Source organism: Medicago sativa, chromosome 8 (genome assembly GCF_051527215.1).
Source record: "Medicago sativa cultivar Bolivia chromosome 8, Bolivia_mono, whole genome shotgun sequence".
Classification (NCBI taxonomy): domain Eukaryota; kingdom Viridiplantae; phylum Streptophyta; class Magnoliopsida; order Fabales; family Fabaceae; genus Medicago; species Medicago sativa.
In genome coordinates, this window is record NC_140756.1 from 33947769 (window position 1) to 34019857 (window position 72089).

Genomic DNA, 72089 nt, shown 5'->3' on the forward strand with positions numbered 1-72089 from the left:
GAATGTGAAGTCTCAATCGCTCTAACGGATTAGAGTAATGGTTTAAACCAACCGGTGGGAATCAGAGTAGCGCCATGGAAGCTAATTGTTAATCACGAAACATGGAATTTTAGTATGTATGGATTTTCGTGAAGAATGTTCGGTTGGTAATTCAAGTTTAGCAAGATGCATCATAAGACAAGCGAGGAGTTCTCGATGTGATAAGTAAATATGGATGTTTATATTGTCATCATTGGCTAAGGTAAAAGTTTTAAGTATGTATCTCCACCAAGGTAAGATGAGAAAGACAAGAGTTGCCACATATGAATTGGTCAAGAATGCATGAATGATGATATTGGAAAACATGTTAGGTTCAGAAGGTTTCCTCTTGTGATTCAAGTAATGATTGAAACATAGAGTATGATGACCGGTTTCGGAAAAAGGTATTAACGCTTAAGTGATAACTGAATAAAATTATGTGGAGAATCAAGTTATGTGTTCCTGAAGAAGAGGAACAAGTTACCGTCAAGTGGGCGAAGGATCATCTATGGTCTATGTTATGCAGTAATACGTGTATGAGCTACGTATGTTAGTTAAGAAGGTAAGAATCCACTTTCGGAGTTAAGTATGTTATCATGAAAGGAGATGCAACTCTCGAGTTTATGCAATGAGAATCATACTCTCATATGCAAATACTTGTTGAGTGAAAACGATACTTGTTAAGACATGTTAAGTCATGATTTTATAACTTTTAAAGCTAAGATTGGTACTAAGGAACTTGGGAACGATGCTTATTTTAAAACTCATGGAATTACACATTTTTGAAACTGATAAGATACGTCGTAAGTAAACTCACTTAAGACGTACAAACTTCAAGAACGACTTGTCGTGGACAAGTTTGGGGCGAGTTGTTAAATCTTTTTCAAAATATAGAAACTCGTCCGATGGTTCTGTGGTACTATTACACAATCAGTTTTGGAAATGATAAAATCTTTTTAGTTGTATATATATATTCGTTCCAAGAACCCGAATACCAAAGTTTAAGAAAAATTTCTTCAAAAAAGATTTTAGAACATGTATCGTTATCATTTAACAAGAGACAGCACTTGAAAGTATGCACATGTTATGGAAACGACAATGTTCGTATGAAGCCAATATCCTGCGGGATACACGGAAATGTGTTAAGAATGTATGATGTATGTGTAAGTAAATTTGCTAGAAAGTTTCAAGAACACGTTAACCACAATGTTGGTTATTAGATTGTCAGATAAAGTGGCTAGTTGATTTCGCTTATCTATGTCAAGCTATATGAGTTACCCTTTAATTCGGGTGCGATAAGATGCAATAAGTTTTCAATGAGAACGGAAGATTTCTTAAGACTCGGAAAGAGATTCGTGGAATCATCTAGATGAGTAATGGAAGTAAGAGGCATATGTCTCAAGGTACAGTACGTAAAATGATTCATGAATTATGTATTCAAGATAAGATGTATGTATGAGAGATGTTAATATGTGTCATACCCCAATTTTTGACCTAAAGATCCTACATTCATACACTGACACGCGTCGCCTGACCCTGATCGATCTCTGATTTTTTCAGTCAAAATTCGGCAGATTCGGCAGAGAGGTATTTTAAAACACCTCATGTGTTAGTTCCGAGTCGGGTCTTCTTCTCTCTTTATTTGTTATTTTATTTTAAGTTTAAATTTCCATCTTTTTTTTCTTTTTTTAAATCATTTAATTTTAATCTTTAATTCTATTTAATTTTTTTATTTATTTGATTATCTTTTTTTTAAAGTCCAATTGTCTAAGTCTACGTAGTTATCTTTTTTTTTATTTTTTCATTTTTCTTATTATTTCTATTTTTCATTTGATAAAAATCCAAAAAAAATACACATGTTTATCTTTTTCTTTATTTTTATTTATTTATATTATTAGAGGATGAGTCCAATTCTAGTCCATATCCAAAATACAGTCTGTCAATTCCAGTCCAATCCAGCTTTCATGCGCCTATCACAAACACATTTCAATCCCATTTCCAGGAACAGAATTCACGATTCATTCCCTTCCATTTCTCCCCAAGCCACTGGTTTTTTGCCCCATATCAACAAACCCTAACACAGATTCCTTACACTATAAGTACAGCCTGCACACACACAGCAGGGGGCCGAAATTCACCAGGAAAAAACCTGCAACCAAACGCATTAACACAAAAAATTCCAACATGCACAAACGGCCAAATTCATTCGCACCAATTCATCAATTTTCAATCACAAGAAACCTGCGATTCTAATCCCAAAACCAAAACCCAATCATTTTTTTTCTTTCAAGAAACCAATACCAGACTCTCACCATCCCTCCAAGCCGATTCAAAACCAGTCACAACACGAAACCGTCATCACCATTTCAAAACCGCATTCGAACTGCAACAACAACAGGACCGCACAACAGCACCGACCGATCCAGTCACGTCACAAACAACACAAACACCGTCAGAATCAAATTCACCACCGTAACAATACATATACTCATGGACGGCGGCACCAGAACTGTCACGATACACACACCGCAGATCGATACAAAGTCATCACCATCAAATTGATTCTGATCTAACACCAAAAGGTATATCCCCTTCGTTTTTTTATTCTTTCTTTTTATACATAGTTTTTTTTTGTTGATTTAAGTGTACAAGGAAAAGAAGGGAACAAAAAAAGAAGTTGAGATAGAGAAGAGAAGAGCGTGAACGAGAAGAAGGAGAGAGAAGGAAAAGAGAAAAATGAAAGAGTTCTTTGCCTATGGCCTTTATATATCAACCCATCCGAACCGGTTCAACCCGTACACCAACAACCGACCCGGTTCGGCCTGCAAGACCCATCTTGCTTCTCTTTTTTTATTTTTCCTGCTTGCTGTTTAATACCCCCTGATTGCTTCCTGCACCCCACTGTTGCATCATTTTTTTTTTATTCTACTTCATGCATTTTAAATTCTCTTGCATTGTTATTAGTTTCTTTAGCATATTGTTATTTCTATATTTATTAGACTAGGATGCATATTCATCATTCATTTGTTCATTGCATATTTATTTTTTATGTCACTTATTTTTATTTTTTCAATAATTAGAATGCATATTAGGTTAATGTGAAAATCATTCATGCATCTTTAGTTTAGGCTTATTATCATGCATATTTCACTTTTCGTTATTTATTTTATCACATGGACGTAGTTTGTATATTAGGCTTTGATGTAAATAATTCATGCATGTTTATTTCTTCGCATATTTTAGAATCGCATATTTTAGAATGTATATTTAGGCCTTTATGTAATTTATTTATTTTATTGCAGACCATAGCATGTATAATAGGTTTTTATGTAATAGTTTTAGGTGCATGTGTGCGTGCGTGTATGCCTTATTCTTATGCCCCTAGCTTAGGTTAAAGGTTCTTGTAGTGATCCAACGTCACTACAAGACACCTACGCTTTTATATTTTCTTGCTCCGTTAGTTTCAATTCTAGTTTAACCATTATTAAAAAATAACAAAAACATGCAAATAATCACAAAACACAAAAATATTTTCTTAAATAAACCTTGATCCTAAATCAAGTGACGTCTTTTTATTTTCTTTTCTTAATCAAATATCAATCAATCTAATTTATTTTGAGTCCATTTTCTTTAATATTAAAAAAACACAAACAAATACGTTTTTGCCACTTTGGCTTTTCCATTTTAAAACCTTTTTCAAACTAATAAAAAACACACAACCAATCAAACGTCAGTTTTTTAACCACGAACTACGTGATTTTGATCCCTCACGGGTACGTTGGCAAGGGACTTGTCCTTCCAAATCAATAAAATGTAGATAATTAGGTCTTCCTTTTTTTTAATCATTTCAAATTCTTTTTTTCAAAAACAAGCAAGTTATAGCACATAAATTAAATAAAAACAAAGAGGTTCCCGTAGAGTACTACGGACATAAAGGGTGCTAACACCTTCCCTTTATGTAACTAACCCCCGAACCCTAAATCTTTTCAAATATGGGGTAGTTTGAACTTTTTTCCCCTTTTCTAAAAAAAATAAAATGTTCAGTCGTGAAATAATTAGTGAGTCAATAAACTAATCAAATAGCCTTGATCTCCGAAAAATGACGCGACAGAATTGGCGACTTCACTGGGGAAACCCCGTAAGAGGGTTGAGCCTAACTTGGTCTTATTTAATTTTTGTACTATAACTTGCTTAAAAAAAAATCAAAAATAAAAGATGGAAATACGTGTATATATGCTCCCTCTCTTTCTTCTTTCTAATGAGAGTGGTGAGATAAGTCCATTACCCAGACTTGAGAGAAACATTAAGATAGGATGGTGGTATAATCATAGTGCCTTGCCAAGAGTGAATTTTGGTTCGTGACACATGTGATAACCCAACTCAACTGAGGGATCTTGGAAGTATACTATGTTGGCATGAGTATTCGTGTTTGGCATGTTATTTTCAAGTGACTGTCGAAAGTTGAGGACCTTTAGTTACCCTTAACCCCTCTTGGCCTTTTAGGACGTGGTGCGGTGGCTAATCATGAGTAATCTTGGTTTAGTTGACACGCGATACCACACTCAGACGAGACTTTCTTACGAACATTGTTGGATCGGAAGTATTTCCGTAACCCGATAGTGTTCGGGAGTGGTTGATAACTCTGGGAACTTGGTAGAACCCGTGATACAGGTACATTTGAAAACCATAGTCCTTACCAAATGACTTTGTTACCCTTGACTCCAACATCATGGACCTAATCCTCACCATGTTTTCTCCGTTCTTTAGCATGTTCATGCATACATGCATACATTCATAAAAAAAAAACTTTTTTAAATCAAAGCATCGAAGGACTTAGCTAAGTTTTTTGTAAACAACAAAGATATGAACTCTAACATCAATACATCTTCAAAAGTCTTAACTAGACTTTAGCTTTGCTAGGAACTTTTTCCTTAGTTTTGCTTTTGCTCTCAAAAAGGGGACTGTTTGTAATATTTTCAATTATCAAATGAAACAATGTTCCTTATGATGTTTACAATTACTTTGACAAATCCTTCGATAAAATAAATATTTTTGCATAAGTATCATGCATCATTTTGCATTCATAGTTTCTAGTCTGTGTCTCATACTTTGTTTCTGTCTACAAAAGGTTAATCCATCAGTCTACTCGCATCTACAACACTCGAGCAAATCAGAATGGATCATCTTAAACAAGAGAACCACAAGCTTCATGAAGAGGTGACAACCCTTGTAACGACCTCCTTTTATTTAATTATTTTAATTAGTTTTAGAATATATTTATATGATTGGTATGATTTACATGATTTATGTGATATTTTGTTATGTTATATGTTGGTATTTACTAGCATAATATAATTTTTATTTGGTGTAGAAATATATTTGTTATTTGTTATAGATATATTTGTTATTTGGTGTAGAAATATATTTGTTATTTGTTATAGATATATTTGTTATTTGGTGTAGAAATATATTTGTTATTTGTTAGAGATATATTTGTTATTGGTGTATTATTATTATTAAGTGGAGGAGAGATATATTTAATTTAGAAATAAATAAGATTATGAGGAATAGAGTAGTTTTGAGGTGTAAGAGAAATAAGAAGGGGGCTAGAATAGAAAGAAGAATAAGTTGTTGGGCCAAAATAGATTTAGGAAGAGCGTTTAGTATTATAAATAGAGAAGCTTAGGTTAGAAAGAGTTTACCGAAAATCGCTTTTTGGAAAAGAGGAGAACAAGAAAGAAGAGAAGAGGAGAAGACCTTAGGAAAGAAGAACGCTGCCGCTGATTCAGGAATTAATCTAAGGTGAGGGTGAGACTATCTTGCATTAATATTAAGTTGTTAAATCATTAGATTGCATCTAACAAGTTGGGGAATGTTTGTGAGAATTTGAGAATTAGGGTTTTGAGAGAGATTTGATGATTAGATGATGAAAACTTGTTGAATTGATGTAGAAATTGTATACAGTCCTTAGATAACCCATATGACGATTATTGGATGTAGTTTTGAGGTTAGAACCATGGAATTGGATGAGATGTTGGTGAGTTTAAGAATTAGGGTTTAATAATTGTAATAGGTTGTTAATAGATTTGAGAACCCTTTGAATTTGCATACAGTAAGTTGATGAATAATTAGTGTTCTAATGATAGGGTAATCATAGGGTAATGATTAGGGTCAAGTTTGGAGAGTATTGGATCGAATAAGAAGTGGAAAAGATTTCCCCAAAGCGAAATCGCAGCTGAACTGCGATTTTGCTGTCAAGGTGCAAAACGCGTTTTTATTGTCTCAGTTTGACAAGTTTAAGTTCCGAACTGGGTTTAGGTGTAAACACGAAAGTTGTAGGTATGGATGTTAGCGTTCTAATGCCGTTGGTCTCACGTCAATAGGATTTATAGAACTTGAGTTATGGTCAAATTACTGCACGTAAGTCACAGTGAATTTTTATGGACTTTCAGCACAACTTTTCCGAATTTAAAATGAAAACTGGTATTGATCGGTACAGAACTGGTCTTAGGCGTAAACATGAAAGTTTTAGATAATTTTGCTAGATTTCTAGTGGCTTTGGTTTGACGTGAAAATGATGTTTGATCTTTGAGTTATGATTAAAATACTACAGGGAGGTCTTTGCAAAATTGTACGGTGACAGCATTCTCTGTTTCATGTTTTTGCGTTTTGTTCATATGTTTCTGTTTTGAATTGATCTTTGTTGTAAACATGAAAGTTGTTGATATTTGTGATATCTTTCCAGTAGCTTTTGTTTGACATGAAAATATGTTGTGCACAATTTATTATGTTTTTACAAAGATACATAGTGAATTATTGTTGATGTTTAAATACGATGTTATATGAAGTTGTTTATGATTGATGAATATGATGTTTTAAGATGTTGTTTATTATCATTTGATATTGTTATATTATGATATGACATGAATTATTTATGTGATCCATATGTTGTCAAGATGCTAAGATGTTAAGACGTTAAGATGATAAGAGTTGTTAAGTCATCGAGTCGTTATGAAGTCATCAAGTTGTTAAGATGTTATATTGTCAAGATGTCAAGATGTCAAGATGTCAAGATGTCATAGATGTTCATGAAGTTGTCTAAGTTGTACGAAAGTTATGTCGTTGCATTAAAGTTGTGTCGTTGCATAGTCAGAGATGGGGGCTTAATGCCCGACAGGTTCTTTATGGCCTTAGCGATGGGGGCTTAATGCCCGACAGGTTCTTTATGACCTTAGCGATGGGGGCTTAATGCCCGACAGGTTCAAATATGACCTTAGCGAAGGGGGCTTAATGCCCTGGTGGTACCACATGCATGTTGAAGTTGTCTAAGTTGTTTTTGAAGTTGTCTAAGTTGTTGTTGAAGTTGTCTAAGTTGTTTTTGAAGTTGTTGTTGCATTGTAGAGTCGTCATAACTTATATTTAATTATGATTTAATGATGATGATGTTTGACGATGATGTTGTTCATGTTTGATGATGATGTTTATTTTGATGATGATGTTTGATGATGATGTTGTTCATGTTTGACGATGATGTTGTTTAGGATTGATGATGATGTTGATTATGATTTGCTTATGAATTATGATGGTTGAATATGAAGTTGTTATGATAAGATGCTATGTGATTTATGATATGCTGATATGTGAATATGATAAGATGTTATACGTTTATTAATGATGATGTATGATGATTCCTCGTGATTATATTTAAGATGGATTGTTTGTGATTATGTTTATGGTTGATATATAATGTTATGAGATGGTTATGATTAGTACTTGATGTTATATGATGTTGTTTATGTCTATGATTAAGATGCTATGATTAAAAGGATATATGATAATGCTTATGACTAATATTTGTAGATATGTGATGATATTTATATGATGATATAATATGAAGTATATGACTAATGTAGGAAGAATAATGATACTAGTTAAGGAAGTTTAAGTTGCTAGATATGATTAATGAATTATAGGATGTTTAAGTTGTTGAATGTACTTTACATGATTTATATGCTTTATATTATTGTTTGAGAAATCTCACCCCTCTGCTTGGAAATGTTGCTCTTCGTATGGGTAACTTGCAGGTAACCAGGATTAGTTGCGGTCGTGAGTGGACTCCTCACAAGTGTGTCTTAGGTGCTCTGATACGTAACGGGATGGGATTATGTCTTTACTTTCTGTTCCTTACATATTACTTTATGAATCTTTCAAGAATTGATGTTGAACTAAGTTTTATGAAATTTTATATTGAGGCCCTTGTGCCAAAGATTATTTAAGTTGTCAAACTATTCCGCTGCGAAGATTTAAAGATTATGTTGTTATATTTTTGAAGAATAAATTGTTATTTATTCCGTTTATAAATTTTTAAGAAATGTAGCATTCCGTTTAAGGTTGAATTACTCTGATTTTTAATTATGAAATTTTTACGTTGGGAAAACGGGGTGTTACAACCCTCCGGACCGAAAATGAGATTTTGAAGAACTTAGTATCTTTGATGACGGTTGCACAGAGTCAGCCATTATCTCTTCCAGTTGGCAGCACTCAAGCTCAGACGGTTGCTTCCACTACCCCGATTTCAACAGTGTTTGCTAGTACTCCTCAACATGCTATGCTGGAAGGATATCTCTGGAGTACACCTTTAAGTGCTAGTGAAATACTCTGTCCCGTTGTTTCTAAGGTTCAAACTCCTTTTGTGCAACAATCAGGCCCTTTGCTCCCTCAAGCTGCTATGACCTACTCAGCTCCTTTGGTTCATAAACCCATCTATCAACCAGGAAGTGTGGTTGCATATAACCAGGTAGAAGAACTGAGAGAGAAGTTTGATGCATTACGGTTGGAATTGAAAGCTCTCCGTGGGGAAGAAATGTTTGGGGAGAGTGCTTATGATCTCTGCTTGGTACCAAATGTCATGATACCACCCAAATTCAAGGTTCCTGATTTTGAGAAGTACAAAGGGAATACTTGCCCTAAAGACCATTTGACAATGTATGCCAGAAAGATGTCCCCTCAAGCCGGCAATGATGAGCTTCTTATCTACTGCTTTCAAGATAGTTTGACTGGTGCCGCTTTGAAATGGTACACGGGCCTAAGTCGTGCTGATGTCAAAACTTTCATTGATTTGGGCGATGCCTTCGTCCGACGATACAACTACAACTTGTACTTGGCCCTAGACAGAGACGATCTGCAAGCCATGACACAGAATGATAATGAATCTTTCAAAGCATATGCCCAGCGATGGAGAGATTTTGCCGATCAAGTCCGTCCACCTCTGGAAGAGGAAGAATTGACCAAGATTTTCTTGAGGACTCTAGATCAGTTTTATTATGAGAAAATGGTTGGAAGTGCTCCCAACAACTTTGCAAAGATGATGATTATAGGAATGCGCCTTGAAAAAGGGGTCCGAGAGGGACGTCTGGTCAAAGAAGGTGTTCCCACTGACCGTTCAGAGGAGGAAGACCAAGAAATGAATATGGTGGAAAGTCAGCCTCAACAACAGTATCTGGCTTATCACCCTGCTGCCGTTGATATGCCTTTCATAAGTGCTGTTCAAAATCCAGGTTATCAACCCCAATTTCAACAATGTCAACAACAGCCTCGACAACAGGCTTCAAGGAAACAGATTGATCCGATTCCCATGAAGTATGCAGAGTTGTTTCCAAAATTACTCGAAAAGAATTTGGTCTACACTAAGGCACCTCCTCCAGTGCCAGCAAAATTGACATCCCGGTACAGGCCGGATCTCTTTTGTGCTTTCCATCAAGGGGCACCAGGTCATGATATCGAGCACTGTTTTGCGTTGCAGAAGATAGTTCAGAAGTTGATCCGAAAAAACCTTATACCTTTCGAAGAGTTTGAATTTGAATGTGAAAGTTAATCCGCTATCGGATCTTGGTATCTAAGGTTGACACATGAAATGTTTAATCTGCAATCAGGTCGTTGATGATGTTTATTTCTATTACTCATCTGTTCAATTAATATGTTTGTTTGTTGCTTTATGTTTTTCAAAAAAAAAAAATCTTTTCGTCCCACCCGAGACGGAAGTGAACTTGTTTAGGGCTTTTTTTTTGCTTTATGTATTTTCATCATTAAAAAAGTCGCTTTGTTCCCGACTTTGTTTTTATTTTGTGCTTTTTTTTGGAAAAAATGGTAATACAAAAAACAAAAAAATTATTTTTCCTTTAATCATTTCCACGTATCTGCATAATCATAATGTTTATATCAATAATCAAATCATGCATTAAAAAACCCGTTGAACACATTAACCATATACTCTCTTCCAATCGTGAGTTCCCTTTGTCCGAAGCTGAAGAAGGAAAATGAAGAGATTCCCGACGAGATCTCTCACATACTAGGGCATTTTAGCCATTGAAGCTGCAAACAAAATATCAAGGAGTTTGTCCAGAAGATAACATTCGATTACAAAGACTGGCTCGGGGTGCTACCATTCGCTTTGCTCAGATATCATACTTCAGTACACATTTCAACAGGGGCTACCCCCCTCCTTCCCCAATATGCAACATGGAGGTCGTGCTTCCCGTGAAGATCGAAGTCCCGTCAATAGGAGTTCTGATAAAGTCCAAACTTGATCGAATTTAAACGCATGAAGATCTTGTACGAATATATCAAAAGAGGAACAAACTTCCAACAAAAAAGTTCGTCCCCGTGAAATTCAAGAAGGAGACTTTGTGCCCAAAAAGGTACTATCCTTTCAACCAGACTCCAGGGTCAAAGGTGGATGCCTAACTATGAAGGCTCGTGTGCAATGACTTTCGCAACTATGGATGGTGACAAGCTGACACGTCCTATGAACGCTGGTGCAGTTAAGAAATACTCTGTCAAAAAATAAAAAGCTCGATGAGTCGCAAATCTTAAAAAGCGGCTTAGGCAAAAATGAGCGTCTCGGTAGACTGAAAACCCGAAAGGGTAGTCTAGGCAAAAATTAGAGACAAAAAAAAATGATGATTATCCTGATAGATCGAAAACCCGAAAAGGGCGATCTATGCAAAAGTTAAGGATCATGACAAGTAACTGCATCAGTCAGCACAGTCCACTTGGGGCATCCAGTCATCAAAAGAACCTCCGATTCGAAGCGTCCACAAATCAATGACTCGAAACAGGGGCATTCAAAGACTCGAAACATGGGCATTCAAAGTTGTTAGAGAGTATAACGGTTACTGTGTTCAATGTACCTTTCCATATATTTACCATTTTCCAAATTTTTCAAAGATCCGTGGAGCCGTGCCATTGGTAGGCCACCACTCAATTCATCAAATTTGAGCCTGTGCCCATTTATTTGGAACTCTCATTTATTCTATTTGCAAAAATTCTTCTATTTTTGATGGCAATACTTGAAGCAAAAATTTTCAAAATACAAAAACCTTTTTTACATCTTTTGAAAAGTGTGAACAACAAACGCACTCTCTTTGAACTTGTGAGTAGTCGAAGCGTACATCAGCATCCGCCTCGAGAACGGCTACATTCCGAAAGAGAAACATGTCTATACACAATGGAGGGGACCTCTGCTTCAAGCAAGATGCTTTCACAGTCAAAAAAAATGTATACAAAAATATACAAAAAAAAAAAATCAAAGCTCGCTAAGTTGAAAACCTGAAAAGGCGGCTTAGGCAATAGAGAGCGTCCTGGTGGACTGAAAACCCGAAAGGGCGGTCCAGGCAAAAATTAGGGGCACAAAAAAGGAATATACTCCCGGTGGACTAAAAACTCGAAAGGGCGGTCCAGGCAAAAGTTAGGGATTTTCAAAGAAAAATACAAAAAATGACTGTCGAAGCATGACAAGGGAAAAGCATTCCGCGCTGATTTACAAATGGCGACTTCTTCCAGGCTTTTGGTTAACAATGGGATTTCTCCCCAGGAGGCATCAGTCGCTACCTTGTACCTGGTTTTACCCCGTCAAGCGGCTCAATTTGTTCACAATAGTATCATCTCCAAGGAAGTTTGCCGAGTGTTTGTACTGCGATGTCAGTCCGCCTCCCATCTTACAGTTTATACAGTCATGCAAGTTGCACAATCACGTATTCATACATCCATACATTCATATATACATCCATTTACACAATCGTACATTCATACATTAATACTTTCAAATATTCATACATTCATGCATACACAATATATACACAACATCATTCATACATGGTTGCATCAGTCACCCATAATCTTTTTTTTGGTTGTATCCTTTCAGTTCGATCTTCACTCATTATTGTGTCAAGCGAATAGCTTGCAAATATCTTTTTTACCTCTGCGTCAAGCGAATAGCTTGCAAACCTCTTTTGTTACCTGGTGTCAAGCGAATAGCTTGCAAACATCTTTTGTTACCTATGTGTCAAGCGAATAGCTTGCAAACATCTTTTGTTAACTGTGTGTCAAGCGAATAGCTTGCAAATATCTTTTGTTACCTGTGTGTCAAGCGAATAGCTTGCAACCATCTTTTGTCATCATGAGTGTCAAGCGAATAGCTTGCAAATATCTTTTGTTACCTTTGTGTCAAGCGAATAGCTTGCAAGCCTCTTTTGTTACCTGTGTGTCAAGCGAATAGCTTGCAAAAATTCTTGTCTTATAAAAAGTGTCATCCCCAGCATTAGCTGTTCCAGTGATGTCACTAATCAATTTCAAATTCAAAAGTGTCATCCCCAGCGTAACTGTTTAAGAGATGTTGCTAAAAAGTCTTGTCTTCATTAAAGCTATCGTCTCAAACCACTACGGTAGTGGACAATCTTTTCCCCAGTGAAACTACATTACCCCTCGGCGGAGTCGGATCCTGTTCTTCAATGAATTTGGGTATCCCGTTGTTGTTTCTATTCTCAGTCAAATCATCTTTGTCGTCCTGCATTCATACAAGAATTTCACAAGCATTCATAGCATCTTAGGTCCAAAATTGGTGTACTTTATATTTAAGTCTCTTCTGTCCGATCGAATCAAAGATTTCATCTTCAAATCTCTGGACGAAGAAACTTAAATAGGGGCATCTGTCATACCCCAATTTTTGACCTAAAGATCCTACATTCCTACACTGACACGCGTCGCCTGACCCTGATCGATCTCTGATTTTTTCAGTCAAAATTCGGCAGATTCGGCAGAGGTATTTTAAAATACCTCATGTGTTAGTTCCGAGTCGGGTCTTCTTCTCTCTTTATTTGTTATTTTATTTTAAGTTTAAATTTCCATCTTTTTTTTCTTTTTTTAAATCATTTAATTTTAATCTTTAATTCTATTTAATTTTTTTATTTATTTAATTATCTTTTTTTTAAAGTCCAATTGTCTAAGTCTACGTAGTTATCTTTTTTTTATTTTTTCATTTTTCTTATTATTTCTATTTTTCATTTGATAAAAATCCAAAAAAATACACATGTTTATCTTTTTCTTTATTTTTATTTATTTATATTATTAGAGGATGAGTCCAATTCTAGTCCATATCCAAAATACAGTCTGTCAATTCCAGTCCAATCCAGCTTTCATGCGCCTATCACAAACACATTTCAATCCCATTTCCAGGAACAGAATTCACGATTCATTCCCTTCCATTTCTCCCCAAGCCACTGGTTTTTTGCCCCATATCAACAAACCCTAACACAGATTCCTTACACTATAAGTACAGCCTGCACACACACACAGCAGGGGGCCGAAATTCACCAGGAAAAAACCTGCAACCAAACGCATTAACACAAAAAATTCCAACATGCACAAACGGCCAAATTCATTCGCACCAATTCATCAATTTTCAATCACAAGAAACCTGCGATTCTAATCCCAAAACCAAAACCCAATCATTTTTTTTTCTTTCAAGAAACCAATACCAGACCCTCACCATCCCTCCAAGCCAATTCAAAACCAGTCACAACACGAAACCGTCATCACCATTTCAAAACCGCATTCGAACTGCAACAACAACAGGACCGCACAACAGCACCGAACGATCCAGTCACGTCACAAACAACACAAACACCGTCAGAATCAAATTCACCACCGTAACAATACATATACTCATGGACGGCGGCACCAGAACTGTCACGATACACACAACGCAGATCGATACAAAGCCATCACCATCAAATTGATTCTGATCTAACACCAAAAGGTATATCCCCTTCATTTTTTTTATTCTTTCTTTTTATACATAGTTTTTTTTTGTTGATTTAAGTGTACAAGGAAAAGAAGGGAACAAAAAAAGAAGTTGAGATAGAGAAGAGAAGAGCGTGAACGAGAAGAAGGAGAGAGAAGGAAAAGAGAAAAATGAAAGAGTTCTTTGCCTATGGCCTTTATATATCAACCCATCCGAACCGGTTCAACCCGTACACCAACAACTGACCCGGTTCGGCCTGCAAGACCCATCTTGCTTCTCTTTTTTTATTTTTCCTGCTTGCTGTTTAATACCCCCTGATTGCTTCCTGCACCCCACTGTTGCATCATTTTTTTTTTATTCTACTTCATGCATTTTAAATTCTCTTGCATTGTTATTAGTTTCTTTAGCATATTGTTATTTCTATATTTATTAGACTAGGATGCATATTCATCATTCATTTGTTCATTGCATATTTATTTTTTATGTCACTTATTTTTATTTTTTCAATAATTAGAATGCATATTAGGTTAATGTGAAAATCATTCATGCATCTTTAGTATAGGCTTATTATCATGCATATTTCACGTTTCGTTATTTATTTTATCACATGGACGTAGTTTGTATATTAGGCTTTGATGTAAATAATTCATGCATGTTTATTTCTTCGCATATTTTAGAATCGCATATTTTAGAATGTATATTTAGGCCTTTATGTAATTTATTTATTTTATTGCAGACCATAGCATGTATAATAGGTTTTTATGTAATAGTTTTAGGTGCATGTGTGCGTGCGTGTATGCCTTATTCTTATGCCCCTAGCTTAGGTTAAAGGTTCTTGTAGTGATCCAACGTCACTACAAGACACCTACGCTTTTATTTTCTTGCTCCGTTAGTTTCAATTCTAGTTTAACCATTATTCAAAAATAACAAAAACATGCAAATAATCACAAAACACAAAAATATTTTCTTAAATAAACCTTGATCCTAAATCAAGTGACGTCTTTTTATTTTCTTTTCTTAATCAAATATCAATCAATCTAATTTATTTTGAGTCCATTTTCTTTAATATTAAAAAAACACAAACAAATACGTTTTTGCCACTTTGGCTTTTCCATTTTAAAACCTTTTTCAAACTAATAAAAAACACACAACCAATCAAACGTCAGTTTTTTAACCACGAACTACGTGATTTTGATCCCTCACGGGTACGTAGGCAAGGGACTTGTCCTTCCAAATCAATAAAATGTAGATAATTAGGTCTTCCTTTTTTTTAATCATTTCAAATTCTTTTTTTCAAAAACAAGCAAGTTATAGCACATAAATTAAATAAAAACAAAGAGGTTCCCGTAGAGTACTACGGACATAAAGGGTGCTAACACCTTCCCTTTATGTAACTAACCCCCGAACCCTAAATCTTTTCAAATATGGGGTAGTTTGAACTTTTTTCCCCTTTTCTTAAAAAAATAAAATGTTCAGTCGTGAAATAATTAGTGAGTCAATAAACTAATCAAATAGCCTTGATCTCCGAAAAATGACGCGACAATATGTTACAAGTAAGCACTGCAGGGCAAACCTGGCTTCCGGTAGGATTCCAGTTAAAAGGCAAATCCTGAGTGTTCATGTTTATGATAAGATATCTTTATGAATGGGTTATGTTAAGCAGGTAAAATGCAAGTCCGAGACAATACGTCTATGTGTAACCAGGTAAGTTCTAAATCATGATGTAGCAAGTTAACTCTAAATTCTGAGTAGAATTAAGATCAAGAAGGCTATGTTCAGTTAAATGTGGGATAAAAAAAAAATAAGATGAGGACGTGATATGACAAACCCTTTGAATATGTATGAATAGAAGAAGTATGGCTCATACCATAGATGGTAAGTTTTTGTCAGGATGATTGGTAGTTGATCTCTAAATTTCGAGGACGAAATTTTTTAAGGGGGGTAGAATGTAATATCCCGCCTGTCAGCATTGGTATATTACCCGTGATCGTGCCAGTGGAACTAAAATCATGGAAAGTAAGTTAATGGGAATATTTATGACATGTCAGCTTTTTTACGGGGAAAAGTATCAGACACGAATTAAACACGCTTAAGGCAAAGGTAAAATGGTAATTTCATGTGGAAAGGATATTTAATTGGTTTTAACCCAAAAATATCTCATTTCCAATTCTCTTTCTCTCTCTAAGTTGGCAAAAGCTTTTCTCTCTTCCTTCTCTCTTCTCCTCCACGCCTCCTTCCTTCATTCTCACTACCAAATCTTTCCAAAACTTATGGAAAGCTTTAAGTTTATGTTTCCTCTTGATCTCTTTATTTAAGGGAAGTGTGTTTTTGGTTTATTTCTCTACTTCTCATCTCAATAAAGGTTTCAAGGAGTTAGGGTTTTGGATTGAGCAAGAAGTTGGAGTTGGTTTTATGGTACTCTCAAGATCAAGGAACAAGTAGAAGCTTGATTGAGCTTGTTTTTCCAACTCTATCTTTACAAGGGAAAAATCATGGAATTAGGGTTTTGGTGGAAGAAGCCTTGGATTGGATTAGAGATGAGCTAGCAAAGGTCATGATGCTATGAATTGCAAGAAAAGACAACAAGAATGTATGGTTTGAGCAAAGGAAGCAAGTGATCACAAACTAGGGTTTTGCCATGTTTGAGCTTGGAGCTTGTTGATGCTTCAAGAACTTGTTTAGGTGAGTTCCATAGATAGATTTCCCACCCTTAGGGATTATGTTTATGCCATGATAGATTAATATGAATAACATGAATTTATCTAGGTTTTCAAGTATATGTTAGTTGCCCATTTGTATGCCATGCTTGCTTGACTTGTGAATACTTGTTGAGTTCATGTTTTACAGGTTTCTAATGATCCTAAGGGTCATATAACACTTAGAGACACTTGGTTTGAGGTTTTTGGGTCAAAAATACCATTTTTAAGTGTTCTGGACTGTCTTAACTCGCCACAGCAAGCTATTACTCGCCACGGCGAGCTAGAACTCCGAACAGGGGGTCCTGCTCGCCCCCAACTCGCCACGGCGAGCTACTGCTCGCCTCCCCAGTGGAATCACTCGCCTAGGCGAGTAAGACAGTGAGAAATCTCACTGTTTTGCTTGTTTCAAGCAGGCATGGGGATTCGCGATGCGGTTTTCTCCGTGGTGTCTTTTTACGAATGTAAACCCCTCAAACCAAGGTCCCAAATGATGATCAATGAAAGCAAGATTCTTATGTTAAAGAGGCAAGTATTATGTAAGTTAGTAAGGCATGGCATACGAGAGAATCATGTCATGAATCGGGTAGCAAATTGTTCATAAGCAAGGGGAAAACTAGAGCCTCGACATAGTTGTCGAGAACTAGCTAGTTAGCATGAATTCTTAGAATGACAAGACGCGAAGTATAAGCTCTTCGCATATTTTTAAAAGTGTTTAGCAAGCATGTTAAGTCGTGGTTTGATTAGTTAATCACTCCACCATGATTAGGAATGAACAAGTTTAAGTTTACCGCTAATCGGATCGACTCAAGGGTCCGAGGTAATAAGCAAGCAAGTATGAATATGTTTAAGTATACGTACGACAAGACTATGATTATTATTAAGTAGGTGGCATGTCTCTTGCTATCCACATCAGGGGGATACAAGAGGTTCTCGATCTAAGGGAAACGATTCAAGCCGTAAGGGACCCGCATGTCACTGAAATTAACAAGACGTAGGTGCTCGTATCTCTTGTTATCCACGCCAGGGGGATACGGGAGGTTCTCGACCTAAGGGGAACGGTTCAAGCCGCAAGGGACCCGCACGACACCGAGGGAGTCCGATGTACGTACATCGGTCATGTATGGGATTGTACTCGGGGTTACTCCACCCGGGACTTTCCGTAAAATGAACCAAGATAATGATTGTTTGTTCAACGCTAACCTAATGAATGAACTTAGATACGTTTATGCATGATATGAATACAATTACGTTTCTTATGATTATGATTATGTTATGACATGTAAGAATGAGTCCATGCACGTTTATGTTTAAGAACTAGAGCACTAGGTGCTATAAGACAAGTACAAGGCATGGAATAGAACAAGTAAAGAACATGATACCGATGACGATCTTAGGTTTCCCCTTATCGTCCGGTTTAGAATCGTGCCATGATTATGTTATGTTTAGGCCTCGATACGTAAGCGTATTCTTGGCAATGCGGTCCTAGGTTCCCTTGGCCGCCATGACACGTATAGGAAGTGAAGCCTATAACAAGTGAGATAAGCCTATGACGGGTCTAGCATGCACTACCGTCTAGGAATCATGACCACACACGTATAATCAACCGTCAGGTTGTATTGTAGACACGTGGTGACCGTAGGTTTCCCCCTGAGGTTACCTATAGCCTAGGATTTAGGGGAACTCACTGAGACATTATGTCTCATCCCAATCCTTATTTGTTTCAGATATCAGATTGGACGTCAAGGTAGCAGCTGGATGGATTTTTCAGCAAGAGCTCGTTTGTACTAAAGCATGAAGAACATGGATCTCAAGGATGTATTATTTTCAAATTAGACAAGTTATGATGTATTGATACTGTACGAACGCGTTTTGTTGTATATAAATTCATTCAAAAAATTTATGTTGTATATTTTAATGTATCCAGTACTAAATTCAACGCACATGCTAGACTTTCTAGATACGTCTGGTATGGGTGTTACATATAGCAAAGTCACGCAAAAAAATTAGGTTATATCTAGGGTTAATACTGCGTCACGGGTTAACTTTTAGAAATAAGAGATGACATTTTGCATAAATTAAATCTAGGGTTAATATAATAAAGTCATGCGAAAAAAATTATGTTAAATCTAGGGTTAATAATGCGTCACGGGTTAACATTTAGAAATAAAAGATGACATTTTGCATAAATTAAATCTAGGGTTAATATAGTAAAGTCACGCGAAAAATTAGGTTAGATATAGGGTTAATACTGCGTCACGGGTTAACTTATAGAAATAAGAGATGACATTTTGCATAAATTAAATCCAGGGTTGATATAGTAAAATCACACGAAATAATTAGGTTAAATTTAGGGTTAATACTGCGTCACGGGTTAACTTTTAGAAATAAGAGATGACATTTTGCATAAATTAAATCTAAGGTTAATATAGTAAAGTCACATGAAAAAATTAGGTTAAATCTAGGGTTAATGCGATGTGTTTATGTTGCTTTACATAACAATAGGAGATTTCCATAACAATTAACATTTTGTTTAAATTAAATAGTGTTAATATAGTAAAATTAATCAAAGAAATTAGGGTAAATCTAGGGCAAAATATTGCTTACGGGTTAACTTTAATTAATAAGTGAAGTAATAAATGATGCTTTGCATAACAATAGGAGATTTCCATAACAATTAACATTTTGTTTAAATTAAATAGGGTTAATATAGTAAAATTAAGCAGAGAAATTAGGGTAAATCTAGGGCAAAATATTGCTTACGGGTTATCTGGCAAACAAAATAGTAGCAATCTGTTAATAGGAGTGATTTGTTTTTTTTTTAATGTTTATCTTGCAAACAAAGTAGCAGCAGCAATTTGAACCTATTTTTGTGCTGGAAACAAAATAGGAGGAAACTGTTATAGGATGGACTCTGTTTAGTAAAAACAAAGTAGCAACGATGAGTTGAAAATAGGAGCAACGATTATAGGATGAAACAAAGTAGAAACGATTTTTAAGCTTATCTCTCCGTTTTAAAATAAGATTTTGATTAAATTAATTAAATTAAATAGGTTTAATTAAACAGGGGTAATACAGTAAAAGTAAGCATAGAATTTAGGTTAAAATTAGACCAACAGTTAGCGTCTGGGTTAACTTTAATAAATAAGAGACCGTTTGAAAATAAGATTTTGATTAAATTAATTAAATTAAATAGGTTTAATTAAACATGGTTAATACAGTAAAAGTAAGCATAGAATTTTGGTTAAAATTAGGGCAACAGTTAGTGTCCGGGTTAACTTTAATAAATAAGAGATAAGAGATCTCTCCCTTTGAAAATAAGATTTTGATTAAATTAATTAAATTAAATAGGTTTAATTAAAGAGGGGTAATACAGTAAAAGTAAACATAGAATTTAGGTTAAAATTAGGGCAACAGTTAGCGTCCGGGTTAACTTTAGATTAAAATTAGGGCAACAGTTAGCGTCCGTGTTAACTTTAATAAATAAGAGATAAGAGATCTCTCGGTTTGAAAATAAGATTTTGATTAAATTAATTAAATTAAATAGGTTTAATTAAACAGGGGTAATACAGTAAAAGTAAGCATAGAATTTAGGTTAAAATTAGGGCAACAGTTAGCGTTTGGGTTAACTTTAATAAATACTCCCTCCGTCCCTAAATGTAAACCTCTTTTGCTTTTTTCACATTTCTTAAGAAAAGTTGTTGGTGTAATTAATTTGTTTATTTTATGTGTTATTATTACCAAATCGTCATTTGTTTGTATGTGTATTAAATTTGACTTTCCTTTTTTCAAGATAAGTTAGTAGTATTTATTAAGGGTATGTTTAGGAAAAAAAATAATAAATGCATCTAGTAATTTAAAAAGGGGTTTACATTTAGGGACTAAAATAAAGTTAAATGGGTGCTTAGATATAAGGATGGAGGGAGTAAGAGATAAGAGATCTCTCCGTTTGAAAATAAGATTTTGATTGAATTAATTAAATTAAGTAGGTTTAATTAAACAGGGGTAATAGAGTAAAAGTAAGCATAGAATTTAGGTTAAAATTAGGGCAACAGTTAGCGTTCGGGTTAACTTTAATAAATAGGAGATAAGAGGGGTAATACAGTAAAAGTAAGCAGAGAATTTAGGTTAAAATTAGGGCAACAGTTAGCGTCCGGGTTAACTTTAATAAATAAGAGATAAGAGATCTCTCCGTTTGAAAATAAGATTTTAATTAAATTAATTAAATTAAATAGGTTTAATTAAACATGGGTAATACAGTAAAAATAAGCATAGAATTTAGGTTAGAAGTACAGCAACAGTTAGCGTCCGGGTTAACTTTAGGTTAAAATTAGGGCAACAGTTAGCGTCCGGGTTAACTTTAATAAATAAGAGATAAGTAATATTTTTACTTATTAACAAAGAATGACCCTTTTTTTATGAGAAATGATTTTTTTTTTGTCTAGAAGTCTTAGTTCAACTGGCAATTGCCGAAATTGCAAGATTGGACGTCGTGACCCAGGTTCGAACCCGGGCCCTCACAGTTGTTTGTGAGTTTAATTTCAGGGAATTACCACTTCATTTAAAGAAAAAAAAAATTAAACCTTTTTTTTCACCCAATGATTTAAGATTTTTTTTTATTAAACATCACAATATTAAGTGTATCTGCATTTTTTTTAATGTGATACACTCATAATTAATTGTTGATAACACTAGTTTCTCAACAAGTGTTCTTTGACATTTGTTTAGGACTGCTTTTTTGGTTATTAATTGTCAAATTTTTTATTTATTGATTGATGATTTAGTCCACTTATGTAAGCTCAATTGATATGGACAATACATAATATATGCAAGGTTTGTGGTTTGAACTCGGCCACAAAAAAAAAACACTCATTCGCATGTGTATATCTTAAAATTTACTATAATACATAATAACAAATAAGATCCGTGTGTCGTACGTACACCTCTTACACCAAAAGTCATAGCATTCAAAGTGTAAAACTTGGAATGAATTGCAAGCATTCAAACTTTTCTGCACAACAGGCTATGCCTAGCCATGCCTCTCCACCGTAAGCTATACCATAGCTTTCCAATATGTAGATAAAATGCTTCCTTGCATTGAATAGATACATAGAAGACTTTGTGCTTTGGCTGGACATCCCACTATCCAGTGGGTCTACAATATGCACTACGTGGAGGGTCATCAAATTCACTATATATATAGCCCCATATTGTAACAATTCTTCATATCCACATAGTAAGCTCTGAGCTTCTTCAACAATGGAGTTCACACGTCTCTCTGTTTTTGCTCTATTTTGTGTAAGCTATATGATTGATTTTTTCAACTTATTCAATCATATTTTTGTGATTTTCTAATATTCATGCATTAATTCTTTTTTATATTTTTATAATAAGAGAGATAAAATTTCATCCATTTTTCTTCTGTCTTCGCACATTTATAAGGCATGATGCATATTTTTTCATGAGCAATAATATTCTTTATGAAAGTCTTCATAATTTATATATCAAAGGATGGACACAAAATTGATAATAATTAAAAAATATGTTTGAAGTTTATAAAGTGCTAAATATTACTTTTTCAATAATATTTTGATCATTTTTTATAGGAATTTTACAGCAATATTTTGATCTTTCTTAATTAAATAGTTTAATTAAGCACTTTAATAAAAAGAATACTTAATTAAGTGTTTAAGCATAAACGGCTATCGTATAATTGTTTTTATGTAATAAAATTTATAATCAAATCATTTTGTTTGTATATAAACAACTTTTTTTTTAGCTAAAGAAAAATGATATTAAATAAAACTAAAAAGATACAAAGATTGGGGGACATTAGACTTGACTCATATAAAACTCAAATGAAAATACATAGTGTAAATCAAACCTAGTAGATCAATCATACTCTATCCTTCCAAATAATCATTCATCACGAGTGTAGTCTAACAAACCCGCGTACGGACGCGAAACCAAACTACAAAAAAGATGAAGAGTGAACATTTGCAAATAACATGTAGGGTATAAAACTGGTGAATGGACCGACGGCCCACACGGAATCAAAATCCATGCACCAACGACTCCCTAACCAAAATAGCAAGTATAAAAGCTCTTTCGAGCACAACAGTATCGAAGTAAAGCATGTCTGATACGCCTTGATACCTACGGATCTCAACAGATCCAAAGCATCAGAGAATCAAAAGTTTAAGGGGAATTAGTCACTTTAGTCCCTGAATCGGAAGGGATTCGTCACTTTAGTCCCTGAATGCAGATAAATTGCAAAATAGTCCCTGAATGTAGACTTTGTTAGTCAATTTAGTCCCTGAATGCAAACTTCGTTAGTCAATTTAGTCCCTGAATGTAGACTCCGTTAGTCACTTTAGTCCCTGAAATTGACCATGCAGGGACTGTTTTGCAATTTCTCTTCATTCAGGGACTAAAGTGACGAATCCTCTCCCATTCAGGGACTAAAGTGACTAATTCCCCAAAGTTTAAACTGCCAAAATAACTGAATTCAATATGACACTTAAAAACTCAGATCGAAGGATGAGTTCAATACGTTAATAACCAACCAACCGTTTTGGGTTAACAAACCATTACCTTTTCCGGTTTGCAAAACTATCCACCATATAGGTACAAATCTGCAGCCGCATCCAATATTTGAACAACCATAAAAACACAAGAACATAGCAGGAGACCCACGATATGATCTACATGGTGAGAGGGGAGATTTGGATTGGGGAGAAGGTGGACAATACGATGGGCTTTGAGTCGGTTTGTAGAGAGAGGGGAGATATTATTTTTTTAGAGAAAGAAGATACGGTCACTTAGATTGATTAATTAATTAAGTCAAATGTTTGTATATAAACAACAGTGAAAGAGTTTGGAAATAATTTGAAACAATTTATAGACATATTATAAGTTGTTTTTATAAACTCTCCCAAAGAAAATTCATTAGTCACTTATGTCAAATACATCAAAAATCAAAATAGTTCCGTTTGTAACATAATAATTAAAAAATCTTTATGTTCTTTTTTTAGGGAAAACAACTCTTATGTTTTGTTGATTTAATCATTGTTCTAATAACATTGACCCCCTAATACTATTTCACAGTTGACTCTGGTAGGAATCAATGCATCGCAATCTGGGAAAGATTATTGGAAAGCAATTTGGCCAAACACTCCTATGCCTCAGCCTATCTTAGATTTATTGCAGACTGGTTAGTAAATACTTATTTATTACTCTCTCCTTCTCGTAAGTGTTATTTTTTTTTTCGACAGAATTCTCGTAAGTGTTATTTAAATGTTATCTTTTTAAATTATGCATTAATTTGTTTTTTAGTTTTTTAACCAGTGCCCTGAAGCCATAAGTTAACCTGACTTTTAAAATTATGTGGGTTCTTAAAATGTTACGAGGGTACAAATTCCCCTAAATTATGTGGAATAAAGTTTGTTTATTAAAATATCTTTACTTACCGTAGTTCGTACGTAGAGTAATTATGAGTCTATGAGAGTTAACATGGAAAAAATAGTGACATATTAATAGAAAATAATAATTAATACTTTGTAATAAGATAAGATTATGTTTACCTCAAATTGTACTTAGGTCCATTTCTACATTTTTTTAGAGGAACATGATTGTAACATTTCATTAGATATCAAAATCAGTAATACATGACGGTACATCAATAAAGACAATCAATAAAGACATGTGGCTACTCATGGTAAAGTATGAGCATGGACGTTTTTATGGGTCTAAGGCGTAGTATAAGAAAAGAGTCCCTTAAATAATAACATCGTAAAAAGTAAGGACGATTCTAAATAGAAATTGTTATATCATTGTATTTTCAATTGCATAGGTTTCTTAATAGCATTATAGCACCTGAGAACAATAATTGAAATACATAACATGAGAACATATCAACAAACTAAAAGCACCCAAGAACAACAATAACAACACCTGAGAACAATAGATGACCGAAATCAACAAAACAAACAATTTGAAGTCACAAAAAAAAAACCGTACAATACGCATAAAAAAAACATTTTGCCTTTTCAGTTATATATGTTTTTGGCTTTTCAATTGATAAGAAAAATGTCACAAAGTTTTTTTTTTTTTTTGTTTTTTAAGGGAAAGGGCCAGAGTGGCCATCATGGGCCAATATAAGATTTGAAATTGAGCCAATTTGTACGATTTAATATACACACCACAACTTTCTTCAAAAAAAAAAAATATACACCACAACTATAAAATAAACTTTTCTATATATAGCCCCCTTATAATAAAAATGGGCCCCCTACGGTCGTCGCACTCCCGACCTAGGAACAGGTCCGGCCCTAATTATGAGCAACTTCATTCACCTAAATTTGAATAACCTAGACATGAGAGTTTTAAAAAAATTAAAATAAATTACAATAATGTAAACAAGCCCCTCATAATGGCCCTAAACTTCGTAATATCAATGCTAGATCTCTTAAAATATTTAGCAGTTTTCTTTGAATCAACCTCAAAATCCACGGTCGCTAATTGTAGTTCATATATTCACATAGTAGTATATGATAAAGTTCCAATGCCTCCCCTAGATGCACTCAACACAGCGAGGAGATCCAAAATGTTTTTTCTAGCACATAAGTACTGGTGTTGTCACGGATACACATATCAATACCCACTCTATTTCGTGAGGCTGAGAACTCATCTACACTTATACCTCTCAGCTTGCGAACACTGCCATCTTTTTGATTTATTTTTAATTTAATTCACAAGCAAAAAAAATTTAATATAATGATATCAAGTGTAGTGTCCGTTCACATAATTAACGAAATTCCCTAAAACATAATAATATTCTACAGTAATTTTGTCAAAATTACTAATAACTGAGGTATTTAAATGCTCTGGGATTCATAATGCTAATACTAATTGGGAAAGGATGGTTCTTTAACATGTGATCATTTTCATATATTTTGCAGTTGCATATCCACTGTGTATTTTTATCAATAGAGTTAGAAACTTTTAGTATTTCATATTGCAGAGAGCAGAACCAATCTACCCATTAGAGGTGAAGAAAATAAGCAGTATTGGACTGTCTTTTTCGATCATGACTTATATCCTGGAAATAAAATTAGCTTGGGCATCCGCAAGAATTATGATGCAAAACCAAAACATTTAGGAGCTCCCACATGGAGTAAAGAAGAAAGTCAACTTTATGAAGCTCGCACTAGGGGTGAAAAAAGAAGTGAAGGTATAAGCCAACCATTTGGAGCATGGAAGTCGAGTGAAAAAACAAATGAGGAAATAAGCCAACCATTTGGGGCATGGAAGTCGAGTGAAAAAACGAATGAGGAAATAAGCCAACCATTTGGGGCATGGAAGTCGAGTGAAAAAACAAATGAGGAAATAAGCCAACCATTTGGAGCATGGAAGTCGAATGAAAAAACAAATGAGGAAATAAGTCAACCATTTGGAGCATGGAAGTCGAGTGAAAAAACAAATGAGGAAATAAGTCAACCATTTGGAGCGTGGAAGTCGAATGAAAAAACAAATGAGGAAATAAGCCAACCATTTGGAGCATGGAAGTCGAATGTAAAACCAAAATTAAGCCAACCATTTGGAGCTTGGAAGTCAAGTGAAAAAACAAGAACTCTCACGCAGGGTGAAAAACCAAGTGAAGAAATAAGTAAACCTTACAAAGCTTCCACAGAGGGTGAAAAAATAAGTCTACCTTTTGAAGCTCGCACGTGGGGTGTAAAAGAGAGAAAAAGTTATGTCGACTATTGTGGACACCCATCAGCTATAGGAGAAGATAAGTATTGTGCACTATCCCTAAAATCAATGATGAGTTTTGCCATATCAAAGCTTGGAACGAATATTAAGGTAATTACAAGCTCCTTTGCCCAAAACCAAGATCAATATAGGGTGGACGAAGTGAAGAAAATTGGAGACAATGCAGTGTTGTGTCATAGAATGAATTTCAAAAATATTATATTTTCTTGTCACCAAGTTAATGCAACAACAGTTTACATGGTGCCATTGGTGGCTTCTGATGGAACTAAAGCTAAGGCAATAACTATTTGTCACCATGATACAAGAGGTATGAATCCTGATCATCTCTATAAGGTTCTCAAAGTCAAGCCAGGAACCGTCCCTATTTGCCATTTTATTGGCAACAAGGCCATTGCTTGGGTACCTAATAATGTTGTGGATGAGTCTGTTGACCATCCTTGTGTCATCTAGATTTTATCTAGTTGTATATGCACATTATTTCTCCTTCATATTATTACATCACGTTCAAAACCATACATAAAAGATAAGGGTTTTCACCTTCATGGAGCTTTAATGTATGGGCTCATCATAAAGTGTGATAAAGGGGAAAATATAACGTGCAAATATCAAACCTTATATATATATATATATATAAAGTATAATTCATGTATTTGAAATAAATATAGTTCTAAACTATAATTAGAACTATTGGTGTGTCTTTGTGTACTTTGGTATCCCATGTCCAATGTAATGTACGTTTGACTAGATAATGAATAAAAATGTTTGTGTATTTGATGTAATATTTGTTTTTTCTTGTATGGATTCATCATCATGCTAGCATGGGAAACTTCTATCTTTGTTTGGGTTGTAACTACAAATGGATGATGAGAAACTCACCATATCACTTTGGTTAAAACTTAAAAGGAAAATCAATCCTTCCATTTCATAAGAATGACATTTTTTAATATATGTGAAATGGTCGAAACGACTTATAATTTAAAACAGAGTGATTAATGTATTATTTCCTCGAGCCTCATTAGGCGCCATATATTCTGGTAGCCTCTGGATGCTTCACGTCTTCTCTCACTAACTTTGCTTTACTCAAGGCTGACCCAACAAGTTTAGAGGCTTAAAACATTTTTTATTTTGAGATCTTATACAATAAAAAAAAATTAAATAAATTTTCTGAAAATAAATAAAAACATTCCAAATTTGTTGAAGTCAAAAGTTGAACCTTGAACAAAGAAAATATGAGACCTTCAATTGTACCAACTCAACTTGGGTAATATTCTTTCAAAAATTTCATATTATATATTTATACGTAAATTAAAATATTTTGAGGCCTTTTTCCAACCTAAAATTTTGAAGCCTAAAGCCTTTGGTTGGGCCAGCCTTGCCTTTACTTATAGTTTTGGTAGAACCTTGAAGGACACCATTAATATGTTAGAATAAGAAAAAATAGTCACCCTATCTTGGAAATCCCAAAATGACGAAACACATTTGTGTAAAAGTGAATGTGAGAGTGGATGTAAAAAGGCCTGCTACATTTCTCAACAACACCATTATGTTGAGGGGTTTCAACACATCTTGTTTGGTGGATGATTCCCTTTGATGAAAGAAAACACCCATGGCAAATCCAGTTCCATTTTCAGACCAAGGACACTTCAAGGTAGTATGATGGTTGAAAGTATTTTATGTAAGCAAGAAAATGAATGGTACTCTTTTTAGCCTCATCATTACATTTAACAAAGATAAGCCATGGAAACTGACATAAGTCATCAACAAGAGTAAGAAAGTATTTGTATCCTAAAATTGAAACTGTGGAATAAGGAGCTCAAAAATCAGCATGCAAACCATATAAAATCAACAGAAGTCCTATCTTCATTTGAGTTGATGAGTTAACCGTTTGGGACTGTTATACCTTGTTGATTTTCCGTGGTAGAAACTCAACACACTAGTTCAATGGTTAGCAAGACAAAACAAAGATTAAATTAAACTGTACAAAGTTTCTAGGTTGTGCAAAATTACTTGGTGATTATTCTGTCTGGTTAGCAGCTTTGTCACAAAAATTTCAATGTCTGTACAAGTAAAAGAAACTATAAATTAATTTAGAAAGATAGAAATCATTGCTATGCTAAAGTATAGCGATTAACGACACAAGTTCTTGACAACGACGTTACTTGAAAGACTATAATGGTGTCAAAGTATTTATATTATCGTGTCCATAGAGACTTGTATATTTTTGTCATTCAAGTATTTTATGATTCTAATTTAGGGTTTGATAGTGGGTGTTGTTGCTTAAACACAAACACAATAAAATATGTTATAATTCATATATAAACAAACATGATGGTATATGTGTCACCCTTTATCTTGCAACGTTGTTACTTTCATCTTCTTAATGGGGAGTTAGTAGTTTAGGTAGTTTTGGAACATGTGAACTACTATTGTATTGTTATTTTGAGATTCATCTACAATCTGATCATAATTATATGAAAGTTTCAATTACTATATCATGCTTCAGTTTAAATTACTTCATTCCAATTCCTATGAAAATTACTTCATTCCAATTCCTATGAAAATTGGAAATTAACGTATATACACTAACCACCGTATCATCTTGGTTTGTCCTATGTTTACCTTTCTGAACCAATCATGTCATCTTTCAAACTTCAACCTAAACATTCAAAAACCTCAACAAATTTCATCGCAACCATTCAACAACTTTCAGATTCCATAGTTATACGAACTTCAAATAATTTTACCCATAGATTTCATATATGAATATATACATAGATTTTATTTTAACATAATAGCAACCAAAAGGTGTACATTTTGATTGATGTGCAATTTTAAAGAACATAAAAAGTGATGAAAATAAATTTTATTCCATACAAATAATCCTATTGCAGAAAGGATGACAATAGAAGAAAGAAATCAAAGCACTGGTCAACTAGATTCTGACATTGTCAACATATATTTCGCGCACATGAGCTATCTTTTCCCAATCCTCACCGGCAATCCTTCGGCATCTTCTGCTTAAAAGCTGACATCCATCAATTTGCAAGACTTGTAAAGAGGTAAGTTGGCCAAATCCGATTGGTAAATTTAGAAGGTTGGGACAATACCGAATGTGTACACGCATTAACGATGACAGATTCCTCACAAAATCAGGCAATGTCATGAGAGAAACGCAATCTATGATGAACAGATACTGAAGACTGCTTGCATAGAATTCAGGCTTCCTTGGTAGAGTTCTCAGCTTGCGTAAACCTTTGATAGTTAACGAACGAAGACTAGAAGGATTTTCAATGCACACATCCAATGATTCCATCATAGGACAGTTTACAACTTCTAAATTCTCAAGGGCAGTGCAGTTTTTCAAACTACTTGGCAATGAAGTTAACTTAGCGCAGTTGTGAATTCGCAGTGTTCGAAGGAGAGTGAGGTTCTTAGTTACTTCGTTCAAAGAAACAAGGCTTCTACAATGTTCAATTGTTAACGACCGAAGTGATGTTAAAGTACCAAGTTGTTTCTCAAAAACATTTGGAGAGGTTATCACCAAATGTCTAAGGGAAACTAAGTGGCTGAATTTTCTTGGGAAGGTACTGATTTTTCTGCATCCTGATAGCTTCAAAGTTTGTAGAAAATGCAGGCTACAAATGGAATTGGGAAGGAACTGAAGTTCGCTGTTTCCGTTTAGATTTAGATACCTCAGATGTTTCATGTTACCAATGCTATTAGGAAGACTTGTTATTCCCATGTTGCTCAAATCCAATGCGCGTAAATAAGTCGAACCCAAGAGAAAGACATTCAAATGAGGTCCCAATTTGGTGCACAAAAGAAGTGTTCTCAATTTTGGTAAATTGAGAAACAAACTTGGATCTTCCCTTATGTCTGCTTGATCCCAAATTGAAATGTGTCTTGTGCTTTCAGACATGTTTGAAGCATCAGAGTTAACCATCAAGTTTCCTGCCACTAATTTAGCAAGATCATGAAATAGATCATGCATTCTGCATTTTACTATTTCAGTTTTATGATTCTCATGTACTATCTCAAATATTGATCTTGACACAAACTCATTTATATACCAATTTCCAACATCTTCCAATTGATCATTGTTTGATGGTTGAATAAAACCTTGAGCCATCCATAAATGGATTAAATCTTGCTTATCAAATTCTTTACCTTTGGGAAGTAAAGAGCAATATGCAAAACATTCTTTATAAGGAGATGGTAATTGATCATAGCTTAACTTGAGAACTGCCATTATACCATCTTCCTTTTCGGGCAAATGGCTCATACTCCAAGTATCGCTGTTTTTCACCGACATCCAATAAGATTCGTCTTTAGTTCCAGATAGTAAGCCACCCACAGTTCGTATCGCTAAAGGCACTCCACCACATTTCATCACTATCTCTTCTCCAATTTTAACAAGATTAGGATGTTGAACTCTTTCTCCTCCTCCGAACGCCCATTTCTCAAACAATGACCTGCAGTCGCCATCAGCCAAACCACCCAACTGATACAGACTGTTTTCGATTTCATTTTCACCCATGACAGATGCAGTAATTTTGTAGCGCGTAGTAGCTATAATTCTGCTTCCACTTGCACAATTTCCTAATAATGATTTCTTGAAATCAAGCCATTCGACACGGTTACAATTCCAAACATCATCTAGAACAAGTAAAAACTTCATCTCTCTCACTTTAAGACATGATGACAAGACATCTATATCTTGAACAATCTCATCCGAACGATCGACAGCTCTAACAACTTTTTTCTGCCAAACCCTCTCTATATTCCAATCATCAGACACATCTACCCAAATCCTCAAATCAAAACCATTCTTGACACTTTCATCATCAAAAATTAAATTGACAAGTGCTGTTTTCCCCAACCCTCCTATTCCGACAATAGGAAGAACAACATTATTACTATTACTACCACCACCTAGTAACCTTTCTATCACATATTTCTTATCTTCTTCTCTTCCTACAAGCTCAGTGCTGCATCTCATATATGAGATTGTTCTATTCTCCCTATGTCTATTACTAGCAGTCTCCTGGTGTTGATCAAGTTCCTGCAAGTGAAGACTACTTATCCGATTCGCTATCTCATCGATTCTCACTATGATTTTCTTAATTCTAACATCCATATCAGAAAAGAAAAACATATTTCTTACCACAGTAACTATTTTCCATTCAGCCTCCACTTTCTGCCTCAAAGCTTCAGCATTTATGTCATCCAACAAGTCTTCTGCATCGTGCAGCGCATCCTGGAGCTTCTTCAACCAATCCTCAACCAAGTGATTCTTCTCCTGCTTCTTTTCTGCATCTAGAAGAACTGCTGAAATGGCTGACATGTCATTTTTTAGCTTTTTGAAATCTTCTTCGAATGAAGAGTATAAGTTATACCTGTTTGTAAGTATAGTGGTAAGTTCTTCAAGAATTTTCTTAGCAGCTGATTTGCATAAACTTATAGGGATTACCATGTTGTTTGATGCAAGTGTTTCAGATTTTTACAAGAAGTTCGGTAGTTGACTTCAATATTCGAACAAGGAAACCAGATATGTACAATTCGGATCTAGAGCAATTATTGCTAGAGAAAAGTAATAATGCACACGTTAACACTAGTCAATTATTGATTGGTTGAAAGAAAACTTCTTCAATAGAACTCACTGTGATCACATTTGTAAACAATTATTTATATTTATTATAATCCAAATATATCATTATTCAATCAATCTAGAAAAGCAATATTTGGTTAAAAATGTGATTGAAACGAGTATTTTTTTGGAAACTCACTGTATGTTTCCATACACCACAGCTGGTGGCGTTTAGCATGGGACAGTGAAGTTTTTTCCCACCATGGGAAAGTTGATTTTTCACCATTAGATCAAACAAGAAACATGGTATTATCTTAGTCACTCAGTACTGGATTTTTTTCCACACTTTCTTCCACCATCATTTTCTCTCTCCTCCATCTCTCATACCAGTCTCTCACCACCACCACCTTCATCATTTCCCCCAAATTTTTACATCTTTTCTTTTCATATTCATCCGCCGTCAAAGAAAACAGTGAGATTTACATTAAAAAAAAATACAAATCGACAAATCGCACCTATAACTTCCATTTCTATATACATAACATCAAATCACAATTCACAAAACAACCTTTGTTGTATTATCATTATTTTAAAATCATACAATAATCAGAGAGCAAAGGTTACTTATTTGTGACTAAGATACTACCATTCCATTGGTTTCTCATTCCCATTTCAGATTTGCATTTTCTAAATTTTCTTGGTTGTGTTTGAATGAGAAACCCAGGAATTTTAAGAAATAGGTTCATATATGCTTTCAGTTTAATCATTGTTTTTTAATTAATTTCAAACAAGAGGTAATTGTATCTTTGAAAGTGAAGCTACAAGAAATAAAAAAGCTAAAACAATCGATGCCTCTTATTTTGTTTTTAATTTGGTTAATTTTTTTTTTTTGGTGTTTTTTGGGATTGTTCTTTAATTTTATTTTCTGGGTGTTTTTAAGAACAATGAGGATGGAGTCAGTGGTGGTCTAGATAGATTTTGAGAGGTTGTTGTTGTTGTTGGTGGTGGTGGGTGAGTGGATAGAGACATAGAGGGGGAGAGAGAGATAATGTAAAAAGGATCTAGTGTTGAGTGACTATGATAAGACCATGTTCCTTATTTGATCTAATGGTAAAAAAATCAACTTTCCCATGGTGGGAAAAAACTTCACTGCCCCATGTTAAACGCCACCACTACTACTCCCTTGTACCAAAAAAATACACTACTACTACCTTGTAATAATGCAACTTATACATATTTTGTGTTTTTTTTTATTATTTTTTTATTTTGCAATTGGTCTAGTAAACAACAACAAAAAATTCAATAAATACTCGTAGAGAAGTGGTAATTTGACTTAAAAAAAATTGTATACAAGTTGGATTTCCACAATGTCTTCACCTTATAATAATACAACTTATACACATTTTTGTTTATATTTTTATTTTGCAATTGGCCTAGTGAACACTAACAAATACTTAAATAAATACACCCAGAGAAGAGGTAATTCCACTTAAAAAAAATTGTATAAACTTACTGGTATATTGTGTGACTCTAATTCAAACTCAGAACTCCATTGTCTTCACAATCAAACCATTAGATTGTAATAAAAAGGACATAATAACAATTAAAATAAGGTCTTAAAAAAAACAGCTAAAATAATGTAGCATTAAAATAAGAGTTGTTTATCCTTGTGAGCTTTGTTTACATATATATATATATACATATATATATATATATATATATATATATATATATATATATATATATCTGTGTGTGTGTGAGTCAGTTCTTATTCATCTTTAAGAGGTGAACTTTTAATCACTAAACTACATGATTAAAAAAACGAATTGTTCAATGATCAAACTCTTAAAAGCAAAAATAAAAAAAAAGGTTTAAATATGTGTTTAGTCCCTGCTCTTTCGCCCAGTTTTGACATTGGTCCCTGCGCTTTTTTTTGTTTGGCATTGGCCCCTGTACTTTGTAAAACTTTTGGCTTTAGTCCTTCCGTTAACTTTCCGTTAGAAAAAAACACAAAACTAACGGTGTGCCACGTGGGCCAATCATGACACGCCACGTGACACACTAAAAGACAAAAAAAATATTTTTTTTGAAAAAAAACATCAATTTTTAATTATTATTTTATTTATTATTTTTTTACTTAAAAATATCATTAGTCCCAGCACTTTGGTATTGGTCCCTAAACTTTTTTTTCTTTCTTAAAAATGAAATTATTATGCTTTAATTATTGTTTTGTTCATTATTTTTATTAAGAATAATCATAAAAAGAAATTAAGCTTTAATTGTATCACATTGCAAATGAAAATTGTATCGTATTAACACCGTGACAATATATAAAAATTAACAAATTTGATGGAAATTAAATTGCACTTTGGCAAATCAATTTATTAAAATCAATTTATCAAATTAGATGGAAATTAAATTAACACCGTGTATCACGTTGCAAATCAATTTATTAAAATACTAATTAAAATTAATTATTTTCATTTATTAATTAAAATTTTGTCTTTGTGTGCCACGTGGCGTGTCATGATTGGCCCACGTGGCACACAGTTAGTTTTGTGTTTTTTTTTTTTAACGGAAAGTTAACAGAAGGACTAAAGCCAAAAGTTTTACAAAGTACAGGGACCAATTCCAAACAAAAAAAAGCACATGGACCAATGCCAAAACTGAGCGAAAGTGCAGGGACTAAACACATATGTAAGCCTAAAAAAAATAAAAAAAAAAACTCTTTTCAATGTAAATTTCTTACTATATACGCTTAGAGCACAAATTGTTTTTCTCTCCCGTAAGTTGTCCCTCGTGAGCCTAACACAATAGTGCGCAAGCGTTGACTTCATCGTGCTGAGGGGTGGGGTGAGGACTACATAGTATGTATTTTTTTAGACATGCAAAAATATATTACTAAGTACTCTAAACCAAACACAAGTTTATATATTATAAGGGTTGTGTTATTTGAACATCCATTTACATGACAACTTTTGAGACAACCAAATTTTACAAAGAAAATGAAGTATTGACACAAAAACCAAAACAATAGAGAGAGAAAATAAACAGATAACGTAAATATAAGAGAGAAAATTGTCACAAAAGTTGTAAAAAAATGATTGTTCAAATATCATTTCTCATGTTACAATATCAATTGCATAATGTCGCATCAAATGATCAGGACACCATACAAAAAACAACCAAACACCCTTCGTCACCGTGACTACCAAAACTTACAAGAAAAGTCTTTTTGTCACCTATATACTAAGAGAAATGATAAATGAACACAATTTTTTTTGACAAAATACCAACACCGTATGATTATACTTATTTTCCTTTTTTTATTTTTTTTCTTTTCCCTCTTGCTCTCCCTCTTCTCGGTCAATTCTCCGACGAAAACCAGAACGGATCTCCGACGGCGGGCAAACTGAACTATCTCAGATGACGTGAGGGAGGTAAGAGGTTGTCGCCGGCAAGCGGCGGTGTGAGATCCAGATCCGAACTGGTTGATGGGTGTGAGGACGATGGTGGTCAATGTTGACGATTACGGTGATTGTGAGGACGGAGGTCAAGACGCCCGTAGAATAATAGAGAGAGAGAGAGAGAGAGAGAGAGAGAGAGAGAGAGAGAGAGAGAGAGAGGGAGGGCACGCGAAGAGTAGAGATGAAGAAGAGGGGGGTTGGTGGTGGTTGCTGTTGATGACCATGGTGGTTGCGTGGACGGTGGTGGGGCAAGACGGCGGCTAGAACAACGGTGGGAGATGATGGTGGTAGTTAGGAGGATGGTAGGAGATTGGAGAGAGCACACGCAGAGAAGAAAAGAGAAAGGAAAAAGATGGGTGTTGTGTATTTACAATGTTGCCAATGCTTTAAGGTTGAAATATCTAAATTACCATGGTGTCTATATTGTGTTAAAAAATTGTGTCCAATTATCATTTCTCATATACTAACTCTTTGTCACCTAGACATAAACTCAATTAGTACATAATACTACAACTAAAACAATAACTGACACAACCAAGCATAACTGCAGTACGATTTTGAAACGCAATTGTTAGTTTTTGAATTTACAAACAAGTGTATTTAGATTTCCAAAATTTAATTTAGGATTAATTAAACAAATGATCCCTATAAATAATTATGATTTTGTTTTTAATCACTACAATATAAAATCACACTTTTTAGTTTTTGTGACATTTTCCTTTATAACATTTGCTTCAGAGTGAAAAGACGCAATATCCAGAAGAGCAGAGACAACATTCACAAGGATCCTCTACCAACTAACTTTTCTTCTGCTAGAGGACACGATGTCCAAGACATCATCCACAACATCTGGCTTAGAGTCACACACACGCACAGATGTACATTAACCTTCAACAACTCCATATAATACTTCTTCATCACGCATAGGAATATACTCCAACACACTTCATATATAAAAAAAAAAAAAAAGATGTCCAGAACATCCTAGCACATTATCATAGCATAAAAAAGGCATATATATATATATATATATATATACATACCAGTTTCAACCTCAAGGTGCATACACCAAAACCGTCTTCAACAAAAAATCAAGTTTCATAGACATAATGTCATCACATAAAAGCATCAAACAAAAGGTTTTAGAAATTGGTCTTAAACATACACACTCAGTAGCAGTAACCACATCTGAACATCACACATTTGACACATAAAAATAAGAGAAATGATATTTTGACAACCATTTGCCAACAATTTTTTGACAACTTTCTCTCTCATACTCACAATATGTTTTTATTCTCTCTCTTACTTTTTCTCTCTCTTTTATTTTCAACCAATAGAAATAGAGGAAAATGAAGTTGTCATGAAAGTTGTCTATTAATGGTTGTTCATATATCATTGCTCTAAAAATAACTTGACGTTTTGATGGTTTAGGAAAAATGATGGCTAATGAATAGTGAAATAAGACTAGGTTGTGCTGGATTTGGAAAATTCCGAACGAAACGACATCTAACTGCCATTGCTTTAGCCGCATGGTAGTTAGCAATTGATGGGGTAAAATGATATTTTTCATGTAGGAGAGAGCAATTTATGAAGTGGGAAGAACAATTCTCGATTATTAATTACGAGGTTGTTTTAAAAGATTACATTCTCGGATCTATGTTATAAGCAACAAACCACTTTTTAAATTTATTGAATAACTAATGTATCTTGTCTACATTATTAGACCAAATACATTAATTTCAGATACATCAATTTTTCAATGAATCTAAAAATGATTTTTTAATTATAAAAGTATCTAGAGTTAGCAAACTGTATGGACGAAAACCCAAAAGACATGTATTTGAAGATAATAAAAGATAAAGATGTTTTGAAACACGTGTACCGAATGGTTTGTCATCTACAGTAATTTTTAGTGAATAGTCCACTTCTAAGTCAAGTCAACCAAACGATGCGTTGACGTCATGCTGCTCCATGATATTGAATGAAAGTTGAAAGAAAAGTCAGTTTGGAGATTGAGACTACACAGGGTCACTGATCTGGAATAACATGGAGGAATTTCTGGAAGACTTCGAATTAGTGGATAAGGATCGGAGTACAGAGGCGTTGAGCCGTTGGAGAAGCGCCGTCTCGCTGGTGAAGAATCCCCGTAGAAGGTTCCGACTTGCAGCGGATCTCGAAAAACGTGCCCTATTACAAGAAAAGCAGGTTTTTACTTTTCTTTTTGATCAAGTTACTCTCTAACTAACTCAATCTTATCCAATCTAATTTCTATCTAATTTCTATAATTTGTGTTTCCTTCCTATAGTATGTTGTTTTCCTATAGTGATTAGCACAAGTTTGTTAGAAGTTAGTTACTAGATAGAAAACGAAAAATTATGGGAAAACAACATACTATAGGAAGGAAACACAAATTTATTGTTAGTTTGAGATTCCAATGACATTTCCAAATGCAATGCTAATATTATCCTGCACAATCTTTCAAAGATAGTTTTTCTAGAATAGCTCATTACCAATTTGATCATTTGATTAATGTTTCCTTCCTTATAAACAAATACAGGAAAAGCTTCGGGCTGTACTAAATGTTCAAAGAGCAGCTTTACATTTTGCCCCGATTGCTATTGCTGGTACGGTAATTAACATATTGCTTTCAGTTAAAGCACATCTCAGCATTTCTCAATAACTTAATAACATACACGTATTATATGTTAGCATTTTTGAGTTCAACTGACTTTTGGTTGCAGATCCTGATTATGTTGAAGTGCATGTTGATGGTTTTGACATTGATCCAGATTCAATTGCATCTCTTGTTCATAACTATGATAACAATGGTTTCAAAAAAATTAATGGAGTTGAAGGCATTGCAAGGAAACTTCGTGTCTCAGTGGCAGCTGGTGTTAGGGAAAATAGCCTAAATACCCGGCAACACTATTTTGGGTTTAACCGCTATGCAGAAAAACATGCGAAACCTTTTATTAAATTTGTGTGGGAATCAATGCTAGACTCAACACTCATTTTTCTTATGGTTTGTTCCATAGTTTTAATAGGTGGAAAATTTGCCACTGAAGGGTTGCTAGTAAATGTGTATGATGAGGTGGGTATTATACTTGGTGTATTCTTTTTGGTCGTCTTTACATCGGTCATTGATTACCATCAATCATTGAAGTTCTGCGAATGGGACAGAGAGAACAAGAACATTTCAGTTAAGGTCACACGAGATGGGAAAAGACAGAAGATATCGATTTATGATCTCGTAGTAGGAGACATTGTTCATTTGTCAATTGGGGATCAAATACCTGCTGATGGGATTTGCATCGACGAATCAAGTTTACACATCGACGAATCAAGTTTAACTGGTCAGGTTGACCCAGTTTATGTAAATCAAGAAAACCCTTTTCTACTTTCGGGAACCAAAGTGATAGATGGGTCGGGGAAGATGCTAGTGGCAGCTGTTGGCATGAGGACTGAATGGGGAAAGTTAGTAGAAGTTTTGAATGACGTAGGGGTGGAGGAAACGCCATTACAGGTGAAACTGAACGGAGTTGCTACTATTGTTGGTAAGATTGGCTTGAGTTTTGCTCTTCTTACATTAGCTGTGTTGGTGATACAATTTCTTGTGTATAAAGCAACTCGCGGAGATTTTACTAATTGGTCCTCAAAAGATGCTATGAAGCTGCTGAACTACATTAATATACTTGTGACAATGATAGTCATTGCTGTTCCAGAAGGTTTACCATTGGCCGTGACACTTAACCTTGCTTTTGCAACGAAAAGTTTAACAAATGATAGGGCACTCGTGAGGCATCTTTCTGCATGTGAAGCAATGGGTTCTGCCAGTTATATTTGCTTAGATAAAACAGGGACAGTGACCTCCAATTGCATGGTGGTCAATAAACTATGGATATCTGGAGAAGTTGTGGAGATGAAAGATAATAGGAATGGAAATAAACTGAAAGGAAAGATATCTGAAGAAGTTCTGAACATACTTTTGCAGGCTTTATTCCAAAATAATGCTTCCGAAATGGTTAAGGATAAACAAGGAAAAACCACAATATTGGGAACTCCAACAGATTCAGCATTGTTGGAATTTGGCTTGCTGTTGGGGGGTAATTTTGATGTCCAATGCCAATTGTATAGGAAACTTAAGATTGAGCCTTTTAATCCTGTTTACAAGATGATGACAGTCCTTGTTAGTCTTCCCAATGGTGGACTACGAGTTTTCTGTAAAGGTGCTTCTGAAATAATATTTAAAATGTGTGAAAAAATCATCGACTGCAATGGAGTAGCTGTTGATTTCCTTGAAAACCATGCGAAGAATGTCGATCTTGTTCTAAAAGATTTTGCCTCTGAACCTTTGAGAACTATTTCTTTAGCTTACAAAGATATAAATGTAATCCCTACTGAAAACAACATCCCTGATAATGGCTATACACTGATAGCCATTCTAGGAATCAATGATCCTATACGCCTTGGTGTCAAAGACGTCGTTCAAACTTGTATAGCAGCAGGAGTAACCATTGCCATGGTCACTGGCGATGATATGAATATAGCTAGGACTATTGCTACAGAATGTGGTATACTCACCAATAATGGTTTAACCATTGAAGGACAACAATTTCGGAACTTGTCTACAATGGATATGGAGGTTACCATACCAAAAATTCAGGTTCTAATATCACTGTTTGTTCTGTGAATTTTACCTCTATTTGAAATGTTTGTTTCTCTTACATGCTTAATATTGATGCAGGTGATGGCGCGATTCCTACCACATGACAAACACTCCATTGTAGCTTATCTGAAGGATATGTTTGGTGAGGTTGTTGCGGTTACTGGTGATGGAATCAGTGATGCTCCTGCACTGCATGAGGCACACATTGGAGTTGCCATGGGATTATCAGGCACAGAGGTTTTCTTATATCTCTAAAAAATAAAATCTGCAGTGATTCTGTTTGAGTCCAAAGTATAATAATCCTCAGTTTTGTTCTGTTTCTTCAAGAGATGCTACGAGTTTGGATATACTCAAGAAATAGAGAGTGAAACTGAGAGATATTGAACACAAATTTAGAGAGGAAGAGAATGAATTTTAAAGTATTTGTCATTGAATAATGTTTTTCTTAATTTGATCTGAAATTCTGAATAGTAGATCTGAATTTGTAGGCACAAAAAGCCTATAAAGCAAGCTAACTATTCTGTTAGAGTTAACAGTAACTGTAACAGAACCACTAACTAAACAACTAGCAACTAATCTAATCTATTCAATAACATAATTAACATTAGCATAGCTAAACAAAATAAAAACCAACAAGAACTTAGCTGCGAAGATTGTCGAGTTGCCAACATTGGATAGTGGTTATAAAAAAGGACATCCTTTACCTTAAAGCCGGTTGTGTGGCCAACCTGCTACGGAGCCACTTACACTCCGGATGTCCGGTCCTTCTATATGCAGTCAAACCATACTATAGTTTTTACTTTTATAGTTCACGGGATGTGAATAAGTCTACAATGCGTCTTATTTTAACACGACGATCTTTAATCTTGGCTCTTCAACATCCTTCGTAAGGTAGTTCAGTATCCAGATTTAGTTTATATTCATATTCATATCCAATGGTAAAAGCCTTGTACGGAAAGCAGCCTACCTCCTACATAACTAAGTCTTCTCCTTCATGCTAAAAACTAATGTGTGCCTATAAAAAAAACATTTCTGCTTGCTGAATGTTTTATGGAATTATACTCTTCACAGATTGCCAAAGAAAATGCTGATATAATTTTAATGGACGACAACATCACTACTATTGTCAATATTATCAAATGGGGACGTGCGGTATACATAAACATTCAAAAATTAGTGCAGTTTCAGTTAACAGCCATTATTGTTGCTCTGGTGATCAACTTTATTTCTGCTTCTGTCACAGGTTTGTTAGTATAACATTTGGTTATCATCTATTCAAGGGTAACAGTTTTGAATAGCTTTCTTCACTTTCAGGTTATGTCCCGCTAACAGCTGTGCAGTTGCTTTGGGTCAACTTGATTATGGACATCCTCTGCCCTTTAGCTCTTGTCAGTGAGCCACTTAACGATGAACTTATGAAGAGGCCTCCAGTTGGAAGGGGAGAAAAATTTATCACGAATGCCATGTGGAGGAATATTTTTGGCCAAAGCATATATCAAGTTATTGTCCTTATGGTTCTTAATTTTCAAGGGAAGAATATACTTGGTATAAGTGGTTCAAATGCAACTGATGTGCTTAGAACTTTGATCTTCAACTCCTTTATATTTTTTCAGGTACAGTGAATCAAACGCTCAAACACAACGCCATGAATTTTGATTTTAGCTTAAATTTCATTTTGATCAACTCAATGCTAATTACCATTCATCAACAATGTAAAAAAGTTTTAACTAGAGGTCAATCATATTTCCCAATGGTATCATTTTGTTACATTATTTTCTAAACATTTCCACAAATATCTACTACATGGTGAAGTATTGTCAGACACATATAAATCTTTTTTATAGAGTCAATGCCACAATTATTTACGATCTCCTCGTACTGAAACTGTCATGAACTAATTCTAAAACATTAATTTAAATGATGAATGTTTGAAATTGCCTATTCTGATTTTTAATTACTCTACTATGTTCTCCATTTGCCTTATTTCTACTGCCAGGTATTCAATGAGATAAACTGCAGAGAGATAGAGAAGATAAACATTTTCAGAGGCATTTTAAACAGCTGGGCATTTTCGGTCATAATTTTCTCAACAGTTGCAATTCAAGTAATCATTGTGCAGTTCCTTGGCAATTTTGCCTGTACAGTGCCTCTGAACTTGGAACTCTGGTTAATTAGTGTTTTAATTGGTGCTACTAGCATGCTTATAGCTTGTCTTCTGAAGTGCTTCCCAATTGAAAAAGATGTAAGTATTCGCTGTGACGGTTACCAGGCACTTCCTGCACAACCATAGCTAGCACACAATTCAGGAAGAATATGGTTTTCCCTGAACTTTTTTTGCTTTTGTAAATATTTTTTGTAAATCCACGTATCATATTCATCTTTGGCTCCTTGAAGTTTCCTTTCGCGGAATATTGGCATCATTATCACGACCTTACCTGTATCATGTCATGATCGGTGCATAAGCTAAACTGAGATTTCGATCTTCTCATGTTGTAATTTCACAAGGGAGTTATGTGGAAAATCTCACAAATCCGCTTGTTCTTTTTATTTGATTTAAGTTATTTGATTCAACAAGTTTTAAAAGTGAGTTCTCCCACATAACCTTCATATACTTTTGTTTTGTATTGTGTTGCGAAAAAACTAATTTTTTCAAAAGAATCCTCAGAAGTTCCCTCCACATTTTGATAGTATTCACGGTGATGGCATTCCTTGTAACTTTGATTCAAAGAGAAATTTGGAACACAAATCTAGTCTTCTAAAGAACTCTCATGTTGTTGGGTTTTTGGCATTCACATTTTTGTATCACTACAAAATGATAGGGATTTTTGTCCAATTTTTTTGAGGAACACGGTGTCCTCAACAATGTTCCATAAACTCTTGGAAGAAATGTCCTCAGAACATGCTTTGATCTGACCATAGCAGGGTGTGCAAATCTATTTTTTTCCCGTGGAAAGCGTCCATAGAATGTATGAAAATTTGACCGCGCAGGTGACTGTTGCAGGCGTTGTTTTTAGGTGCCTTTCCAAAGAATTTGACTGCTGCAGGTAACTCTTGCAGGCATTGTTTTTGAGCCAAGTCTTTGATTCTCTAAAGAAGCTTATCATCTGAAGAACTAGTCTCTGATCCTCTAGAAGCTTACCCTCTGGAGATCAAATATCATCCTCTGAAGCTTTCAATCCAAATGTTCAAAATCAAATATTGGTAAATTATACACAAGATACAATAGTAAAAGTTATACGCAACAACCTCTGCAAATAGTACAAGATTGTGAAGACAAATTCTGCAACAAGACAAGGTCGTGAAGAATTTCTCTTAACCATATTACATTCGATGCAACGACTTTTATTCCAAAGAATATACTCCACAATGTCCAAATCATTCTAGGCTATGTAAGGAGCTCTTGAACACACTTAGTAAATCACACAAAAATACATACACAACAAATTGAGAAACAATCACAAAAGTTTTATATGAACAAATTTGCTAAGTCGGAGAAACAAATAAATAAGTGATATACATTTCCATATACTTCCATAGAAAGATCAAACACTTGTATTATTCCAGAAATTTATTTATCCATCCTATGAGAAAAAACTTGTAATCAAACCAACAACTTTTCATTTCATTGTTGTTGTAAATCCTCCAAGGGCTAAGGTGTAGCCAAAATGGTGGTTTTGAATTTATTTATCTTGGTTCTTAGATATTTTTAGTGGAGAATTTTTGTACAAGTGATTTGTGAAAGTGTAAATGTGGCCCCGGATCCTTTATTTGAAATGAAAATTTTGATATTTTACTTCAAAATATGAGTTTAATTTTTATGAAGGATAAACTATTTTTACTCATGCATCCAATCAAATCACATGATAATGTAACTTTTATAGATTAGTTTATAAAATATTTACGTTACATGATTAATTGAAATAATTCTATATTGTTAGTGCATACAACTTAATGTATGTTTGGTTTAAGGAGGAAAAAGTTAATTTAAATTAGAATAAATTGTGTTTACATTATGTCATTGAGTTATGGTTTATGGGTAAACAAATTTGGATTCCAACACCTTTGTGAATTTGATGGTACTCCTTCCAGTTTCAGTTATAAGTAAAAGTTTACTTTTTAAACTTATTCAATAACAAATGTATTTGATTTGTAATATATAAAAAATACATTTGTTATTGAATGAATTTAAAAAATATTTTCTTTCTTATAATTGAGAACAAAGAAAATACAAAATAAATGATATGACAAAAACAAACCAAAACTCGATCAAATTACAAAGAGAAAAATACCTTAAATTTTAAAATTTGATTTCATGAAAATACAATATTAATTATTCAGTTGACGCGCCACGTCGGCAAAAAAAGGTGATTCAACGTGCTACATCAGCGAATATGCACAGTCAAATGACATATATAGGGTATTTTGAAACAATTATTTTTACAAGGACCTAATCCAAATTTTTTTTACAAAGGCAAGCTCGGAAATGACCTATAATACAAGTAAAACACTGTTAACTTTTTTTTTTTTTTTTACTATTATTATATATGTCATCTCAAACGTGTGACACAGTGAAAGTTCATAAACCCTGCTTAAACCTCAAATTCAATATCACAGCGATGCCGTAAACCTCAAACAATGCATTATCCAAAATCTGCAGCTTGTTTCCTCGTAGCACGCGCCAATAACTCTCTTCAACTTCTTCGTTGCAACAACAACTCACGCTCACTCTTGTTCAACTTTCAACCTTCGCTTCCTTCTTTTTCATCTAATGCTCAATACTCATATGATCATTATCATGATCATCAGGTTTTTTCCTTTTTTTTTTCCCTTTCTTTTCATACATTTAGATATTAGGTTTTGCTTCAAATGCTTGTTTTTTAAAATGATTTATGTTTTTATTCAATGTATATTTTTGTTGGAAACCGTGTATCTGGCTTAAAGATCGACTAATCCGTCCACTGCAAGGGGTCCAACTATAGAAATTGTTGCTACTAGGATTCGAACTTAAGACCTAAACAGGAGAACACTCCTGGGTCCCAAGCCTACACGATCCGGTTAACCCTTAGCGGGTGTTCATGGGTACGGGTAACCCGTTCAACCCGAGTGACTTTGACAAACATTTTGTCAAACCCGTTTAAGTTTAGGTTCAACCCAAACCAACCCATTTAAGCCTGAAGTGGTTTAGTTCGGGTAACGAGGTTATGATTTCAAAGCCGTGAACCCAACCCGTTCAAGTTTAGGTTCAACCAAAACCAACTTGTTCAAACTCAAAGTGGTTTGGTTCCGGTAACGGGTCTATGATTTCAAATCTGCGAAACCCCCCTTTCAAACAATTATCTTTTTAGGTATTTTAAGTGGGATTTGTGATCCCCTTCCCAGTACATGTCTTAATATAACTTGAATTAAAGTGATATTGAATTGACGAGACTTCATTTGATTACTGATTTTGTGTTTTTGCGACATACTACCATGTTATGGATGTGTGTTTTGCAACTGTAACTCTGTAAATATTGTTTGTTTGGAAATTTTGAATCAAATATGAAGTTAAACTCAATATTCTACCAATCTGTTTTATAGCAATTAGCTTCTGAAATCTTTTATCAGCACTGTCATGAGGCCACTATTTGTGATTTCAGTAGTTCTAAGAAAATGTAATGGTTATTGTAGGTGGCGGCCAATGTAGATAAATGGAAATCGAAACTTAATATGCTGTTACTGAACGAAAAGGATCAGGAGATTGTATCTACAGATAAAAGAGATAGGAGGGACGCCGTACAAATCGCTAACCTTGCCAAAAGAATGGGACTTTACTGGTAAAAGATACTTATTTTTGTATGCTATATTTATGGAATAAGAAAACTATGTCTATTTGCTTGTAGTATCTTCACTATCATCGGTGTTTAATGATTACTTCAAACTTTTAATTTTAATGGATCCTCGTTCATTCTCATCAATCGGTATTTTCATTTATCTTAATACACAGTCGGCAGTTTAAGAGTGCAATAGTTGCAAGCAAGGTACCTCTTCCTAACTACCGGCCAGATTTGGATAAAAGCCGTCCACAAAGAGAGGTAATAACTTCGGAGACAGATTAATTTTCGACCCTTTTGTGGGGTTCAACATTTCAACTGATAGTCTAATACTGAGATTGGTGTCATCCTAGAAAAATAAACCTACTCCATTCCATTATCAAAGGTTGTGATTGCAGAAAAATTGCAAAGGAAGGTGGAGGATTTTGTGCAGGCGCACCTTGATAGGCTGAAATTAAATTCTGAAAAGACAACTGGCTGTCTGGATAATGTGAATTCTAACAATCAGGTTAAAGATATAGACACGGATGAATATGACAATTCTTCTGTGGATGAATCTGTTACGGAAAAGGCTCGTCAGAGGAGGAGTTTGAGTATGTGTCATATGCAAAGATCTTGGCAGGTTTGTTTTTCTTGTTTGATTTCTTGATTTTTATTGTTGTATATTTTATTTTGCATTACATGCTTGAATTAGGAGCAATTTTGATCAGAAGAGTATGACTGTTACATTTAATCCTGTAATTGTTACTTTTTCCTTTCCCATTTCATATCTGAGTTATGTGTTAAAGTGAGAATCTATTTTATAAGGCAGAAAGTTATTGAAATAATATCCACATTTTCTGGATTCATATATATTGTACTTTTATATATAGGATTCACCTGAAGGCAAGAAGATGATGGAATTCCGTAAGTCTCTACCAGCATTCAGCGAGAAGGAACGTTTGCTTGAAGCTATAGAACGTAATCAGGTATGGTTTGATGTCTGCCATGTTAGCTACTGGTAAGATCTTCAGCACTTTGGAATTGAAAACCAAATTACCTCTAATCCAACAATTCATGAATGCTTTTGCTAAAAAAAAACATCAAAACCAATAAAATCATTTTTAACTTTTTGAATGTTTTTACATATATACCGTGGAAAATTGTAAAACATTAAATGCATCAACTAATATTGAAAAGACAAACATTTTAAATGAGGGTTAAAATGTAATTTAAACAATAATTACACCTTACAAGTTGTAACTTTTTCTTATAAATGAGACCAAAAAATCCTCCAAAATTTCTCTTATAAATAGGACCGGAGTGAGTAGTATATTTCAAACGTGTAACATGTTAACAGTTAGTATAATTTTTTCCCATGATAAAATCCTGTGATGAGCAGCAAGTTTATTTTTATTGTGATATTTGGATCCAACATGTTATCTGTGTTTGTGGATTTCCAGTAGGAATTTATTGAATGTCGTGAACTTAGTTGGTGTTATGCATTAATAATTGATACATTATCTCTATGAATAATTACCTAGATAACAGTTATATCTGGAGGTACTGGCTGCGGAAAAACTACTCAAATTCCTCAGTATTTATTAGAGTCGGAGATAGAGTCCGGCCGTGGAGCATTTTGCAAAATTATTTGCACACAGCCTCGAAGAATATCTGCTATCACAGTGGCTGAGAGAGTGTCGGAAGAGAGAGGAGAGTCTCTGGGTGACACAGTAAGTGCACTTTTTCTTGAAATGGACCAAAACACAAACAAATGTAGTTGTGCACAAAACAAGAATACAGATATTATTATTCATTAAGAAAATATAATATTTGTCAATTAATTGTTTTGCTATACAATGAGATTTTAAAATTGGGAATATCTTTGTTCTTCCTGCTATACCACAACAGAGCTTTTTTGATAGGTTGGTTTCAAAATTCGGTTAGAAGGAATGAGAGGGAAAAAAACCCAACTGTTATTTTGTACCAGTGGTATATTACTCCGTAGGTTGCTGATTGATCAGAACCTGCGTGGTGTAACCCATGTGTTTGTGGATGAAATTCACGAGCGAGGCATAAATGAAGGTATAGTCCCAACTAACACTAGTTTATTCTTTGTTCAATCCTAAAGAATTAACAAAGTAGACTTATTCTTTACATAATTGGTTTTGTTCTTCCTAGACTTCTTGCTGATTGTGTTGAAGGATCTTCTTCCATGTCGTCCTGATTTAAAATTGATATTGATGAGTGCCACTTTGAATGCTGATCTTTTTTCAAAATATTTTGGAGGTGCGCCAACATTTCATATCCCGGTAAGGCCCTCTAGTTTTAATTGAGCATTTATTTGTGTTGGTTACCGAACTTTAGTTATTCTAATTGTTAGATGTTAAATGCAATTGTATATTCATTGATATTGAAATTGTTTTGGGTGTCCCAAATGAAATTATTGTATGTGTATGAGTTGATGGTGGGAAGGTACGGTAGTGATTTGGTATGTGCTAGCAACATAGTTGTCAAATTGTGGATCACATTGGGAATCGTTTGTTCAATTTTTGAAACGTGAATCATGAATACATGATATGATTCAGAAACACATTAATAAAAGGCTTATTAGATATACATGCTTCAACTCCTAAACATTAGGAATGCTCCAAAATCTCTAATCTCTAATAATTCATAAGTTTCACATACGACGACAGAGGATCAAGGGTTGCACAACATTGATGTAGGGCATTTAAGTATTGAACAAGGGTTCCCCAATCATGCACTGTTAGGCACTGGATTTGGGCCTAAGCCCAACTAATGTATTAAATAGAGGAGTTGGTTACATTTTCAGATGTGGCTAGTTTGTCATAGGGGCATTCGTCACTTTTCAATTAGGACCTTAGAAGGTTTGGGCAGAGAAATTCCTTTCTCTGAAGGAGCGGTGCTCTTTGGGTGGTTGGGATCTTCTTCCCTAATGCAGTGTCCTTATTTGTCATCAATAACACACAGTATTTTGTGTATTTAATTCCTATGTTCTATATTCTGTACATTGCTGTATATTTTGGTACGGATCGCGTACCGCAACCTGGCAAGGTCATTTCTGTATTTTTTGGTACGGAACACGTACCGCAACCTGGCAAGGTTTTTTCCAGTTTACAAACTTTTTTGGACACACCTGATTCCTGTGTTTCTCACAAGTTGGGAAGGTGAGTCTACACGAACGGTCCATTTCTCATTATCTGGTAGGAATGTGATCAGGAAAAGAAGGGTAGATTTGTAGAATCATACGGTCTTAAGAGGTGGTTCGTGAGTTTAACAGCAATGTGTGAAGGCTCTATTGCAGAGGAATGAAAACAGAATTATAGATAAGTAATACACTTCTGAAAAAGAAAGAATAATAAAATAGAACGAAATGAATTTTATATTTTTCATTTAACAATCTAAGCTTTTTTGACTTTTCAGTTTCTCTGATATAATTGGTGAACGAAAAGTAAAAATTAGAAAACAAATTGTTAAAACCTGGGATTTGTATCGGTGAAACAGAGCGCACTGGTTGATGGATGTATGACACAGTTCAAAGTCTTTTAAATTCAGAGTAGAATACATAACACGGGCTTGCCAAATTTTATTGAATTATGCAATACGTACCATTTTAATATCTCTATCCATTTTAAAATTTAGGGGATTTGGTACACGCTTCTAATTCATCATAATACGGCAATGTGACCATATTGTTTATATATGCAGCGCTGACTGTATTAGTAATATTTATCAATAAAAGAAGGCATTTTGAATGCTTTTATTCGTTGTCCAGGGTTTCACTCATCCTGTCAGAGCTCACTTTTTAGAAGATGTTTTGGAAATGACTGGATATAAGTTGATTTCTTTCAACGAAGATGATGATTATTTGCATGTAGCTGGCTTAAACAACATCACTGATATTGTTAAGGTATGTAGCTGGCTTAAAAGTTTGGTGTTTCTGCATTCTTGGGAGTTACACCTATGTAGTCTGAAAATGTAATAAAATCGATATTGAAAGCGTTGAACTAGATTCAAAATGTCTTTAGTACTGATGTTGTAAACATGATAAACCTCATTGAACTATTTATTACCAAGGTATATTAGATTGAGTGGGGATAATGGATGTACACAAAGGAAAACACATGGACTTATTGTACTTGAATCCTAATTATTGATACTTAGTCAAAACAAATTGAAATATGTCCTACTAATTAAAACTATCATAGTTATGTTTACATAAGAATAAACTAAAATTTTGAAATCTCTTATCCCCTTAGTAAGCAGAAATCATTCATTCCCAATTTTTAAGTAAGTTCTCGAATCCTCTTAGTTGCAAGCCCCTAGTAAGTATAGGTAGTATATCTCAATTTGTTTTATCTTCTCATTCTCCAATAGATTATGAGCAATGCCCATATTTGTTAGCACAACGCCGTTTCATAGGACTGCCATTTCTTACTTTCTGGTCACCTGATACGATCTTCACCCGTAATAGTTCACAGATTCCATGTACCATAGTTCAAAGTTCATCCTCTCTGCTTGATTAGGAAATTATGTTTTATTTCTTGTTTCTCCATGAGGCCATATTTCCACTCCTAAAACTGATGTGGACCTTCTATCAATTACTAAACTCTTAGGTATTTTGCATAAACTTCCACTCTTTCTACCTAACATTTTTCTTCCACATATAGGGCTTTATGATGCTAGAGAATTATGTCTTACTCTTGTTTAATGCATGAACTGACTTGTGACACTGATACCACGTGCCAAATCTGGTTCGACACATGCCAAGCCAAGTATATCAGTACCTCTTTGTGAATGTTTGATGCTATAATTCGTTGTAATTTCTAAAATGTATTTGACTTGTAAATTAAAATTGGACTCTTTTAAGTGCATTGCATTGACAAGGAATTTTTCACTTTCCTTCTTTTGTATAGGATGCTCTTTCTAAATCAACCTTTGCAAACTATAGCCCCAATACACGCAATTCATTATATTCTTGGCAACCTCACCGCGTAGGATTTAAACTCATTGAGGCTGTTCTATGCCATATATGTCGGAACGAACGTCCAGGTGCTGTCTTAGTATTTATGACTGGGTGGAAGCATATAAGTCGTTTAAGAGATCAGCTTCAAAATCATCATCTTTTAGGAGATCGCAAGAGTGTCCTGATTCAAACATGCCATGGTTTAATGGAAACTTCTGAACAGGTTGGTCATTTTCTTGGTTTATTTTTTATTTATAGGTGTGTCATAATCATAACATTTTCTTGGTTTATTTTCATGGAATTGGTTTTTCTGATAAGCCTGTTGTGTCTTTTTGCTATCAAAAAATTTAAACGAGTTATTTAATTAGATCAATTTTTGTTTTTTGTTTGTTTTGAACTGAATTATATAAAATACTAATGAATTTGATTTTTTATTTAGCATACTTTTGGTATATGTAACAATGAATAATCTGTTGGTTGGTATAGACGAAGACACTTATTTATAGGCTTTTCTCGTTCCCTGAAACACAAAATTCACATTGCTGCTGCATGCTCCTCCTTAGCTTGGTGTTTTCCATGGAAAACCCACGGTGCAATTCATTGCGGTCTTCTATAAAAGGCACAGTGGATGAATCATATAAAAAAGAAAGAGATTGGAATTTTGACAGGAAAAATTGAATCAAATGCTAAAGAATATTCAATTGCTTAATATATATTTATTTTTTCTTGAAAAAGAATTGCTTAATACTTTGTAAGCTTTAATTTATCACTTATATATCAATGTTTATAAGATGCTATTTTAATGTGTTATGATTTGACAGAAATGGATGCCACTAAAATTTGCATAGAAGTTTAGATTTTGGATATAAGATGCTACTATCACATCTCATATTTTTTGGATAGAAATAGATTTTATTAGAGAGAAATAGATGGCACCATTACGGGAAAAATAAATGAGTATGTATCCCATTATCATTTATTATGGGTTCAAAAGTTAATACAAACAACAACAACAATCAACCCTTATCCCACTACGTGGGGTCGGCCACATGAATCAAATTACGCCATAATGTTCTATCATAAACCATATTTTGATCAAATGAAAAAAAACATCTCTTTTTCCTTTTTTTTTTCCTTCTGTTTTTGATACTTAACTTGAATTAATCTTACTGCATTTCGATAAATCATTTACTATTTTTGCTTTGCACTTTTTTGTAGAAACTCGTCTTTGATATACCACCTCCAAATGTAAGGAAAATAGTAATTGCTACAAATGTCGCAGAGGCAAGTATTACGATCAATGACATAGTTTTTATCATAGATTGTGGAAAAACAAACGAGTCCAGTTATGATGCTTTGAATAACACACCATGTCTACTACCTTCTTGGATTTCACAAGCATCTGCACGTCAGGCAAGTATGCATTTGGCATTGCTTTTATTTTGTGTACTGTTCCTATCTTCTCTTCTCTCTTCCTATGTAATTATGTTTCTCTTTTGTCCATAAGAACGAAACATGCTCAACTCTTGTTGTATTTGTGGCAATTTCCCTTTGATTTGGCTTTCGGTTAATCTCTCGGTCTTGTGGTTTCTTTTAGATGACTTCTTATTCTCTCTTCTTCTCTTTACTGCTCTGTAATTATATTTCTTCTCTGTCCAACTCTAAAAGAATAAAAAATGCTCAACTCTTTCCTGTTTTTGTTTCACGAGCCTAGAAGTTCATTTTCATCCTGTTTTTGTTTCACGAGCCTAGAAGTTCATTTTCACATTATATTATGGCCTAGAGTATGTGATGTAGGCCTTTTCCTATTACTATGAAATTGTAGGAGCTAATGACTGTCAAGTGTTTCTCCCTCACTCTTTAGTTAACCGTCAGTTGTTTTTCCCTCACTCCATGTTTTTCAGTATTATCTTGATTTTTGGTTTGATATATTGGCGAACATGCTTCTTCCCTTTTCACCACCACAGGCGTCCTGTAAATTTGGATTCCCTCAATTTTTCCAGGGACCTTTACAATAAGAGTCTTCAGATTGCTTAGAGTTGATTGTTTCAGAGCAGATTTCAAATGTATTGAACTGAAAGTTCTTTCTTTTTTCAAAATCGTGAGATTGTCTTTAAGCTTTGAAGTGAAAATTTTAGATTGCCTTTAATAGTTTTTGTCTCTATTTTATGCTGCATGTTCACACGACATTCTTGTTTTTACTGTAAATCTAAACGTGCAAGTCATCATCTTTTCTTGTGTTGGCTTCTTTGTTTGTAGAGAAGAGGTAGAGCTGGTCGTGTGCAGCCAGGAGAATGCTACCACCTTTACCCCAAATGTGTTTATGAAGCCTTTTCTGAATATCAACTTCCGGAAATTTTACGAACACCCTTGAACTCTCTTTGCTTGCAAATAAAAAGTTTGCAGATTGAGAGCATTGGAAAATTCCTATCATCAGCTTTGGAGGCACCGGAGCCACGAGCCGTAAGTATCATTGCTCTTCAATTGTTTATCTATGCCAATAAAAGTTCTACTAAAAAGCCAATCTTATGTCAAAAAATGTATAGATCAAAGTCTCAAGAACCTATTTATAGTAAAAATTAAATTACAGGTAGAGATCCTTGGTAATAATTCACCATTATTGATTTAATTAAATAGACTCCTTGGTAATAAAAAATACTTATCTGGGTGGTTAGATATTCATAGATTGGAAATAATTTTAACAATGTAAAGATTCTCCATTTCAATCCTTTCTTGTATCTATTATCTGTATATTTTAATGGTAATATTAGTTACCTTAAGAGCATTGCATAGAAGTTTGGATATTGTAATCAAGAGTTTCCTATTGAACTCATTTCAATTCAGAACTTCCTTCCTAGAAATGATAATACTATAGTAGTGTTGACTTTGGAAAATGAGTATTGAGGTTGTGAAATTCATTTATATGTTTTAGACCATACTATTGCTTAGGTATTTTATAAATATACCATATATTCACAATGACAGGTCCAAAATGCTATTGATTTTCTTACGACAATTGGAGCATTAGATGAAAATGAAAATCTTACCAATCTTGGTGAGTCTGTTTTTTCTGTCCTATTCTTTTGGCTGTTTATGAGTTTGTTGCTATTTTCTTGGTTTTTGTTGACTCCTAGATTTTATTTTTTATTTTTTATATCAATCAGGGAAGTTTCTCTCGATACTTCCTGTAGATCCCAAGCTGGGAAAAATGCTGATAATGGGAGCTATATTTCGGTGCTTTGATCCTGTTCTTACAATAGTTGCTGTCCTTAGTGTCAGGGATCCTTTTCTTTCGCTCCAACACAAGAGTGAAGTAAGTCGGCTTATCATCCTTATACTATCCTTTTGGTAAATGTTTCATATGATATTTTAAATTAGAATGCTACGAATGTGATTGAAAAACCTTTTAATGAAGAATGACTAATCTCATCTTTAACAAGATGGATAATGTTGGAATTAAGTGAATCTGTAGTTAGTGCTTTAAATGGACAACTTCCTAAATTGATTGTTAATATTCCTAGAGGATGTGTTTGTTCTGCTAAAAGGTGAGTACTGGAAAGGACAGCACAAGACCAAATTTTAATTATTGAACAACTTCTTGTTTTCGCACAAAAGTTGTGTTGTGGTTTAGTGAGGGACAAGAATTTCAGTTTTTGTCCAGTACCTTGCCCCCCACTTTTGACCAGCCCCAGGAACAGTTTTAAAATCAAACACACTACAACTGGAGTTGTCTCGTCCAGTCCCTTATTTTTTAGCAGATCAAACGCACCCAGAGTATACAACTTCTTAGGTTAGTCCTTATTCATTAAGCATTCAATGTATTTATTGTAGGGTCTTGCCAATGAGTGCCTCCGGGGAAAACATTCTAAATTATGTAATTATTCTTTAAAAAAGTCAAACATTTCATAACAACGTACCATTTAAGGTCCTTCAAAAGTTCCCCGATGGCACTTGTTAGCATTTCACTTTATTGTAATACTTCTATAAACACAAGTTGTGTGATCTTAGATAGATACACAAAAATTACAAAAAATTACAGTTATCAAAGTAGTGGGAAGGTAGAAAGTGTACACTCATTAAAATAAATGTCTTCTAAAAGTTTCAAGATCTTTGAAAATATTATTTGCATAATGTAAGGTTTCAAGATTTCTAAAAGTTAAAGTAAAATGTCTTCTCATCAATATGGAATGTATTAGAAAGTATACTTGTTACTCATTAAAATAAATGTAGACTTTCAGTCTGGTAACTTTTAGTTTTGTTTTCTTCTTCCTTTAATTGAGCACGTATATGCCAATTTGGTTTAGGTATGAACACTAGTCCAACATATAATTTCCATTTCATCCGGGTATTGCACCATTGATGAGTGTCTAGTCTTTGAAATTAATCACCTTTTGTGTTGCATGCCATGTATGCTTTTTCTTGTCAGAGATTACTGCTTGGAGCAAGAGTACCAATAAAAAATAAGTTTAACACTGGAAAAAAACTAATCTTCTATTGCTTTTGTGTTCAGTTAAAATGGGCGAAGTCTAGGTTTTCTGCTAAAGATTACAGTGATCATATGGTTTTTGTTCGAGCATATGAAGGATGGAGAGATGCTAAAAGAGAAGGATCAGCTTATACATACTGCAGGAGAAATATTCTTTCTTCCCAAACTCTTCACGAAATTCATTCAATTCGGAAACAGTTAAGCCCCATCTTGAAAGAAGCTGGCTTGCTAGATACAGATGCAAGCATTAATAACGAATTGTGCCATGATCAATCTCTTGTACGTGCAGTCATATGTTCTGGACTCTTTCCTTGCATAGCATCGGTGGTGGGGAGCTATTTCTTTCTTATAATGCTATTTCAGTAGTTACAATGATTATCTTAATTAGTAGTTGAGCCTTTATTGTTATATTTACTTATTCATTTGTTTATTTCCATGTACAGAATAAGGTGTCAATTAAGACAAAGGACGACTGGCACGTTAAATTATCTGAAGTAAGTGACCATACAAATTTGTTTTTCCTATCAACTTCAGTGAATTACTTCATCCATCTTGTGTTATAATATGGTTCATATTTTATGAAATATCCTTTTTGCAATTCAGATTATTGTTGAGCATCTAAATTTTCACTTGAAAATGAATACTTAACTGTGTCTATTACATGAAAATCATACATCATATAAATGCAAAGATAGAAAAATGAGCATGTATGTTGTATAGCAATGATGGTCATACTTGCTCAGTAGAACATTATGCATCCAGCTTGTTAGTGATAAATCTATCATAGGACACCATAAAGACTTAGCAAAGATGTAACTGATCCTTGGAGCTCACCGTAGATGTCATGACACCTGAGAATATTTTCAAACTTTTGTAGTTTCCTTCTCTAGTGGTTGTTGTTGTGCAGTTTTTTATTGCTCATCGTAGTAAAAATAAAGCAATCTTATGGTTGACCTTGTAGGAACAATATCTCTCCATGATAGAAGATGTTGATATTGTGAGATTGATTTTAGTTTGCTTACATAATGTTTCTGTTCTTCCTATTTATTAATTTCTGTGATGTTCGCCAGATTTCAGTGAACGCAAAGCAAATTATTCCTTACCCATGGTTGGTTTTTAATGAGAAAGTAAAGATCAACGATATTCTCATCCGCGATTCAACGGGTGTATCTGATTCAATGCTTATCCTATTTGGTGGTGCTCTAAATAATGGGACACAGGTGATTTCTTAGTCAATATATATTTTTCTTCCAGTAGAAAGATAAGGCTCCATGTATTTCAGTACAGTAACATGCCTTTTTATCCTCCCTGATGGATTTAGCGTGGGCACCTGAAAATGTTGGATGGGTACGTGGACTTCTTTATGGATCCTAATTTAGCTGACTGCTATTTGAAGCTCAAGGGTGAACTAGATAGGCTTATCCAAAAGAAGGTTAGCAGATATTTTTCTTTTGCAATGATATTCCTTGTTTACTTATTGATGCAAGATATGTCTGGATGATATTAGCTATTATTTTATTTTATTGAATGATGACGAATTTTATAATAATGCAGCTAGAAGATCCTGGAATTGACTTTCACAAGGAAGGGGAGTGTGTGATGTATGCTGTTCGGGAATTGATCTCAGGGGATCGGTGTGAAGGAGGATTTGTATCTGGCCTTGACAGCCAGAAGCCTAAGGCCTCTGATGACGAGAATAAATTCACAAACGATGGGACAAACCCAAAGAGCTTGCTCCTCACAAAAAATATAAAGGACATTTTGATTAACTTTGTATCTACTAATGGTTATTTAGGTTAGTTTTAGCGAGTTTTGAACTCTGGTAGAAGTGAGGCCAGAAGCACGTTATTTTGAAGCTACACTTTGTAGCTTCTTGTTTTCCATGGTGGAATGAGGCCAAGACGTGCTGCTGCGATTATCCCATTCTTTTATTCTCAGTGTTATACATTGTAGGTACAAGTTACGTATAACTTGTTCTGCGTCGATTAGGTGTTGATGGCATGTAATCTTATGGCAGCAATATGTAAAACCAATATTTAATATGCTAGATGATCTTTAACATCTGTTAATATAAAATAGTGTATGTTCTTTCTTCAAATGAATTCACTTAATATTACCTTTTGTCCGTAAAGCATCACAACGGTTTCATTTACATTTCTTAAAGATTATCTACTTTGTTTTTGGTAATATATTTTTTTGGTAATAAACATGGAAAATTAAAGAATAATGAAATCAGGGCAACTAAAGCCATAAAGACGTCCATCACACATCCCTTATCAAGTTTGGTGATGTGAAAATATTGTAAAATTAGATTGAGACTTGCGCGTTGCGTAGGTGTAGCAATATTTTTCTTAATTATAAATTGTAAAATTAGATTGAGACTTGCGCGTTGCGTAGGTGTAGCAATATTTTTGTTAATTATAAATTTGGAAGATATATTGTAGGTTTTCTAAACATACATATTGAGATGATTATAGTATTTTCCTAAACATACACATATTGGGTAAACCATCCAACTTTTTTATTCTAAACAGAGATCAATAGTGGTCTCCATTTTCTCCATTTTAGATTCGAACCCGCAACCCTTTGAGTCTATGTGATGCGTCTTATCAACAAAGCTGCGCTTCGTTGTTTGCAACTCAAGTCTGTTCATGTTATTTGATTTTGTTCATTACTGATGCCTATCATATTATTGTCACTATTTTGTTTATTTCACATGGTTGCCTTGTAAAGATAATCACAATCAATATTATTTCTTTGATTGTCTATTAAAATATTGTTTCAAGCCTAAGAGAGTTATGGTAAGTTTTTAGACCTTACGGCTGAAGGTATCGTATCAGTTACTACTGGCCATGCAAAACAAGTTACAAATTTAAACACCTAAATCTCGCTAGAACCAATTGGTAGTACATATTGAAATGGGGTTTAATTAAGGTAGGTTTTGCAAAGTGGAAATTCAAAATCAAAATGAAATTTTACTTCAAAACTCAACAAATGGGGATGTAAAATTTTAGATGAGTCCGTAATTGGCTTTACTGTATCCGTCTCTTGTTATAAGACCTATAAAAGAAATATTGTGCATTTGTATAAGATTTCTTTGTTTTTTTTTTTTTTTTTACAAATACAAGACTACTTTGTTATTTCCAACTACATTAATTAATTTAGCTATTTCCAACTATATTATTATTATTATTATTATTATTATTATTATTATTATTATTATTATTATTATTATTATTATTATTATTATTATTATTATTATTATTATTATTATTATTAAAATTGACTATGTACATTACATTTTTTTTGTTATTTTTAAATATAATCCTATATTTTAATTCTACTTATTTATCTATATGTTTATCAGTTTTATCCTTCATTAAATTTCAGTTAAATAATATTAAACTCAACATAAATTTTATCAAATTTAATAGATAATTGTAGATGAAGGTTGTCTCTCGGTTGATAAGGAGTTGACTCACGCAAGGTAATGAGTTAAATTATTGTTGTGGATGACATCTTTGGTGGATGATCTGTAAGTACTTCTATAAACGCTCTTTAAGCTTAAGGCTTTCACTGAACTTGATGAGCACCTAGTGTTGACCTAAACTTTTTGTAAAGAAATTTTTTAATAGATAATTTATTTTTTAAATAATAAATTGATATACTTTTTTTAAATGATTATTTGTTGAAGTTAAAATATTGATAAAAGGGTAAACTAAAAAAATATTCTAAATTAGTTGAAATCTAAAGTTTTTTTTTTTAACTTAAACTAAAATTCGTCCAAACTACATGATAAAAGTCATTTAACCCTCCGTTTTTTTATTTCTTTTTTATTTTTATTATAAATTTCAAACGTGTACTACAAAGTGAAAATTGATAAACCCTTGCTTAAACCTCAAATTCAATATAACACACAGCAACACCACCATGATGCCTTAAACCTCAAACAATGCATTATCCAAAATCTGCAGTGTCTTTCCTCGTAGCACACGCCAAGAACTCTTTTCAACTTCTCCGTCACAACAACAATTCACACTCACTCTTGTTCAACTTTCAACCTTGTCTTTCTTCTTTTTCATCCAATGCTCAACACTCATATGATCATGATCATGATTATCAGGTTTTTGTTGCTGTTGTTGCTGTTGTTGTGGTCTTTGGATTTTTATTTTGTTTTCCTGGAATTATTTTAAATGATTTTTGTTTAGGTGTTTTAAGTGGGATTTGTGAATTATTAAGGCTACTATTTGTGATCTCGGTAGCACCGACACTTTTGATTAAAGGCTTTACGTGTCCGACACCAACACATGTGATTAAATTCAATTATGTCATTTTCTCAAATTACTAACAGTGTCGACGTGTCAATATCGTGTCCAGTGTCTGTGTTTGTGCCGGTGCTTCTTAGTTTGAGATTTTAGTAGTTCTAAGAAAATGTAATGGTTATTGTAGGTATCGTCTACGGAGGCCAATATGAATGAGTGGAACTGGAAACTTAGTATGTTGTTACAGAACGATAAGGATCAGGAGATTGTATCAAGAGATAAAAGAGATAGGAGAGACTATGAACAAATAGCTGACCTTGCAGAAAGAATGGGACTTTACAGGTAAAAGATACTTATTTTCGTATGCTATATAGAATAACAAAACAATGTCTTTTTGCTTGTAGTATCTTCACTTTGTTCGACGTTTAATGATTACTTCAAATTTTTAAATGAACCTTTGTTTGCTCTCATCAATCGGTATTGTCATTTATCTTAATGCACAGTCAGCTATGTGGAAATATTGTTGTTGCAAGCAAGGTGCCTCTTCCTAACTATCGGCCAGATTTGGATGAATACCGTCCATAAAGAGAGGTAATAACTTCCGAGGCATATTAATTTTCGACCCTTTTGTGGGGTTGAACATATCAAATAATAGTTTACTACCTTGATTGGTGTCATCCTAGAAAATTAATCCTACACCGTTCCATAATCACAGGTTGTGATTCCACTAAGTTTGCAAAGGAAGGTGGAGGGTTATATGCAGGAGTACCTTGATATATACCACAGTTAAATTCTGAAAAGACAACCAGCTCTCTGGATAGTGTGAATTCCACTTATCATGTTGAAGATATTCACATGGATGAAAATGCCAATTCTTTTTTTAATGATTCTGTTATGGAAAAGGTTCTCCAGAGGAGAAGTTTGAGGATGCATAATACGCAAAGATCTTGGCAGGTTTGGTTTTTCTTGTTTACTTTCTTGAATTTTGTTGTAGGATATTTCAATTTGTATTTCATGCTTGAAATGACTTCTGTTTAATGTCGTTTAATTACTTCCAAATAAGAACATATTATCCTAATGTCATTTAATTACTTCCAAATCCCCTAGTTTATTTTTATTGTGATATTTGGATCCAACATATTATCTGTGTTTGTGGCTTTCCAATAGGAATTAATTGAATGTCATGAACTTAGTCGGTGTTATGCATTCATAATTGATACCTTATATCTTTGAATAATTATGTAGGTAATAGTTATATCCGGAGAGACTGGATGTGGTAAAACTACTCAAATTCCTCAGTATTTATTAGAGTCTGAGATAGAGTCCAGCCGTGGGGCATTTTGCAGCATTATTTGCACACAACCTCGAAGGATATCTACTATGACAGTGGCTGAGAGAATATCAGCAGAGAGAGGAGAGTCTCCAGGTGAAACAGTAAGTCCCCTTTTTCTTGAAATGGACCCAAAAAAAAAAAAAACAAATGTAGTTGTGTAGAATACATGAATACACGTATTATTATTCATTAAAAAAGCAAAGTATTCGTCAGATATATTTTTTGCGTTTCAATGAGATTTTAAAATTGGGAATATCTTTGTTCTTCCTGCTATACCACAAGAGGTTTTTTGATAGGTTGGTTTCAAAGTTCGGTTAGATGGAATGAGAGGTAAAAGCACCGGTCTGCTATTTTGCACCAGTGGTGTATTACTTCGAAGGTTGCTGAGTGATCGGAACCTGAGTGGTATAACCCACGTGTTTGTGGATGAAATTCACGAGCGAGGCATGAATGAAGGTACATTCCCTACTAACACTAGTTTTATAGTTGTTCATTCCTAAAGAATTAACAAATTGTTTTTTGTTATTCTTAGACTTCTTGCTGATTGTGTTGAAGGATCTTCTTCCACAACGCCCTGATTTAAAATTGGTGTTGATGAGTGCCACTTTGAATGCTGATCTTTTTTCAAAATATTTTGGAGGTGCACCAACATTTCATATCCCGGTAAGGTCCTCTAGTTTTAACTGAGCATTTATTTGTGTCGATAAATGAACTTTAATTTTTCTAATTGTTAGATGTTAAATGCAATGAGAAATGCGCACACTCTCTTTCTAACACTCTCTAACACTCGCTCTCACTACTTTATGTGGGATCCGTTTACAATGTGTGGTACCTACATGGATTTCACCCAATAACTGGGTGTTAGAGAGAGTGTTCATTGCACTCCTTTAAATGCAATTGTATGTGTATGGGATGGTGGTGGAAAGGTAGGGTAGTGATTGGGTATGTGCTGCTTTATAGTTATTTTCAATATTCCATTATTAATATATAGATCATTGTTTGTTGGCATAGCTCTTCTAAGGGCATGTGTTAACAGCATAGTTGTCAAATTGTGGATCATATTGGCAATCATTTGTTCATATTTTTTTTGAAGGGTGATTCGTGAATACATGATATGATTCAGAAACACATTCATAAATGGTTTATTAGATATACATGCTTCAACACCTAAACATTAGGAATGCTCCAAAATCTCAAATAATACATAAGTTTCACATATGACGAAGGAGGATCAACGTTTGCACAAGATTGACGTAGAGCATTTAAGTATTGAACATGTAAACTGCAGGATATAGGTCTTAAGAGCTGGTTCATGACTCTAACAACGTGTCGAGTCCCTATTAGAGAGGAATGAAAACAGAATTCTAGGATGGAAATGAATTTTATATTTTTCATTTAACAATCCAAGATTTTTTGACTTTTCAGTTACTAAGATGTAGTTGATAGGGCCAAACCGCAAGTGCACGGCCTATCGAAGTAATAGTAGTAAGTAGAGTTATCGTTCCGCTAGGGAGTTGTTCAACTTAATTGACTTTTAGTGAATGATTAGAGGAGAGAAAGTTAATAAAAGAGAGTTTGATTGCTGAAGGTAAAAACAATAATAATAAAGGGCCTTAGGATCATTGGTTCATCATAATGACTAATCCTTCACTAGACAAAACCTAAACATCTAATTTCATGATTTACACACTAATTTCTAAAGACCGGTTTCCCTTAGCCCCTCACCTTTCCGATGAAAGTCCAGTGAGAGTTTACTTCTAGTAACCAAGCCTATTTCACTGACATGATTACTAGAAGATGCATAGAGGATTGAAACTACTCTTTGTCTCAATAATTGCAAAGACTATTTCACTGTTTTGCAATTATTGTCTAGATTCACTTGTTCCAACATCAAGACTCCGCTCTCGCTTTATGAATTGATGTTTGGGATGATGGATTAACGATTATCAAACCCTCCGCTTTCGCTTCCACAGTTTGATAATTGTTAATCCACGTTAAGACGGTGAATCTAGATTAGAAATTAGGGTTACATAGAAATTAGGGTTTAGACATGTTTTGTTTAGGATTGAGTCATTAGACTCCCCAATAATCCTAAGACGAAGAAGTCTACTCACTCATGTTCATCGTAGACATGGGGGAAGAAGAGAGAAAATAACAGTAAAGTAAATTGCGAAGAAAGTAAATAGGAAAATAAAGACTTTTATTAAAATAGCAATTGAAATAAACAAAGTAAAGGATTATTGTTTATGGTGGAGAGCTACTCTATTTATAGCTTTACATCTGACTTAGAAACTAAGCAACTAAAAGGATAAAACGGTAAAGTTGCAACAGGGTAACTTGGGCTTGAAGAAAAGCAGCAAAAGTGGACTCTGGGATCGCGCACGGCCGTGCCACATGTTGGCACGGGCCGTGCCAAGCTTCTAGTAAGGGGAGATTATATTTTTGCCCCGTATCTTCGTATTCTTGCGCTGTATTTGCTCCAGTCCTCTTTCTTTTGCTCCAAGGCACCTTCCACCATATATTTATTCCTAAAATAAAATAAAACACAATTTGAAGTAAAATATTCTAAACTAAAATAAAATGCAATAAAATAAAATCAAATCTAAAATAAAACTAAACTAAATAAGGCAATAAATAAGACTATCTATGACTCATCAAACTCCCCCACACTTGAATCCTTGCTTGTCCTCAAGCAAAAGGCAGCAAACATAGCAGCAACAAAAGATTTGATTATGGCAATATTAAGAACAAATGTCTCAAAAGAAAGGCTTTGCTTCAAGTACACTAATTACAACTTCAAACACTTCTCATGAACCTATTCTACCCAACATCAAGTCTCAAGTGAGTGTGTATGTGCAGTCCAACCCTTTTCTTGCTCCTGTATAAGACAGATATTATGAGGAATAGGTTCTATCCCTAGTGCTAAAGTAACCGAAAAAAAGTCCTTTCTTCATTTCATATAAGAGTGATGGGAATTTAAGTTAAGATTGATTTAATTTAACAATTAAGCACAAGGGGCTGCAGATGCTTAGGGGCTATCTATCATCGTAGGAAGTCTTCTCGGATGTAATTGTCCTTTCCCCCTAGATTCAAAATCACCCTAAGTAGCGCTGCAAAATTATTATTTGTTTCATCTCCGCGTAGGAAGTCTTTTTGGATGTAATTGTCCTTTCCCCCTAGCATTGATGAATTTGTTTCACTTTAAGTTCAAATTAAGGAGTCACCACCACAATTAGGAAGTTAGGATGTAATTGTCCTTTCCCCCACATGTTGGTGCCATTCTCCCGCCCCATTTAACATTAACAAATTAAGAAGAATATAACAATTAAGAATCAATTTGATTAATTTTCCCACACAAACTTATACTACTTTTACTCTTAAGACTTTAAAGGGTCTAGGTTAACACTAAAGATAGAACGTGCTCCTTAAAATACCTATTCATACATTTACTCAAGGATTGCAACCGGGTGCTTTTCTCATTGGAGAATTTTCACATTAAAACAAGATATGGGTATAGCAAGAACATAAGAAACACAAGAAACTACTTTTATGTACAAGAAGCAACCTAAGGAAGAGACAAAACAAAAAAATTTCATGTCATATTTACATTAAAAACAAGCTATTTAGTTATGCCTCTTGCTATAAAAACAAAACAAAAGAATAAAGTTCAAGGGAGTTTGGGAACACTACGACTCTAGACACTTTATTAGCCCCCCCCCCCCCCCCCCCCACACACACACACACTTAGGGGAAGCATTGTCCTTAATGATTCAAAGAAAAAGAAACTAATATAGAAGAAGAAGTAGAGGAAGAAGAAAGAAGGAGTAGAAGAAGAGGAGTAGAGAGAGAGAAGAAGGGAAGAGAGGAAGAGGAAAGCTCACATGTTATTGAGGTCCATAAGGAGGACCTTGAAGTTGGAGGTGTTGCATCATCCGACGGAGCATCTCATTATTTTCATCATTGACACGGTTGCCCCTTTGAACTTCATTGCGAAGGCCGGAGATCTCAACACCTTGCCTTTGGTGCTCGGTGCTCATCCTCTCGATTTCATTGTGAATCCATGTCCATCTTTGATTTTCATTAAACTCACCGGCTTCATGGCCATGGTGTCCCTCTTGGTGCAAGTTAGCACCTTCTCCTTCATCATGGTGCAAGCTAGCACCCTCTCCTTCATCATCTTGTTGTTCTAGAACCTGCACATCATCAACATACAACCAATTTTCTTCCACCTCGGTGGTAGTCCGAGGTGGGTTAGGCAATAAAAACATGATTGGCACATTAAGCTTAAGTTGGTAATTGAGTGGTGGACGATGTTTAATGAAATTCATAGCAATGAGGGTTTCCCGGTTAAGCTTATTGTTTCCCTCAATTGGTTTGATCCCCTCATCCACACTCACACCAAAACACCTAGCTATGTATGTAATGATGCCACCCACCACTATGTCTCCCCTACCGGCTGGTCTAGTAGCTACAAAGTCTAGGTAATCAATCAAATAAAAGCCAGTGTTGACGGGGTGGTTGTAGAGCATTGCCCATAACATGAACAACTCATCGGTTCTAGTGTTTCCTAGCTCGGTTCTACCCCAAATAGTGCAAGCCATGACCCTCTGAAGGTACCTAAGTACGGGGTTGTGAATGTTGCTAGCTTTGTTGGCTCTAGGGACATAGTTATCAAGGCCGGTGATATGGTTCCAAAAGGCAGCTGAGTCATAGTTATCCGGTTTAGACTATCATCCCAATGATCATGAATATACCCCTCATTGACAAAACCTAAGGCTTCACAAAAGTGCTGAAGAGACATATTATAATCAATGTTCGTTAACCGGAAAACAACTCTATGATTAGGGTTATCAAAATTCAACTTATCTTTGGTAAAACAAGTGAGCTTAAAAATTCATAAGTAAAATTCTCATAACCCCTCATAGGTGTTAGCAAATTAGTCCAAGCTAGCCTACCCAGCAACCTAAAATCATCATCTCTAAGCCCTAGCACTTGCAAATCATAGGAATCAGGATATCTAGAGGGATGTAAGGTTTTAGAAGTAAGAATTTTATACCTGTCCCTTTGTTTGTTGTCTTTGAACTGAATTCCATGATTCTTGACTTGTGTTTGCTTCTTTGGGGGTGGACCTCCTTGAGAACTTGCTGGTTCTTTACCACTTCTTCTTGAAGCCATTGACCCTTGTTGGAATTGGTTTTGAAGGTATAGGGTGTGAGAAGATTTTTGGTGGAAAGGATTGGTTTAGGGTTAAGGTTGATGTTTAAGGAAGGTTTGTTGGTTTGGATATGGAGATTGGTTAAGGTTTTGTGGTGTTTGGGTTAGGTTTTGAAAGATTAGGGTTTTGCTGAATTATAGGTTTGGATGGTTGAAAGTTGTTTTTGATTGATGGTTTTTGTTTTGGATGAAGTTTGTGATTGATTGGTGAAAGAATGGAGTAGATTGATGAAGATTTGAGTGAGATATGGATGTTTGAAGGTTTGAAGGTTATGGATGTAACGCCCGTCTTAATTATTTAATTAATTCAATGAAGTTTATAATATATTTATAAATATATGCTTATATGATTGATGATTTAAGTGATTTACATGATTGATGTGCGTGAATTATGATTCATGAAGTTGAGTGGATTATATGATTTATAAATAAATTATGTGGAGTTTATGATTTTGTAAAGTTGTTATGTTGGGTGACTTATTTTATTATTTAATAAAATAAGGTTTGAAAATAAAATAATTATTGAGATGTGGGGCTGTTTTAAATTTAGAGAGTTTAGTGGTTTAAGAGGAAAAAGAAAATAATGGAATTGTTATATAAACCACTTGTAATTTATATACCGTGTATGTATAACCAATAACCTAAAAAGCCCACTACTTACATATTCACTAGTATATATATGTTACGCTATGTGTTTAACCTAAGATTCTCTTCTAATTCCTTATGATGAGCTGTGTGCCGCCCACCTCCCCACTCATAAAGGCTTCCCATCTCTCAATTATAAGTTACAAAGCTTCTACTTATCTTTTCCGCGGGTGTGCAAGATCCCAATTGATTTTGGACACATATTCATAAACTCTCCTTCACGATTCTCGTCTACATATTTTGGTGCCATTGAGGTTGTCATTATCATAATTGCCATTTTGTTGCAAGCGTTGTTTGGCCGGTTTGGTTATTAGTCGTGATGTTTAACGGAAAAGAAGTGTTAACTTGCTCGAGCCTGCTGTTGTCGATAAATTTTGTATGTCTCGTGAAAGCTTCAATTCAGGTAAGGGTGAGACTAATTTTCAATATTATTAAGAGTATGATTCTATAGGATGAATTTAGCATGATTAGATTAAGTTTTGGTGAGAATTGGGAATTAGGTTTAAGACCGAATTTGATGATTGAATCATGAAAAGATGTTAGGTTGATGCTAAATTAGTGTACAGAACTTAGATATACCATAAGATGATAATTAGATGTTGAATTGAGGTTAGAATCAGGAGATTAAGCGAAAGTTGGAATTTTTAGGTTTCTGGCCGTACTGACATTCATCGCTCGCACCTGCGAGCAAGGACACTCGCAACTGCGAGCTAGAACCCAGAGCTCGCAACTGCGAGCAATGCAACTCGCAACTGCGAGTGACCTGTAAGCTCGCCATTGCGAGCAGAATAACTCGCCACTGCGAGTAAGGACTTAGGAACCCAGAATGCACGCTTTACTCGCCATTGCGAGCAAAGTTACTCGCCACTGCGAGTTAGGCTGATAGTTGCCCAAAATTGTCCCGATGCAATCCTTTCGCACGTGTAGTCTTGAGTTGACCTTAGAAGTAAGTAAGAGAGCTGTTTAGGATACTTTTATAAGCTCCAGAAGTTTGTTCAGGTGACTGAGATTAGTAGTGTTGTTGCATGAATGTTATAATGATGCTTTATGGTACTTATGTTGATGTATTTCATTCCTTAGATGATGTTAACGCATTCAAGTGTTATTAAATGTTGTATCTTGCTGCTGTTCCCTGCTATTGACTGTTAGTGTCTTGAAGTTGCATGAGTCGGTCTATGTTGTTGGAATTTAAGAAGTTGTCCATGATTATGAGTCGTATGAGTTGTTCATGTTGTTGTCTAAGTTGTTGGAAGTTTGAGTTCATTGCATACTCATTAAAGTTGGGGGCTTTAGGCCCGGCAGCCTTTGTGCTCATTAAAGTTGGGGGCTTTAGGCCCGGCAGCCTTTGTGCTCATTAAAGTTGGGGGCTTTAGGCCCGGCAGCCTTTGTGCTCACACGTTGAAGAGCCTATTATGCTCATTTTGTAGTTGATTGGTACCACATGCATTTGCATATCAAGAAGTTTCATGATGGTCTAAGTTGTTAATCTGTTGTTGAGTTGATAGAGTTGCATGGTCTAAGATGAGTTGTGTCGTCAAGTTGAGTGTTGAGTTGATTGTGATTTGAGATGAAAATTAGTAATAGTATTTGATGATTGTATTTGTTATGAAATGGAAATATGCTAAGTGTTAATTGTTGATATGTTATTAATGTTTAAGTTGTTAAATGCATTTTATTGGATTATATTCTTAATGTATTGATTATGAAATCTCACCCCTTCTGCGTATATGTTGCCTCGACCGTGGGTAATGTGCAGGTAATAAAGATTAGAGGCGTTTGTGAGTGGACTCGTCACTTGGTGTCTAGGTGCTCTGATACGTAACGGGATGGGGCTTGCTTTTACTTCATTTCCTTACGTGTCTCTTTTATGAACTAATTTATGAGAATTTCCAATAAGGCCTGCGTGCCAAGACTTTTAAATGTTGAACGATTTTCCGCTGCAACAGTTTAAGATTTTCACGATGTTGAATTTGAAGGATAATTATTATTATCTGTTTTTAAGATTTTTAAGTAGTATGTGACATTCCGTTATGAATTAAATACTCTGATTTAAATGAAATTTTCAAGTTGGGAAAACGGGGTGTTACAATGGAGGTTTAGAGAGAAGTTTGAAGGTAGAGAGAGGTTTGTGGTTTGAGAATGAATGGAGAAGAAGAGAAAAATTGGGTTTATAAGAGGCTAGAACACGGGCACGGCCGTGCCACCCTTGGCACGGGCCGTGCCAACACTCTGTGGCTCCAAGCTCTTTTTCCTTCAAAAACACTGGCACGGCCGTGCCAGCTCCAGTACGGGCCGTGCCAACACTCTGGTCAGAGGGACTTCAAAATTTTTCATTTTCTTGATTTTTTTTCGAATCATACTTGGACAATTACCTACAAAACAACTTAAAACAAAGAAAAACAAAACAAAAGCAATTAAATGCGTGGGTTGCCTCCCACGAAGCGCTCTTTTAATGTCATTAGCTTGACGGTTAGAAAGAGTCCTTAGAATGGATCAAAGATATCATATTGTGTAGATGACGCTATAAAACGTTCTTTCACAACATGATCGTTAAGCATGCAACAAGAGTAAAGAGCGGGACCCTTCATAACATTTTCCAACTCGTATCCTACCATTTGATCACTCACTTGAAAGACTATCCTACCAAGTTTAACATCAATGAGAGCTCCCGCGGTTGCGAGGAAAGGTCTACCTAGGATTATAGGGACGTCATCGTCCTCTTCAATGTCAACGACTACAAAATCAGTGGGGATGTATATCCCCTCTATCTTAACAGGTATGTCCTCGACAAATCCTACAAGTTTCATGGTAGAACGGTCAGCTAACTTTAATTCCATTTCAGTAGGTTTCAACTCTCCTATCCCTATCCTTTTAAGAAGAGACAAAGGCAGCAAACTAACACTAGCTCCTAAGTCACATAAGGCTTTGTTTATGGTTTCATTCCCAATTTCACACGGTATGGCAAAGCTACCTGGATCTCTAAGCTTAGGGGGTGCTTCTTGGATGATTGCACTAGTTTCCTTAGCCAAGGCTATTGTCTCATTATGCTCTATAGCTCTTTTCTTTGAAAAAATTTCCTTTAAAAACTTGGCATATAGAGGCATCCTAGACAAAGCTTCAGCAAAGGGAAGTTTAATGCAAATCTTCCTAAGTATGTTAACAAATTTTTCAAACTTACCCTCTAGTTTAAGCTTATCAGGATTTAAGGGGGATGGAGTTTTGTTTTCTTCAAGTGGTCTTGCTTCTTCTATCACAACTTTATCACCTAAGGGCTTGACATTTTCTTTCCCAATGTTTTTAACCTTAGCAAAAGTTTCGCCTAACTTACTACCCCCAAAAGATATGACATAAACTTGGGCTTTGGGATTGGTTTCGGTTTGACCAGGAAAGATTCCCGGTGTTTGGGAAGAGGTGGCCACTTGTTGGGCTATTTGAGCAATTTGAGTTTCAAGCATTTTAGAGTGAGTAGCAATAGAATCAACCTTGGTATTGAGCTTGGAAAGAGAATCATTCAAAAATCCAGTTTGGTTTTTAAGTTCTTGAAGTTGTTTGTTTTGGTTGGCAATGGAATTTTCCAACAAAATTTCCAAATTGGATTTTTGAGTGATTCTTTGGTTGTTTGCATAACCGGGTGGTGCTACTTGTCCATAGGGATTTTGGTTTTTATAAAAATTTTGATTTTGTCTCATCCCTTGATTGTATTGAGCATAATTCATCTGCTCAACACTGTTAATAGCATTACCTAGTTGGCAATCAACACCAGCATGACCAGTTATACCACATATTTCACAAGAAGGAGTAGAAGCAGAATTGATAGCACTAACATTGAGTTTTTCAAGTTTTTCAGTTAGTGTATCAATTTTAGAAGCAAGGTGATCATAGTTAGAGACTTCGTGTATACCTGCCTCCTTTTTGGAGGGTGAAGAACTAGTGATGGCTCTCTCGTCGGTCCACTTGTAGTGATTTTGAGCCATGTCTTCGATCAAGGCATACGCCTCCGTGTAATTCTTGTTCATAAGTGCTCCACCTGCAGCTGCATCAACAGACATCTTAGTGGTATAAGACAAGCCATTATAAAAAGTGTGGACTATAAGCCACTTCTCTAGGCCATGGTGGGGACAAAGTCTTAGCATTTCTTTGAAACGCTCCCACGCCTCATAGAGAGATTCCCCATCTTTTTGGTTGAACCGCGTGATTTGGTCTCTAAGTTTAGCGGTTTTAGATGGTGGAAAGAAACGGGCAAGGAATGCTTGCCTCATCTGATCCCATGAAGTAATGGAACCGACTTCGAGGGAATGGAACCAAGCGCTAGCTCTATCCCTTAAGGAAAAGGGAAAGAGATGAAGTCTTACGGCTTTTTGGTTCTCCTTCATGGTTCCACTAATTCGTAGGAAAACAGAGATGTGAAGATTGGGATCCTCAGTGGGAGATCCCGAGAATTGGTTTTGCTGCACCAAGTTAAGTAGGGCAGACTTAATTTCAAAATTGTCATCCTCAACCGTTGGGTACACAATAACAACTTGTGGCTCAGCCGTAGACGGCGTTGCATACTCTTTGAGAGTACGATTGTCCATGGCGGTGTTATTTTGTGCCGCTCTCCTCCTTCTATGTAAGAACCTTTCGATCTCGGGTATGAATACCGCTCGATTTCTAGTTCTTCGCATAAAAGGTTGAGAACCCAAGAAGTTAACGATAACAGAAAAATAAAAAGTTAAAAATAAAAAGAAAAGAGAAAGAAGAGAGAATTCTAATCACTAAGAAAAAGCTAATTAAATTAGTTAACTCCCCGGCAACGGCGCCAAAAACTTGATAGGGCCAAACCGCAAGTGCACGGCCTATCGAAGTAATAGTAGTAAGTAGAGTTATCGTTCCGCTAGGGAGTTGTTCAACTTAATTGACTTTTAGTGAATGATTAGAGGAGAGAAAGTTAATAAAAGAGAGTTTGATTGCTGAAGGTAAAAACAATAATAATAAAGGGCCTTAGGATCATTGGTTCATCATAATGACTAATCCTTCACTAGACAAAACCTAAACATCTAATTTCATGATTTACACACTAATTTCTAAAGACCGGTTTCC

The 72089-nt window shown here is 34.7% G+C and overlaps 5 protein-coding genes, 1 long non-coding RNA gene, 1 other non-coding gene and 1 pseudogene across 11 annotated transcripts in view; 7 read left to right on the forward strand and 1 right to left on the reverse strand.

The window, feature by feature from the left end:
* Nucleotides 1–8512: 8512 nt before the first annotated feature.
* On the forward strand, nt 8513–9892 carry LOC146898647 (uncharacterized). The gene has a single exon (XM_085736591.1). The coding sequence runs from the start codon at nt 8513–8515 to the stop codon at nt 9890–9892; it is 1380 nt and encodes a 459-aa protein (XP_085592717.1).
* Nucleotides 9893–21946: 12054 nt separating this feature from the next.
* Nucleotides 21947–27347, forward strand: LOC146898648 (embryonic abundant protein VF30.1-like). The gene is made up of 3 exons (XM_085733681.1): nt 21947–22092; nt 23902–24007; nt 25817–27347. The coding sequence occupies exons 1-3, from the start codon at nt 22054–22056 to the stop codon at nt 27016–27018; spliced, it is 1347 nt and encodes a 448-aa protein (XP_085589807.1). The 5' UTR covers nt 21947–22053; the 3' UTR covers nt 27019–27347.
* A 1950-nt stretch (nt 27348–29297) lies between these two features.
* LOC146898649 (putative disease resistance protein RGA3) lies at nt 29298–32229 on the reverse strand. Of its 3 annotated transcripts, none has more exons than XM_085733367.1 (2): nt 31965–32229; nt 29298–31893 (listed from the first exon to the last, which is right to left on the reverse strand). In XM_085733367.1, exon 2 carries the CDS (start codon nt 31721–31723, stop codon nt 29501–29503), a length of 2223 nt encoding a protein of 740 aa, XP_085589493.1. In that variant the 5' UTR covers nt 31724–31893; nt 31965–32229; the 3' UTR covers nt 29298–29500. The 3 variants fall into 3 exon arrangements, with proteins under 3 accessions (XP_085589493.1, XP_085589494.1, XP_085589492.1); XM_085733368.1 differs by having other exon boundaries at nt 29298–31896; nt 31965–32135; XM_085733366.1 differs by having other exon boundaries at nt 29298–32222.
* A 5398-nt stretch (nt 32230–37627) lies between these two features.
* LOC146898650 (putative calcium-transporting ATPase 11, plasma membrane-type) lies at nt 37628–42821 on the forward strand. Its single transcript, XM_085738702.1, has 7 exons — nt 37628–37830; nt 38183–38249; nt 38367–40288; nt 40370–40528; nt 41363–41534; nt 41606–41904; nt 42288–42821. The coding sequence occupies exons 1-7, from the start codon at nt 37672–37674 to the stop codon at nt 42579–42581; spliced, it is 3072 nt and encodes a 1023-aa protein (XP_085594828.1). The 5' UTR covers nt 37628–37671; the 3' UTR covers nt 42582–42821.
* Nucleotides 42822–44861: 2040 nt separating this feature from the next.
* On the forward strand, nt 44862–57654 carry LOC146898651 (DExH-box ATP-dependent RNA helicase DExH3-like). Of its 2 annotated transcripts, none has more exons than XM_085738703.1 (19): nt 44862–45097; nt 45959–46104; nt 46275–46362; nt 46487–46723; nt 46974–47069; nt 47625–47813; nt 48006–48165; nt 48262–48392; nt 49880–50014; nt 51021–51293; nt 52289–52483; nt 53330–53533; nt 54056–54125; nt 54235–54383; nt 55581–55883; nt 56000–56050; nt 56627–56776; nt 56878–56988; nt 57111–57654. In XM_085738703.1, the coding sequence occupies exons 1-19, from the start codon at nt 44927–44929 to the stop codon at nt 57354–57356; spliced, it is 3105 nt and encodes a 1034-aa protein (XP_085594829.1). In that variant the 5' UTR covers nt 44862–44926; the 3' UTR covers nt 57357–57654. The 2 variants fall into 2 exon arrangements, with proteins under 2 accessions (XP_085594829.1, XP_085594830.1); XM_085738704.1 differs by lacking the exon at nt 44862–45097 and adding an exon at nt 45455–45636.
* Nucleotides 57655–60673: 3019 nt separating this feature from the next.
* The window catches only part of LOC146898652 (DExH-box ATP-dependent RNA helicase DExH3-like), a 17960-nt pseudogene continuing 6544 nt past the window's right edge, over nt 60674–72089 (forward strand). The window contains exons 1-4 of the transcript XR_015023165.1: nt 60674–60772; nt 60986–61252; nt 61448–61607; nt 61684–61814. The product of XR_015023165.1 is annotated as a DExH-box ATP-dependent RNA helicase DExH3-like (transcript). The remainder of the gene's footprint in view (nt 60773–60985; nt 61253–61447; nt 61608–61683; nt 61815–72089) is intronic.
* LOC146898653 (uncharacterized) lies at nt 67085–69069 on the forward strand. The gene is made up of 2 exons (XR_015023956.1): nt 67085–67413; nt 68767–69069. It is a non-coding gene; the product is annotated as an uncharacterized LOC146898653 (long non-coding RNA).
* LOC146898654 (small nucleolar RNA R71) lies at nt 71115–71221 on the forward strand. The gene has a single exon (XR_015024300.1). It is a non-coding gene; the product is annotated as a small nucleolar RNA R71 (small nucleolar RNA).

Coding starts and splice junctions, on each gene's coding strand:
- LOC146898647 (XM_085736591.1), top strand. CDS start 8,513: ATGACGGTTGCACAGAGTCAGCCATTATCTCTTCCAGTTGGCAGCACT.
- LOC146898648 (XM_085733681.1), top strand. CDS start 22,054: ATGGAGTTCACACGTCTCTCTGTTTTTGCTCTATTTTGT. Junction 22,093..23,901: donor CTGTTTTTGCTCTATTTTGT/GTAAGCTATATG, acceptor ACTATTTCACAG/TTGACTCTGGTAGGAATCAA. Junction 24,008..25,816: donor CTTAGATTTATTGCAGACTG/GTTAGTAAATAC, acceptor TTCATATTGCAG/AGAGCAGAACCAATCTACCC.
- LOC146898649 (XM_085733366.1), bottom strand. CDS start 32,041: ATGGTAATCCCTATAAGTTTATGCAAATCAGCTGCTAAGAAAATTCTT.
- LOC146898650 (XM_085738702.1), top strand. CDS start 37,672: ATGGAGGAATTTCTGGAAGACTTCGAATTAGTGGATAAGGATCGGAGT. Junction 38,250..38,366: donor TGCCCCGATTGCTATTGCTG/GTACGGTAATTA, acceptor TTTTGGTTGCAG/ATCCTGATTATGTTGAAGTG. Junction 41,905..42,287: donor ACTCCTTTATATTTTTTCAG/GTACAGTGAATC, acceptor TTCTACTGCCAG/GTATTCAATGAGATAAACTG.
- LOC146898651 (XM_085738703.1), top strand. CDS start 44,927: ATGCATTATCCAAAATCTGCAGCTTGTTTCCTCGTAGCACGCGCCAAT. Junction 48,393..49,879: donor CGCCAACATTTCATATCCCG/GTAAGGCCCTCT, acceptor TTCGTTGTCCAG/GGTTTCACTCATCCTGTCAG. Junction 51,294..52,288: donor TAATGGAAACTTCTGAACAG/GTTGGTCATTTT, acceptor ACTTTTTTGTAG/AAACTCGTCTTTGATATACC.